The following is a 58,412-nucleotide window of genomic DNA, read 5'->3' as shown; positions in this document are numbered from 1 at the left end:
TATACGGCTAAAACTTATTTCAAAAACGATATTAAAATAACTTAAAATACTTATGAAATTTTAAATTTAAATTAACACCGTTAATTAGCGCTTATTACCTAATTTATAATAATAAGACCTTAGGTATTATTAAATAATTATTAAAATAAAATTATATTAATAATTAATATAACTATTTTAATTTAATATTTAAAACTAATATAAAATAAATAATACGAATATATTAATAAGATACGATTAAATTAAGAAACGAGTTATATATTACTACTTATATTAATAAACCGTTTTTTATCGTATATTTAAATACTTTCTTATATTATTAATATAAATCTAACTATATATTATTAGGTTTTATTTAAAACTTAAATAGCGTTTATTATATATTGTTTATTATAATTATTAGAAATAAAGGAGTTACGCTTAAAAGTAATAATCTTTTAAAAAAGGGTTTTAAAAAAATCTCTTAAAGATAATCTATTAATACGACTTAAAATAAAGACACTTTTATAATAATTATTAAAAAAAGTAATTTTATAACCGATCATAATAACTTATTTTAAATAGTTTATAATAAAATAAGTACATTATATATTTAATAAATAAAGAGGGAATTAAATAAATCTTAAAAGTATTTAAATTTAAAAAATTTTTATTAAAGCGTTATAATAATATATAAAGAATTTATTTTATTATATAATAGTTTTAATAATAATAAAAATATGATAAATTAATAAAAGCAATAAGCGAATTATAAACGATTTATTAATATATTAATAAAAATTTTATAAATAAAATTATTAAGCTTTAAAACTAAAAAACTAACGAATAATTAATTATTTTAAATATACCTTATTATAATAAATGCTATGAAGGTTTTAAAATAAATTTAATAAAATATATTTAAGTTTATAATAATAATATTAAAAAAAGATTTAAATTTATAATAAAAAGAACGCTTTATTAATATATTAAATAATAATACTAATTCGTAATATAATAATAAAATTAATTAAGTAAAAATATTTATATAATAAACTTATTAAAATAAAAAGTTTTTATAATTATATATATATATATTCTTTTTTTTTAATCACGGTTTTAAATTATTTAAAAAACTATAAACTCTTTATTATTAAATTACTTAAATTATTATAATTCGTTACTTTTATTTTTAACTGATAATAATTATCTTATATATAAATTATCTTATACTAGTTATTATATCTTAGTTATTATAAATTAATTATTATAAATTAATCGTGGGTTATTAATTAAAGGTAGTTATTATAGTTTTTAATTATTATAAATAAATCCGTTATTATAAATAAGTTTATTAATATTAATCTATAAGGTTTTTTTTAATTCTTATTAATTTTTATAAATGCCGTAAGATATAATTATATTATTTTATAATAAAGTTTAGTTATATAATTAAGCTAAGTTATAAGATTTTATATTTTTTTTATAGCTTTATTTTTAAAATAATTAATTCTTATAAGAGTTTTTAATTCTATTATTTCGGTAAATTCTTAATAAATTCTTTCGGTTTTATTTTTATTATAATATATATTTATTATATTAAGTCGAATTAAAAAGTTTCGTAAAGCTTGCGAAGATCTTTTTCTTTAAAAATATATTATTTTTAACGGTTATTTCGCCGATATATTTTATTTCGTTATATTAAAAATAAATAGAGTTATAAAATCGCGGGTTATTATTTTTATTACTAAAAGTATATAAGCTGTAATTATTTCTATAATGACTTACTCGTAACGTTTTTTAAAAAAGAGGTTTTTATATAGTAATATAAGCTTGATAAAAATAAAAAAAAAGCGAGTAAAAAGCTTTTATTTTTCTAATTAAGATTAACGAAGTTATAGTTTTAATTATTAAAAGCTATTAAGCGTCTTTTATAAATATAAAAGATTTATCGTAAAATAAAAGGGCGAGGCTACGAGTTATTTAAATATAATATAAATAAATTAAATTAAAAGAATAAAATCTTATTAGCTTTAAATAATTATAAGTTATATTTTATAAACAACTTTAATTATATAAAAATCCTTAATAATATTAATTAATTATTTTTTAACTTAATTATTTTTTAAAACCCTAGTGTGGTAGTTTTTCTTAAAAGCGCGTTTATTTAAATTTTTAAAGCTCTTCTATAATATTCTTTAAATATTTTTTTAAATTCTTAAGTATTATTTTTTTAATACGTATTATTTTTATTAAATAAAGTATTAAAAGCCTCGATTTATTGTTCGTTTATAAATAATTTTTAGATTTTATATTTATATTAATTTATTTAAATATTAAAAATATATTAATCGAGGTATTTTTAACTCTTAATTTAAATAATAAAATAAAAAATATAAAGTATACTTATATTATTTTAAATAATAATAATTAATAGTTAGTTTCTAAATAATTCAAATTTTTTAAAATCTAGTTTTTGCTTCATTATTTAATTTAAATGTTTTATTATAAAAAGTAAATTATAAACCTTTATTAGTTTTATTATTTTATTAAAATAATATCTTGAACTCTTATAAGCTTTAATAATAGCTATTAATTTTTTATTATTAATTTAGTAATAAAACTTTAATTTATTTAACTTTTAAATAAAAAATAAAACGGGTATAACTTTTCGACGTTATTTTATTAATTTTATTACCTTTTAATTATATAGTTTAATACGTTAAGTTTAATTTTAAAAGGTTTTATAAAGGTTATTATATAAAGTATTAATTTATTGAAAATTCGCCCCTTTATATTATAAAAGGTTTCCGCTTTTTTATTTATTTATTTAAAATATCGCTATTTTATTAATTTTAAGTATAAAAATCTAATAATAATTAATTAATTTTAAAAAAATTTAACTTTTCTAGCGTTTATAAGCGTAAGCTACCCTTTAATTATTAAGATTTTTAAAGGGCTAATTAAAATTTATCCGAAATATATTATATATCTTATAAATATAATCATAATTTATAAACTTCGTTCTTTTTATTTTATTTAATAAATTAGTGTCTTATAATTTTAAAAGTATTAGCTTTACGTAATCGTTATACTACTCTTTATTTTTAAAATAAAATAAAATATTATTAAGGTATATTATAATAAACTTATTAAAATAGTCGTATAAAATATAGTTAATTATAATTTAAAAACTAGTTAATACGTTAATTAAATTAAACGATATAGTTTAATACTCGAAATATTTATATATAATATAAATCCTTATTTTTTATAACGGTATTTAAAGTATTAATAATAATTTGATAGATTAATAACTGTTTTAACCTTTAATTTAATAGCTTTACATTTATTTTATTATTTCTTTATAATTAGTTTTAACTTAAATTCTTTAATATATTTATTTCATTTAATAACGTTATATTTATATTATATAGAATTATAATAATTAAATATGTATTATTTAATTTTTTAATAAAGTATTTCGATATTCCCTTTTAATAAAAACCTTTAAAGCTGATAATACTAATAAATTTATATAAACATATCTTTAAAATTTAAATACTATTGAAATTAATCTCGTTAATTTAAAACTTTCTTTTTATACTTTTATTATATTATTAAAGTTAAGTAATTTCGATATATTTATAATAATAAAAGTAAGTATAATTAATTTTAAGATAAATTTAATAAAAAAAGTTATAAAATAAATATTATACATTTTAAATTAAAAAGAGTTAATAAAATAATAAAGGATTAAAAGATAAATTTAATAAGTTTAATAATAAAAATAAAAGAAAACTTATTATAAAAATAATAGCTTATTTAGTTTCGTTATTTTATTATATAATTTAAGCTTTAAAATATAAATTATATTTATAATACTTATAATTAAAACTTTACTTATATAAAATATTATATATTATTTTATATTAAGTATTAAATTAAGTTTTATTAAAAATAATATAATAATTTAAAAGCGTAAACTTTTTTAACTTTCTTTAAAAATCGTAATATATATAATTATAATATTTAAGTTTTCTTTTTTTAAAATAAGTATTAAGTATATTATTAAAATAAAGGGAAAAATAACGATAATATAATATGATTAATTAATCGTAAGAGGTTATTATTTATTTAAAGAAATATTAATCGAGAAACGATTATTATTAAATATAAAGGGATAATATTAAGAGAATTTATAAAAGTCTTTATATTAAATAATAAATAAGTAAGGTAGTTATAAATATATTATTTTAATAATATATATAAAGAGAGTTTATATTAAAGCGTTATTTAATAGCGAAATATAAAGAAACTATATTTAATTATAAAATATTAACTTTTTTAAATTTAAAAAAACAACTAATATTAATTTAAAACCGTTTATAAAAGATTTATAACTTATAGAAATAAAGAAATATAAAAAAAAGTCGCGAAGTTTTTAATTAATATTAAAAATTTTTATAAATAAAATACGTATAAAAACGAGAAACTTTAGTAGTATATATATATTAATTATTAAATGCTTAACGAAATTATTATTAAAAACTTATACTTTTTATTTTTAATTAATAACTTATAAGATAAATTATTATATATTAAAAATACTCTAGTAATTAAAGTTTTTAATATAAATAACTTATTTTATATAAAGAAAGAGTAAAAAATTATAATATATATAAAGTAAAAATATTTTTATTTTTATTTATATGTTAATTAATTAATAAGTTATAACTAATTATATTATATTTAAATACTATTTTAATATAAAAAAAAACTTTAATTAAAATTAACTATAATAATATTTTAATAATTATAAATAAACTAATAAAATTTACTTACTTTTTACTATATAAAACTTTAATAATACTAATAACTTACCTTATATATTTATTTATACTACCGCTAATTAATATAAGCTATTAAAATAGATTATTTAAAATTAAAATAAACTATTTCCTACTAAAATTTAAAAATCGTTTATAGCGTATTTCGGCGTTAAATATAAATTATTTACGGCTTATTACTTTTAAATAATTAAATTAATTAAGCCGATAAATTAAGATTTAAAATAAAATTTATCTTATTATAAATTATAAGTAAAATAATTAAGTTTTATTATTATTTATAATAAAATTAAGAATAAAACTACGCGTATTTTAATCTTTTAAATAAATTATAAGTATAATTTAAAAATTATTAAAAAAAACTTTTAAAAAAAATATTAATATTAATCGCGATTATATGAATTAGAAGATTAAAGGAACTTTAAATTCCTTTATAATAAAACTTTATTTTCTATAAAAAACGGGGAAAAGATAAGCCGACTAAAAAAAGTTAAAGAGATTAAACTTAAAAAAGGAAAAAAATAATTACCTTTTATAACGAAATATTAAAATTAAACGACTAAGCGAAAATCTAAAGTTTTAAAAAGATTAAATTATTTGAAATTATAAAAATTATTTTAAAAACTAACTATTAATTATTATTATTTAAAATAATATAAATATACTTTATATTATATTATTTAACTTAAAGGTTAAGTATATTTTAATTAATATATAATTAAAAATTAAAATAAGTTAATATAAAGTCGAAAATATTATTAATAATTAAAAAATAAACTAAAGCTTTTAATACCTTATTTAATAAAAAGAGAGGGTACTTATTAGAAAATAATACTTAAAGAATATTTAAACTTTTAACGCTTTTTTAAAACACTCTTTAAATAAAAGTGCTTTTAAAAAAGATTAATTTATTAATATTTTAAACATTAAATAAATTAAAAAACGTTTAATTAATAATAATAAAAACTTTTATATAACCGAGGTTATTTATAAAATATAACTAGTAATTATTTAAAGCTAATAAAATAATATTATCTTAATTTAATATTTATATACCACGTTTAAATAAATTTAAGCCCCGCTTTTTTATAATAAATCTTAAAAATCCGCGAAAGATATTAATAGCCTCTATTAATTAAAACTATAACTTCGTTAATTTTAAATATACGTATAAAAACCTTTCACTCGCCTCCTCCTCGTTTTTATCTACTTTATATTATTACGTAAAAACCTTTTCTAAAAAGACGCTATAAATAAGCCATCTTAAAGACGACCGTGGCTTACACACTCCTCGTAATAAGCAAAATAATCCGCGATCTTATAACCCTTTTTATTATAAAATAAGAATAAAGCATGTCCGCGGTACGACCGTTAAAAATAATATATTTTTAAAAAAAACGTTCGCGAGTTTTATAAGACTTTTTAATTCCACTTCATATAATAAATATATATTATAATAAAATAAAATAAGAAAAAGAGAAGGGAACTTATTAAAAACCTCGACGAAATAATAAAACTTAAAACACTTATAAGAATTAATTATTTTAAAAATAAAGCTATAAAGAAAAAAAGATAATATTATAACTTACTTTAATTAAATAACTAAAACGTTATTATATAACGGCACGATAATATTTTATAAAGTTTATAAAGATTAATATAAACTTAAACCTTATAATTTATTTATATTAATAAATCTCTTTATATTAATAGACTTATTTATATTAATAAAATTACTTATAATAATAAAACCTTATTATATTATTATATTTTTATAATAATTAAAAACTATAATAAATATTTATAATTACTATATAGAATAGTTTATTACTAAGTCTAATATATTATTAAATCGGCCACTTTTTTTATATTTTATTACTTCTATATAAATTAATTTAACCTTACCGATTTAAATTAATTAAAATTACTCTCTATTTAATTCGCTACTTAATTTTATATTCTTTTTATATATTCGCGTATTATAAATTATTTCGCCGTAAATACTATAGCGCCTTCTACTAGTCGCCTTCCGCTTCGACGGAATACTTGTTCCGTATTTATTAATCGCTAAACGCTTCCTTTTTAGCTTCTCGTCTTATAACTTTTGAAATTTTTATATAGTAAGAGCTTTTCTAAATTAAACGCGCGATTTTTTAATTTTTTTAACGTTTAAAGAATATTAAATTAACTTTTAATAAAGTATATATTTAATCCTTTATAAGGGTTATTTTATATATTATTAAATATATATTTATTATTATTTAGTTTATAATATTTAAAATTAATATTAAAGAGCTTTTTAAATAAGTAAAAACTTTATTTTAAATAATAATAAATATTTAATCGTTTATTAAGGGTTAAATAATATTTAAAAGCTATAAATACTAGCCGTTTTCGAACGCGACGAACTAGGTATAAGTGTTTAAAAACGTATATTTAATTTATTAATTATTTCGTTGAAATAATAAAGTATTAAACTAGATATATTAAATTTAAACTTAATATTATATTTTTATAATATTTCTCGAATTCGGCCGAAATATAGCTTTTATAACCGTTTAAGATTATGAAGCGATAGGGGCCTTTCGTCCGCGCTTTAATATATTTATTGAAGTATCGAATTTAGTTTAAGCTTATTTCGCTATCGGTCTATCCGTTAAAAGTCGATTTAATTACTTAATCGCCTAGTAGGTCGTATTTACGAAATTAATTTACGGGGTAATATTAATTTTAATTAATAAAAAACGGCGAAATATATTAGCTTCATAAATTAATATATTTAATAGCCGTTAATTATTCCCGATTATAAAGCTAAACTGCTTTCGCTTTTTTATAATAGTTAGCGCTTATTACGGCGAGTATTAACCCTATTATATTTATTATAAAACCGGTTTCGTTAAAACTTTATATATTTTATTTAAAATATCGTATTTAATTTTAATATTCACGATTAAGGCGAATTAGCCGGAAATAATACTTATATTTTTATAAAAAGCCTTTTAATAATCGTATTAACGATTTATTTAAGTTTTAAACTCTAGGTTATAATTAATAAAGCGTTTAATTTAATACTTATTAATACGGTCGCCGCCGCGCGATCTTATAAAGAGAATAATTATATAATTATAAAGCACCTCTTTTTTTAATTAAATTTAATTTATATTATGAATATCGGATTTCGCGTCGAGGTTTAGTATCGAGGAATCGGTCGCTTAGAATAGTTCGAGGGATATCGTACACTTTCGTTATAGGTCTTTAGCTAATTCGATTCGAACCTTTTCGCGTAGCTTAAATTATTAAAACGATACCATCTTTTTTCTATTAAATCGGTAGTATAGTTATAAAGATATTACTTATTAAAGTTTAATTACGTAAATTAAAAAAACGAGTGGCCGATTTAGTAATATAGCCGACTTAGTAGTAAACTACGTTATTTTTAAGTTTATAGTAATTATATTTTAAAATAATTTAAAAAAAACTAAATAGCTTAATATTTTATATAATTTATTATAAAAAGTCTATAATTATTAAATAGTTTATATTATTAAATAGTTTATATTATTAAATAGTTTATATTATTAAATAGTTTATATTATTAAATAGTTTATTTTTAATTATTTTTAATATTAAGTAAATTTTAAGGCGTAGTAACTTAATAACCATAATACTTAACTTATTTTAAAATAAAATTATATTAATAATTTAAACGATACGAAACTAATTAAATTTAATAATAGAAAGAGTTATTAAAAGAATATACGACGTTTTTAAAACTACTTTATATTACGTAATTTACGGCGGAGTTTTACGACGCTAAATTTAATATTTATAATATAAATTAAACTTAAATAAAAAAGAGCTGCTTTATAAATATATAATTTAAATATTTATAAAATACTATATAATATTACTAGTATAAAAAATATAATTAAACTCTTTTTTAAATCGAGGGGCGATAAACGCGTTAATAAATATTAAATTAAGCGATTTATTAATAATCCGGATTTTAAATTAAAATAAACTATTAATATAATTATTAAAAGGCTTTTTATAAAGATTTAACCTAATTATAAATATTAAGGCGAAATACTATATTCTTAATAAAAATATATATAATTTTAATAAACCTAGCTTTATAATAAATACGACGAAGTTAATACTCGTTCTAATACTCGCCTATTAATATAAAAAACGAAATTAGTTTAACTTAATAATTAAGAATAATTAATAGTTATTAAATATATTAATTTTAAATATTAATATCTCTCGACGTTTATAATCGTTTAAAATTAATAATTCTTAATAAACTAAGCTTAAAAATATAATTTATTAAGCAACTAAGTAATTAAACCGACTTTTAATAGCTTAGTTAATAATGATATAAGCTTAAATTAAATTAAATACTTTAATAAATATATAAAATTATAAACGAAAAATTATTATCGCTTTTTAATCTTTAACAGTTATAAAAGCTATATTTTAACGTAATTAAAAATATGTTATAAAAATAATGATAATAATATATTTTATATACCTCTTTATTTATTTATTTTATTTTAATTACTAAATATAGAACTTTATTTACTATTAAAATACGTATATTTAAAATAAATTAAGTTATTTATTAAATTAATAATAAATTATATTATAATATAAAGATTTTTTATTATTTTTTAAGCTATATACTTTATTATTTTTATAAACATTAATATTAGGTTTAAATTTAATATATTTAATCTAATATTTTATTATTTAAATAAAGTGATTAGTAAGTTAAATATATATTTTTAAACGTTTATACTTAGTTTATTACGTTTAAATATAATTAATACTTATAACCTTTAAATATTATTTATTATTTAATAAATAATTATATACTTAATTAAATAAAAGTAAAGTTTTTATTTATAAAAAACGGTTTTTTGATATAAATTTTAAATATTATAAATTAAATAATAAAAAGTATAAATAACACAGCTTTTATATATAGTCGAAAATATATTTTTAAAAAGCTTCATTTAGCTTTTTTTAAAGCGCCGAAATGTGAAATAGTCGAGAGTTTAATTTAAAAGAGCACTATTATTAAAAAATATAAAAGAAAGTAAAAAAAGAGTTTAATAATTAATAAAGGTAAAAATAAAGGGCGATTTATAAAAGATAGTACGATATTTACGGTGAAATGAGTTATGATATAAAATTATACGAAAAGGATATAAAATTAAGTAGCGAATTAAATATCGAGTAATTTTAATTAATTTAAAGGTTATAATGAAATTATTTTATATAAAAGTATTAAAATATAATAAAAGTAAAATACTTTATTAATTTTTATTTATTAATATTTTATTTTTATTAATTACTTAACTTTATTAATTTTTACTTATTAATATTTTATTTTTATTAATTACTTAACTTTATTATATTTTAATAAGTAATAAATATTTTAAAATAAGTTATATAAATTTATAAAATAGTTTTATTAATTATTATAAAACGTGTTTAAAGTATTATAAATATTTTATTAAGTTTTTAAGTTTTTTATTTATATATCTTTAAATTAAAATAAATAAAGTTTTTATATAAAAAGATAACTATTATTTAAGGTCTTAAATAACTAATAAGATTTTTAATAAAGTAAAATTAAAAGTCTTTATTATTTAATTAATTTAATAATATAATAATAAAAATAATAAGCTTAAAAAAATATAAAGCGTTTTATTTATTTTTAAATTATTAGCTTTTTATAATAAATTATTAATTAATATATTTTCTTTATTAATTTATAAATAATTATAAAAGAATATTAACTAATCTTATTTAATAAATAGTTTAATAATTTATAATTAATAATAATTAAAAAAGTTAAAAGCTTTATAAACTTATTAATTTTAACCTTTAATATTTAAATACTTATATAATAATTAATATCTTTTAATTTTATATTAAATAATTATATTTTATAATTTAGAATATTTTAAATAAGAATCTATAAAATATTAACTTTTAAAAAAATATTAACGTGGTTTATTATTAAATAGTTTACTTTAATCACTTTTAACTTTAATTAAATTTTATTTTATAATAAGTTTATAATATATATATTAAATATAATTAATTAAGGTATAATATATAAAGTATAAAACTTTTTAACTATTTAATTAAAAGTTATAAGTAATAATTATTCGAGATTAAAAAGGGATTTAAACGCGGCGAAAGAGGAGCTAAAGCGGGCTGTTATAAAGGATCGTTTATTTCGAAAGTAGAAGAAACTATAATTTAATAAAATAATACGCGCGATCCGACGTGGGATTTCTTTAATAGAAGAACTAGAGCGCGTCGAACGCGAGGAGGCGGAGGAGGCTCGTCGAGAGGCGGCGGCTAAGCCGGTCTCGAAGGCTCCTTTCATTTTTTCGTCGGACTTCTCTTTTAATTAAAACGAGGTCTACCTCAACGTCTCGTTAAAGCCGTTTTTATTAGTTAAGTTTAAGCTTATTTTATTCTAATCGTCCGGAGTTTCTTAATAATATTTTTTAATAAATAGCTCTTTTATTAAAAGAGGTATTAAAAGCTTTATTTTATTTTATTAATAATTATTTTTTAATTTTATACTTATTTTCTTAATTTTATACTTATTTTATACTTATTTTATTTTATTAATAACTTTATTAATGTTATACTTATATTAATTTATTTTAATTTATAATTATATATTAATTTTCGTATTTTTAAAAATTTATTTAAATAATAAAATATAAAGTAAATTCGTATTATTTTAAATAAGAATAATCGGTAATTAGTTTTTAAAATAACTTTTATAATTTTAAATAATTTAATCTTTTTTAAGTTTAATTTATTATTTAACTATTAAATTTTAATATTTTATTATAAAAGCTAAACTTTTATTTTTAAAAATTAGTTTTTTTTTATTTTATTTAATCGCTATATTTTTTATTTAATTCTTTAAGAAAAGTAAGGTTTTATTATAAAGTTATTTATAATTTTTTTGATTTCTCGATTTATATAGCCGTAATTAATATTAGCTGACCCTTTAAAGGGTTATTAATAGTTTATCTTAATAAAAAATAAATATTTTTATTCCTCGTATTAATTAATAATAATATAAAAGAATATATAAGCTAAGTTTTTAATATCGCTAGACTTTTTATATAATAAAAAGTAATTATATTTTATAAGTTTATTTATAATTATAAAACGCTATTATAATTAACGTGGTTTATTATTAAGTCGGCTACTCTTGTTTTTAGTTTATATAATTAAATTTTAATACGTAATATCTTTATAACCATAATATAGATTTAATCGAAAAAAGATCGTATTGTTTTAATAATTTAAGCGACGCGAGAAGGTCCGAATCGAATTAGTTAAAGAGCTGCTACGAAAGTGTACGACGTCTTCCGAGCTATTTTAAGCGACCGACTCCGCGGTAATAAACCTCGAAATGAAATCCGATATTTGTAATATAAATTAAATCTAAATAAAAAAGACGTGTTTCGTAATTATATAATTAATTTAAATACCTCTTAATATTAGTATTATAAGAGATATAATTAATCTCTTTTTAAAATTACGCGGCGGCGACCGCGTCCCTAAGTACTGGGTTAAACGTTTTATTAATCGTAACCCGGACTTTAAGACCCAAACCGCGAATATTAAGATTAAATATAGTGTTTTAAACGAAGTGTTACAACCCGACCTAACCATGCGGCTAAGACCCTACCCGCCGGAACGGAACTATTATACCCCAACCAGGCTACGACGTTATAACTACCGACCGCACTACTAGCTATATTAATATAAACTTTCTTATATTATAAAAACGCGCAAATATAATTACGAGGATATTTTAAATAACGAAAGGATAGACCCGACCCGGGAAAGCAGTTAAGAAGGAGCTACGGGACGAAAAAGCGACTAGACTACCGCTTTAGCGAGTAAGCTAGGAGTAACGGGATTACGGCGCCCTTAAATAAGCCGCTAGAATGGATTACCGTGATCCAAAGGATGGATCACTATGAGCTAATAACGGGATTACCGTAAGCTAGCGGACGCTTTAATGGATTAGTAAGGGAGGAGATTAGATATATAACGACGGACGTTCTTTATATATTTTATATAAATATTTTTTATTTTAATAATTAATTTAAATATTAATCTTAATTTATTAGTAAAATAAATAGTTTTAACGAAACTATTATAAATACTTTTAAGCCCGCGTACTTTAATTACTTTCGTTTTTATAAGTTATTACTTATTATAGTAATAAAAGCGACTTTTATTATACGTTCGGATACTTTCTTATATTATTAATATAAACCTTAGTATATCTTATTAGGTTTCTTTTAAAACTTAGATAACGTTCGTTATATTTTAATTACTTTTATTTTTACGAGTTATTACTTAAACCTTTAAGTAATAGTACTATAAGAACTATGTCTATACTTAGCCTTAGTAATACCGTCCGATAAGGAAAGACTTTTATCGCCACTTTTAGCACCTTTTAACGAAACCCTGTTATAGATATTAATAGTAACGATAATAATAACGAACCTATATAATAAGCGCTAGCTAAATAAATTAAAAAACTCGAATAAAAAAGCGTTAATTATTAATATTATTACGTTAAACTTAAAAAAGAGCGTAACGAGCTCTTAACTAAGGGTACCTTAAAATAAATACTTTATAATATTAATAAGTTACGCGAAAAGGTGCGTTTTTTTCGTATAGTTATTAATATTATTTAAACCTTTATTATATTAAAAAAGGGTATAAGAATTAATACGCTAACCCTTTTTAACGGGATAAGTAAAAACTTCCGAGGTTTCTTTATTTAAATTAAAGCTTATTAACAGTTTTATAAAAAACGTTCTAAAACGCTACCCAGCGAGTTATCCACGCCGCCTCGTTTTTCAAAGGTAAGGCACTCGCTTAGTTCGAACCTTACTTAGACGAACTCGTAGAAAACGACTGGCAAGTTAAGCTATGCCGCACGGAGGCATAACATATTTTCGAAAGCTACGACGGCTTCAAACAGGCCTTTAAGTCACTTTTTTAGGACCCCGACGAAAAGCGATAGGCGGAAAAGGAACTTGAGACCTTTAAATAAAAAGGATTAGCCGCCTCTTATATAACCGAGTTCCGGCGTATTATAACCCGATTAAACTATACCGAAGTTACGAAAATTATAATATACTATTAAGGATTAAAGGATAACGTTAAGAATAAACTTAGCCGGCTTAACGCCCCTAATAACTTCTTTTTATATATAGAATTTATTATTAAAATCGATACCCGTATATATAAGCGACGCCGTAAAAAATAAGGCGGACCTTAGCGGTAAACTAATCGAACTTAAGCTAATACGGGGCAATCACGTTAATATAACTATATACCGCCTAAAAATATTACGGCGTATAGCTATTATAGTGGACCTATAAACCTCGACGCTATTAAACATAATAAGTAGGATAAGAAGCTACGTAGCACCTATTATAACTATTAGAAACTAGGATATTACGCTCGAAAATATCGAGCATTAAAAAAGGACTTCTAACGAGTCCTAAAGGGACGACATGTTAACGCTATTAAAGTAAAGGCCACCCCTAACGTAGCTATTAAAAATAATAGCGTTACTATTAAATACGGCAGCTTATTTTAAATAGCCTGCTACGATAATAGGTGTACCTTTTATTTAGTAAATAAGGAAAGTACCGGATAATTCCCTAAAGCCCTGGAGGGTAAGGAGGATTATAACCGAAGCGTTACAATAATACGAAAGGAATAACCCCTCTTTTATAACAAAAATAGTAATTCGATAAATAACACTATAAGCTAATTAAAGTAATTAATAAACCACGAACGTCTAATAAATATACTAATAAACGAGCTAGTAAACGAGATCGCTAAATTTAAAAACCTTAAGACCGACGGGTAATTAATTATCCTTAATATTCCTTACCCCGACTCGAAATACCTACGCTAAGTATTTATTACGGCCGGTTTTAATTAAAGAATTTACGGTAATTACGTAATAAAAAATAACTTACGAATCTCCCCTATATACGAAAAATACTTCACGCTTTTATAAATTTCGTATATATACAACGTTTACACGGAATACTTCGCGGAGAAACTCGAATACGAATAGTTTCCCCGAAGGATTGGTAAGCGACCTATTACGTAACCACACCCGGATTATATTATCGAAAAAATTCGAACGTCGATCCCGAACGAACGACGCGCGTACTTACTAATATAAAAAGACCCACGGTAGCTATAACAATATTACCTAAAAAGACGAAATTAAAAGGAGTACTTCGAAAACTAATACCTTAAATATACCTAAAAAAAATCGCGAGCTTATAAACGTTTAAAAAAAGTACCTAATACTTTTAAAACGTATAGGTATATACTTAATAAAAGAACCCCTTTATTATATTAAAAAACTTATAAAACGCTTATAAATTACCGCGAACTTAATAAACTTTCGAATTATTAGAAAAACCCGAATCTTAAATATTAAAAATAGCACTTTACGTAAGGAGGAGTATAAAAATACCTCTATTAATATACTAAAAGGTACTTTATAAAGAACGAAAGGAATAACGGCGACGATATAAAGATCGATCGTAAGATATTATTAATAACCTATAAACGCAGCGTTTAAGAAATAAATACCGCCTATTATAAAAAAAAACGATAATAAGCGGACCAAAATAGGTCCTTATACTAAATAACGGATAATCGAGCTATTTATAAATATATTATATTAATATTAGGCGTAAAAAGAGTTTATATTAAAGCGCTACTCGATAGCAGAGCGTAAAGAAACTATATTTTACTACGAATTATTAATTACCTTAAATTCGAATAATAAGAAAAAAACGCTTTATACCGATTTAAAACCGTCGATAAAGGATTTATAACCTATAACGATAAAGAAGTATAAAAAGAAGTCGCGAACCTTCTAATTAATATCGGAAGACGCTATAAACGAATCATATGTAATATTACGGACGTCGCAGGATACGATATAATTTTAAAGATACCCTAGTTACGGGTAAACAATCTTAAAATTAACTAAAAAATAGGCCAACTTTAATAAGATATATTAAGAAAAGGTTTAATTAATAAATAGCGGTTTAAAAAACGCCCCCCTAATAAACTTAAAATCTTTAAGGTATATATTATTACTAAAAAGCCTAAGCCGAACGTTATAACGACTATATTAAAAGAGTACCGATAATTCGAAGCACTTTTTAATAAGAAACTAAAAATAGGCTTACCGCTTTATATATAATAAGATTATAAAATACTTTTTAAAAATAAAAAGGAACCCTTATTTATACTTATATATAAACTTAATTAGGAATATAAATAAGCCTTAAAGAAATATATCACGGAAAATCTCGAGAAAAGAATTATTTAATTATTTATATCACTAGTAGGCTTCCCTATCCTTTTCGTCCTAAAAAAGAGTAAGGACGGGAAACCTAAATAGCGTATATATATCAATTATTAAAAGCTTAACGAAATTATTATTAAAAACCGGTACCTTTTACTTTTAATCAGCGATTTACGGAATAAACTATTACACGTTAAAATCTTTATAATACTCGACCTCCTTAATATATATAACTTAATTTAAATTAAAAAAAGAGAAAAATAAAAAACCGCGTTCCGAACTAAGTACGGCTATTTCGAATATTAAGCTATGCCGTTTAACTTAATTAACATATTAATTAATTTTTAGTTTATAATTAATTATATTTTATAAAAATACTTCGATAAATTCGTTATAATATACCTTAACGATACCCTTATTTATTTCAAGAATAACGAATAATACCGAAAATATATAAAATTAATACTTTAGAAGTTATAAGACGTTAACCTACTGGTTAATTTAAAAAAAAAGCGAATTCTATTAACGATCCGTTACTTTTGTAAGATACGTAATATCCCTAGGCGAAATTTGAATAGAACCTTTAAAAATTTTAATAGTTAAGGAGTAGCCTACGCTTATAAGCGTTATAGAAGTTAGATCCTTCTTAGGATTAGTTAATTATTACCGGATTTTTATCCCTGGATTTAGCAGGATAGCGATACCCCTAACGAACTTAATAAAAAAAAACGAACTATTCTAATAGATAGAAAAGGAAGATAAGGCCTTCTATAATATTAAAGAACGAATCTTTAACGAACTAGTATTTCGCGTAATAAATCCGTTTAAACCCTTTAAAGTCGAAACCGATGTATTAAACTATGCGATCGGAAGATAATTAAACTAACGAAACGATAATAAAAAGTCGCACCTTATTGTATTCTTTTTAAAAAAACTTAATAAACTAGAGCTTAACTATTAAATCTATAATAAAAAACTAATAATTATTATTAAAACTTATAAAAAATAAAGATATTATTTTAATAAAATAATAAAGCTAATTAAAGTCTATACTAATTATAAAAACCTTATAACGTTTATTATTATTAAAGAGCTGAATAAATAATAAGTACGATGGTCTGAATTCCTTTTAAGATTTAACCTTACCATTATTTATTAGAATGGTAGCGAGAATAGTCGCGTCGATACGCTAAACCGACGACCGGACCACTAAGAAGAGGTTCCGCCCGAAACGCGAACAATTCTCGCCTACAACCAAAACGGCAACCTCGTACCCTTAAAACAACTAAATGTTACGAACCATATCTAGCATAATAACGAATAAGTTATTAAGTTTCGGTAATTTAACCAAACCCCCAACCCCGTAAACTATCTTAGGGATCACCTCGAAAACCGCGACGGTCTCGCTTTCTACCGAAACAAGATTCATATCCCCGAGTAATATCGCGAGGACTTTATTAAAGAATTCTATAAGCACCTTGTACACGGACATTAAAGGATATTTAAAACCTGGAAAAGGATTACTAAGTAATTCGATTATAAAAACTTCAAAATAATCGTAACTAAAGTGATCGGCAAATACAACCTCTACAACAAAGCCAAAGCCGCCCGATACCGACTATACGGAGAATTACAGCCGATCTTACCGCTAGATAAAGTATAGAAAACCATCGCACTTAACTTCATTATCAAGCTACCCCTATCAAAAAAACCCCTAACCAAGGTCGATTACGATAGCATCCTAATTATCACGGATAAACTTACGAAGTACACCTACTTCCTACTATATAAAGAATCTAGCGATACTAACGACCTAGCGTATACGTTCTTCCGAATAATCGTTAACCAGTACGGATTATTCGAAATAATTATCTCCGATAAAGATAAACTATTTACCGCTAAATTCTAAAAATTACGTATAGCATAATTTAGAGTTAAATATAAACTATTTACGGCTTACCACTTTTAAACGGATAAATAAATCGAGCGGATAAACTAAACTTTAAAATAGTATTTATATTATTATATTAATTACAAATAAAATAATTAAATATAATTATTATTAATAACTTAATTCGTTTATAATAACGCGGATAACGAAATTATACGTATATTACTATTTCGAATAAATTATAAATATAATTTAAAAATTACTAAAAAACTAAAAGAAGGGGAGCTAGTATTAATCGCGACCATTTAAGTCGAGAAACTAAAAAAACTCTAAATTACGCTATAATAAAACCTTACCTTCCTTTAATAACAAATAAAGGGATACGCCGACTAAATAAGGTTAAAAGGACCAACCTTTAAAAAAAGAAAAAAAGTTTACCTCTTATAACAAAATATTAAAATAAAACGACTAAGCGATAAATTAGATTTTAAAAGAATAGGACCATTTAAAATCGTAAAAGTTATTTTAAAAACTAATTACCGATTATTATTACTTAAAATAATACGAGTATACCCTATATTTTATATTTTATTACTCGAACCAGCGGCCGAAGAAACCCTAATCGATATATAATTAAAAGTCGAAATAAATTAATACGAATACGAAGTCGACGGAATTATTAATAAAAAAAAATAGAGCTTTTAATACTTCATTTAATAAAAAGGCTACCCGTTAGAAAATAATACCTAAAAGTTTAAGAAACATTTAGCGAACGCTGCGGAGAAACTCCAAAAGTTTAAAAAAGAGTTTTCCCGCGAGGACTAACAGCTTAGGCTTAAGGAAACCTATTAAATTAAAAAAACGACTAATTAATATTTTTAGAAATACTTAAAAAATATAGGTTATTAAAAACGAAGTTTTTTAATTAATAATTAAAAAAGAAATACTATTTTTTTATTTAGCTTTTATATTTTTTAACGAAACGCCTTCGAACGTTTTTTTATTACGACCTTCTTTATATAATAAAAACGGGTTAAACAACCTAAAGCGGTAGATAATTACGTTTATAAAAGGAATAAGGTCTCCTTTATATCTAACTTTTCCGCCTCTAGCTTTTTTTATTAAATAGCTAGCTTCGTTAAAGCCGACGTAATAAAGGTATTATTATAAAAACGGCTAACCTAAATATACTTCGAATAACGAAACAACTTCTCGCTTATATAACAAGCTAGGTTCTAGCGAAAATAACGAGTACAAGGTATACTAATTAAGTTACCCGTAGATTCCATATTAGCGGTAAAAGCTAAACGCGCGATAGTTTTTTTAGACCGAGATTTTTCAATATAACTAGTTATAATAAATAAATATTATAATAAAAAAATAAAAAAAAACCTACTATAACTTAATAATATAAGTAATTAGGATACTTATAAAATTAATATTTTAAAAATAAAGCGGTTAGAAAAAGGAGGATAGTATTATAACCCAACCTAATTATGCGGCCAAAAATTTACTCGTCAGAACGGAATTATTATACCCCGATTAAGCTATAATATTATAATTATTAACCATACTATTAACTATATTAATATAAACTTTCCTATATTATAAAAACGCGCGAATATAATTACGAAGATATTTTAAATAGCGAAAAAATAGACCCGACCCGGAAAAATAACTAAGAAGGAGCTACGGGACGAGGAGCGACTAGATCACTACTTTAACGAGTAAGCTAGGAGCAACGAGATCACGGCGCCCCTAAGTAAGCCGCTAAAATAGATTACCGTGATTTAAGGGATAGATTATTATAAGCTAATAACGGGATTATCGTAAGCTAATAAACGCTTTAACGGATTAATAAAGGAAGAGATTAGATATATAACGACAGATATTCTTTATATATTTTATATAAATACTTTTTATTTTAATAATTAATTTAAATATTAATCTTAACTTATTAATAAAATAAATAACTTTAACGAAACTATTATAAACACCTTTAAACTCGCGTATTTTAATTACTTTTATTCTTATAAACTATTACCTATTATAGCGATAAAAGCGACTTCTATTACATGTTCGGATACTCTCTCGTATTATTAATATAAACCCCAGTACGTCTTACTAGGTTTCTTTTAGAACCTAGATAGCGTTCGTTACACGAAGATATATAGAATTTTAATAAAACTAGCTTTATAATAAGTGAATTCGGGTTAATACTCGTTATAATACGCGCCGATCGTTATAAAAAAGCGAAATGAGTCTAGTTTAATAATTAGAAATAATTAACGGTTATTAAATAAATTAATTCGTAAAGCTAATATATTCCGCCGTTCTTAATCGATTAAAACTAAGATTACTTCGTAAACTAGTCTTGCGAATATAACCTATTAAGCGATTAAATAATTAAACCGACTTCTAACGACTAAACTAATAACGAAACGAGCTTAAACTAGATTCGGTATTTTAATAAGTATATTAAAACGCACATAAAAGGCTTTTATTACTTTTAAATTTTAAACGGTTACGAAAGCTATATTTCGGCCGAATTTAAAGAATATTATAAAAATAACGGTATTACTACATTTAATATACTTCTTTACTTTTATTTATTTATTTTAACCTTTAAATATAATCGTGCTATTTATTAAAGCGTTAATAAAGTATATTATAAAATTAAAACTCTTTATTATTTTTAAGGCCGCGTATTTTATTATCTTTATAGAAAATAATATTTAATCTAGATTTAATATATTTAGCTTAATAGTTTACTACTTAAACGAAATAATTAATAAATTAAATATACGTTTTTAAATATTTATACTTAACTCGTCGCGTTTAAAGACGGCTAATACTTTTAATTTTTAAACGTTATTTAACCTTTAATAAATAATTAAACACTTTATTTTTATTAAAAATAAAGTTTTTATTTATTAAAAAAAACTCCTTAATATTAATTTTAAATATTATAAATTAAATAACGGAAAATATATATATAATAATATATAAAATAACCCTTATAAAGGATTAAATATATATTTTATAAAAAGTGAATATAATACTTTTTAAACGTTAAAAAGTTAAAAAATCGCGCGTTTAGCTTAGAAGAGCCCTTATTATATAAGAATCTTAAAAGCTATAAGATGGGAAGGTAAAAAAGAAGCGTTTAGCGACTAATAAATACGGAAGGAGAGGTTCGTCGAAACGGAGGGCGACTAGTAGAAGGCGCTATAGTATTTACGGCGAAATAAGTTAAAATACGCGAATATATAAAAAGGATATTAAATTAAATAACGAATTAAATAGAGAGTAATTTTAATTAATTTAAAATATTAAGGTTAAATTAATTTATATAATAGTGGTAAAATATAAAAAAGTGGCCGACTTAATAATATAATTAACTTAGTAATAAACCACGTTAATTATATTTAAACGTATTCCTTTAATATTTAAATCGATTATATAATTATAAAGCACCTCTTTTTTAATTTCGTTTAATTTAAATTATAAATATCGGTATTTATATTAAAGTACGGTATCGCGTAATCGATTATATAAAATAAATCTTAAAACGTCATATATTTTAACCGCGCTTCTTCTATTACTAGGAATTTAATTAATACGATCTTTTTAAAAAGTATTAAACATTATAATTATAAAGTTATTACGCGTTAAAATTTAAAAGCATTAAAAAGTAATAAAAGTAAACGAAATAATAATACGGGCGAAATAATAATAAATCACGTTAATATTAATTATAATTAATTTATTAATAAAACTTTTATTAATATATTAAAATCTATATATAATAACATACTTTAATAATAAAAGATATTAAAAGTTATTTATATAAAACTTAGTTTAAATTAACCTTATTTTATTTATAAGTAATTTTAATTTATTATTAAAATAACTAATTTAATATTATTAATTTTATATAATATAGTTTATTATTATATAAAACATAATATTAAGTCGATTAAATTTTTAAATTTTTTTTATATAATTTAACTTAATTTTAATACTTTAAATTAATTAAAATTTCTCTTTATATAACTCGTTATTTAATTTTATATCTTTTTAATATATTTACGTATTATAACTTATCTCGCCGTAAATATTATAGCGCCTTTTATTAGTCGCCTTTTATTTTAATAAACTTTTATTTTTACCTTTATAAATTATTACAGGCTTCCCTTTTACTTTTTTATTCTATATTTTTTATAATTCTTTAATAATAAAGGCATTTTTAAGCTAAACTTATATTAAGCGATTAAGTAATTAAATTATCTTTTAATAATTAAACTAATAATAAAACGAGTTTAAATTAAATTTAATACTTTAATAAATATATTAAAGCGTAAATAAAAAGACTTTATTAGTTTTTAATTTTAAACGGTTAAAAAAGCTATATTTCGATTAAATTCGAGGAATATTATAATACGACATTATTACGCTTAACATACTATAATAACCTAGCTTAACCATGCGACCTAAACCCACTTCTAGCACGGCTTTATAATGCCCCGGAACATGTACGAGACCCAGCATAAACCAGCTCCACTCAGTTAACGCTTACGACCTACCAACGATGACGGACCCACTCGCTAGGAACACGATGACGGTCATTAGGGAAAGAACATAGGACAGAACAACTACAACAGTACCAGGCGACTAGTACGAACTAGATAGCCAGGTCTAGATGGCTAGAACTAAACAGCCAGAAATGGATGACCAACTCAGGTCACGTGATGGATCTAGAGATCTGGGAGAGATCCGTAGATCTAGGACAAAGAAGGATCTAAGGGATCTGGGCAGATCCGCTAGATCTATGGAATTAGTAAAGGAGAAACGGGATATATAACGACGGACATTCCCTATATATTTTATATAAACACTCTCTATTTTAGTAATTAGTTTAAATATTAATTTAACCCATTAGTAAAGTAAGTAGCCTTAATGACTCTATTATATAAATACCTTTACTTAACCACCTTTATTATTACTTTACGATTTAAAATACTATTACCTATTATATTAATAAGGCGTCTCTTTTATCGCACGTTTAAATACTCTCTCGTATTATTAATATAAACCTAAGTATATTTAACTAGGTTTTTTTAAACCTGGATAATATTTATTATATATATATACCTCTTTACTTTTTTTATTTATTTTAGTTTTTAAATAAGGTACCTTATAAATTAAACACTTGTTACAGTGTGTGTGGACTAACCACTGCGCCACAAAGCAAAAGCTTCGGAAATGACTCTTCGGGTCATTTCTGTCCAATTCTACGCCTTAAGTGCTACCCCGCGGGGGACTAACCCGCCGATCGTAACAACACTTTCGCTATATTTTATTTAAATAACCTTTATATTTAATTTCTATTATAATATAATATTATCGGTACTTAAGAAGAGAAGCAAATACTTCTAGCTTTTTAAGCGCTTTAAAATAACTTAAAATTAAGTCTCTAGCGTGTAGCTTTAATATATAAAGTCCTTTATATAACCCTCTGTAATTAATGGCTTAATCTCTCTATAAAACGCGAAATCTCTACGAAATCTTAGAAATTAACGGATCTAAAAAAGGGGCGATTATAAGATATATAATTAATTTAAATTCGCGATCGTTTCCTCCTTAGTTTAGCGGTATAAAAGATATAGCGAATCGATTACTCCGTTAACGGGACGCGGGACGCGTCGGCGTTAATTAAGCTTCGAATTTCGTATAACGATAATTAGACCTCCGGACGCGTTTTAATCGAAGAATTAATTATTAAAAAGTCCTTTATAAACATTCCGACGCGTATCGTATATAATTTACCCTTATATAGAATATAATTAATAAATATAAGATTTAAAAAGAGAATATTTATAACTTTAATAAGACCGGCTTTTTTATAAGTTAAATCTCGTTCGAAATAGTCGTTATAAACCTCCGATCGATACGGGAAGCCTAGGGTAGTTTAATAAAGGAACTAGGAATAGGTTATAATTATCTAGGGCGTCGGATTATACGGTTACGCTATCTTTTTATATATTATATTTACAGGGAATACGTACCTCTTTTTTTAATATAAAAATAATTTATTACTAAAGGATTAAGTAATCGTAATTATTAAAAACGGCTAAACTATAAACGAGAAAAGCGAGGATTAAATTTAATACTTCGATAAATATACGAAGTCTTATATAAAAAGTATTTATCGTTTATTAGTCCTTAACGGCTATAAGAGCTACTACTCGATAGCTTTCGAGCTTTATTATAAAAAGAACTCCATTATTATACTTTATATGCTTTTCCTATTTGTCGCATAAGCTCTAACCTTTTAATATCGGCTGTTTTCGTACGTTGAAAAGGTTGTACGGGAAAGAAATTAAGGGTCTTATACGGGCGCATCTCACCCATATCTTAAAGGAGGACTTCTTACCAGCGTTCTTCGGATGCGTTCCAGGCGACTTTCACCGTTTTAAATATCCAGGGAGGTTTCCGAGGGGCAGGACTTATACCGTACGGCCCGGAATATATTATTTCGTAATTAAATATAAAGCTATGTACGCCGACGCTTCCGGCGACCTCTTTCGGCCTATTTATACCTTAAGAATTAAAAACTTTAAATAACTTAGTTAAAGCTTAATTTTAAACCGAGTACGTTAAAAATCGAATCGCACGATATTAAAATAACTCTTTAATATTTAATTTTAATTAAGCTTAATTAAATTATTAAAAATATAACGTAAATTATATACCGGCTCGCTTTATTAAAAGGTAAGGTAACCGTATTAAGAGAGGCGAATTAAATACTTAGCCGGCGCCGCTGTACGAAAAAAAACCGGCTATAAAATAGAAAATTATTTCGTATATAAATTAAAAAAAACTTATAGTTTTATAAAAAACGTTAATAAATAGTTATAAAACGAATCGCGTTAAAAGAGTAATTATACGAAAACGTTTAAGACGCGCTTATAACGCTATAAAATCTACGGAGAGCCCGGGTATAATACTCGTACTTATTAAAATAATATAGAAATATTTAAAGATAAAGATTCCGATTAATTTTAAAATATTGAATATATTATAATAGAATTAATTTATACTTAATTATATTAGGTTTTAAGAAGTGTTTAACTTATTTATAAGGTACGTTATAATATTCTATTCGTTATTAAAACGTGTTTATTTTAACAGAAATCGAGTTATTTATTAAAGCGTGAATAAATTATATTATAAAGTTAAAATTCTTTATTACTTTTAAAACCGCGTATTCTATTATAGTTATAAACAAATATTATATTTAAATAGAATACATTTAGTTTAATACTTTATTACTTAAATAAAATAATTAATAAATTAAATATACGTTTTTAAACGCTTATATTTAACCTTTTATACTTAAGAATAACTAATACTTATAGCCTTTAAATTTTATTTAATCTTTAATATATCATTAAATATTTTATTTTTATTAAAAAAACACTCCTCGATATTAATTATAAATATTATTAATTAAATAATAAAAGGTATATATATAATAATATATAAAATAACCTTTATAAAAAATTTATTTAATACTTTTTAAACGTTAAAGAATGAAAAAATCGCGCGTTTAATTTAAAAAAGCCCTTATTATATAAAAATTTTAAGAGTTATAAAACGAGAAGCTTAAAAAAAAGCGTTTAATAATTAATAAAGATAAAATAAAGGGTTTATTAAAATAAAGAGTGACTAATAAAAGGCGCTATAATATTTATAATAAAATAAGTTATAATATATAAATATATAAAAAGAATATAAAATTAAATAACGAATTAAATAAAGAGTAATCTTAATTAATTTAAAGCGTTAAGGTTAAATTATTTTATATAAAAGTAATAAAATACAAAAAAGTAATTAATTTAATAATATAATTAACTTAATAATAAACTATAGTATACTTTATAAATAAATTAAATATAGAAATAAATTAAGTATAGAAATAAATTAAGTATAGAAATAAATTAAGTATAGAAATAAATTAAATATTTCTTAAAACCTAATATAAGTAAATATAAATAAATTTTATTATAACGTATTTAATATTTTAAAATTAATTAAAATCCTTATTTTTAAATACTTTTATATTATTTTAATAAGTGTAAATATTATAACCGGGCTCTCCGTAAATTTTATAACGCTATAAGCGCGTTTTAAACATCCTTATATAATTATTTTTTAACGCGATTTATTTTATAACTATTTATTAATATCTTTTTAAAATTATAAATCTATTTTAATTTATATATAAAATAATTTTTTATCTTATAGCCGTTTCTTTTTCTTACGGCGGCGCCGGCTAAACATTTTATTCGCTTTTTATAATACGATTACTTCACCTTTTAATAAAACGAGCCAGTATATAACCTATGTTATACCTTTTATAATTTAATTAAATTTAATATTAAAAAGTTATTTTAATATTATATCATTCGATTTTTAATATATTCGGTTTAAAATTAAGCTTTAATTAAATTATTTAAGGTTTTTAATTTTTAAAATATAAATAAGTTAAAATGGTCGCTAAAAACGTTAATATATATAATTTTATATTTAATTATAAAATAATATATTCCGGGTTATACGGTATAAGTCCTACTTTTTAAAAACCTCTTTAAATATTTAAAACGGTAAAAATCGCTTAGAACGCTTTTAAAAACGCTGGTAAAAAGTCCTCCTTTAAAATATAAATAAAATACGCCCGTATAAAACCCTTGATTTCTTTTTTATATAACCTTTTTAACATATAAAAACAGCCGATATTAAAAAATTAAAGCTTATATAACGAATAAGAAAATATATAAAGTATAATAACCGAATTCGTTTTATAATAAAGCTCGAAAATTATTAAATAATAATTCTTATAGCTATTAAAAACTAATAAATAATAAATAGTTTTTATATAAGATTTTATATATTTATTAAAATATTGAATTTAGTCCTCGCTTTTTTTATTCGTAATTTAATTATTTTTAATAATTACGATTACTTAATTCTTTAATAATAAGCTATTTTTATATTAAAAAAGAGGTATATTTTCCCGAGAAATATAATATACGAAGGGATAGCGTAATTATATAATTCGACGCCTTAAATAATTATAACTTATTCCCGGTTTTTTTATTAAAATACCTTAGGTTTCTCGTTTTAATTAGAGGTTATAACGATTATTTCAGACGAGATTTAACTTATAAAAAAGCTGGTCTCGTTAAAGTTATAAATATTCTCTTTTTAAATCTTATGTTATAAATTATATTCCGTATAAAAACAAATTATACGTAATATATATCGGGATTTTTATAAAAAACTTTTTAATAATCGATTTTTTAATTAAAACGCGTTCGGAGGTCTAGTTATTATTATATAAAGTTCGAAACTTAGTTAACGCCGACGCGTTCTACGGTACACTAATGAAATAATCGATTCGCTATATCTTTTATACCGCTAAACTGAGGAGGAAACGATCGCGAATTTAAGTTAATTATATATCTTATAATCGCCCTTTTTTTAAATCCGTTAACTTTTAAGATTCCGTAGAGATTTCGCGTTTTATAAAAAAACTAAGCCGTCGGTTATAAAGGGTTATATAAGGGACTTTATATATTAGAACTATACGTTAAAAACTTAATTTTAAGTTATTTTAAAACGTTTAAAAAGCTAGAAACATTTACTTCTCTTTTTAAATACCGACCATCTTAATTTAAATATTTTAATTTACTTTATTTAAAATATAATAATAATTTCTTTTTTTAATAAACTTAAGAAAGAAAATTTATTATATTATTTCATTACTCTTACCTTTAGTTTATTCGTATTTTTAAGTATAAATTTAATTATTACTCGTTATTACCTTCTAGGGGAAGCTGCTCTAGCTGTTCCTTTGTCCAAAACCTAGAGTGATCGTACCCGTAGGCCATGCCGTTGCTTTCTTCCTCGAGATCTAGGTACCCGGGCGCGAACCTCTCGATAAGGTCCAGCCACATGTCAGGCGATCCTCCCACATAGCGTCCAAACTCGTCCAAGAAGTCGAGGATCCCCTTCTCCATATTCGTCCTGTTCCGGCCACGTTCAGCGCTTTGCTCGGGTATTATCATCGAGGCGGACCCATGCACAACAACTTACTTCTTCACTCCGAGCCTAGAGATGAATTGGGTATCCTCCAGGAGCGCCTTGGCGTTCTGCGCGTAGGGCCCCCCCATTTGTCCGTCAACGTGAACGGCCAGACGCGGCGACGGAGGCTCACGGCGCCGTTGTTCTCGAGCGCACAGAGGAGCGCGGGGCCGGCGTCGAGGGCCTCGCGGTCGACGAACAGGATGCCCGGGCGGTCCCAGACGAAGTGGATAGTTCCCTCTCGCTGCCTAGCACTCTAGCAAGGCGGGCGGGTCAGTGAGATGGGGTCCTACTTTACAAGGTAAGTTGCGAGCACCCATGGCGCCGGCGATAAACTCCAGTCGTTCATTCTACGACTGTGACGCTAATTGGGTGATGCTCTTACCGGGCATGACCAATGTGCTGCATAGCAGAGAGCGAAGAGTGGCGTACAGAAACACTTGACGAGACTGAAAATGCATTTGCTACTATCATAACATCAACACCTTTAATTTCCCAAGTCATGCTTATAAGTCACACAAACGCTAATTGCCGGGATGCGGCGGTGATGATACGCTACTCCCTGGGCCATACAATATGCATGTCGGGACCGTGGGAGATCATCTCAACGGCACCGTCCACCACAGGAAATGCAAGGCCTAAGAACAACGAGTAGCTAGTCAGTTGCTGTGTTTCTCTTTTCGACACGGGATGGAGGATCATTATCTCGCGGCTAATTCAACAGATCTAGGAAGGGGAGAGACAGAAAGGGTTTATCAAGTTGCGGATGCACGACGGAATGTTGGTCGAACAACGAGAAGGAGCGCGCCGCGGCCCAGCGGTCGAGGGCGTCCCAGTCGGCGCAGGTGTGGTCGATGCTGAAGTTGGGCCACGGGGCGCGCCAGTCCGGCGATTTCCAGTCAAAGGTGACGATGGACGTGTCGGCGTGGCACATGAGTGCTTGACGGATGTCGTCAATGCAATGGTCTTGCCGGGGAGCGGATGTTAGCGTGTCGTAAGCTGGGGATGTGGTCCCTCACGTACCCATGAGGGGCAAGAACCAAAATAAGACGAGAAAGGGGGGTTGGATATTAGCTATATGGCAGTACTGACCAACGTGTTCGTCCCGATCAGCGGTGTCGGTATCGTAGTATTCGGGGTGAAGAACTTGACAGATGTATTTCTGTTCCATGTTTAGTTTCCGTTATTGCCGTATATACGCCTCTGTGCACTAGGTTAAGTGGGTATTATATTGTTTCATGAGACTCACTAAGCAGTGCAGATGATGAAACGCACTCAGCTGCCCGTAGTAACCGGACTTGTCGTAAAGCTCCAGCGCAGTCCTGTTCATCATATGAAGCTCCTCCTTGCTGAGACGGACGTTGTTGTGGGTGATGAGGTCTGCCCACGCCTGGTCAAGTTCCGGCCGCGGGTCCCCACGGTACGGGCTGGCTTGATGCAGCGCGCCGTTGTAGGAGACCTTGCGGTATCGGAGGGCGCCGTTGGCCGGAGCTAAGTCATGCTGTCAATAAAGACGTGGTGCCAAATGTGTGCTTTAACCGCTCATTACGGGCGAGCCGACTCACAGTATGCTACAGAGTGAAACATCTTGTCTGCGGTTCGGTAATCGAAGGCCACAAGATACGCGACGCTGTAGGACATGAAAAGGAGGGCATGGAAGATCCAGGGCCAGAGCAGTCTCCTTTGGGTGGTTTTTCGTGTTCCTGCAATTAACTCCTCTGCTTTCTCAGAGTCTGGCATCAACGGCTCGTCGGACGACCAGCTGTCGTCCTGTGAGCTGCGATATGCTGGGTCCATGTCGTGTTTTCTTGCCATCTTGTAGGCTTGTTGTTGAAAATTGATCCGCGTCAGGTGCAGTCTGAAATGTGAAGGGTTGGGAGATAGCGTTGAAGAGAACAGGCATAGGGATAGAGCAGAGGGTTCAGAAGGGAGAAAGAAGGCAGAGACATACGGACAGATGGTCCAGCAGATACAGTCGATGGGGATAGAAGGAAACTCGCCATCCACGAAGGAGGCGGGGTAATGCACAGGAAATCGCAGAATGACGTTCATGATGATATTGGCGGTATGCAGTCCGTCCATAAGAGATACATTAGTCGGAAGTGAATCCTATACAACACGCCCCTGCGGAATCAGGTGTGTCTTTAATGATGTGCGCTCCACCGTTATCGTGAGTACTTACCCATGCAACCGCCTATATGCTGCGCTCCTAGAATCTTGGTGTTTCACCAACCGGATGGGCTGTCATAAGCCGCCCCGTCTTCCTCTAATATGATGTTGGTCGATCAAGAGAGACTGATCCTTCGCGTGCTTGTAGTGATCAAGTCCTGTTATCAGCAGGGTACAGTGACGCATCCGAGATTGGAAGAAATGTTACAATCGGCAATGAACCTCGGATGTTGTAACAGTGCTTCTAGCTAGTGACGTTATCTGTGTCATTCCCCTTCGCTTGGAGAGAGACCGAGGTATTAGTGAACTTCCACGGCGAACGAGGAGTGCTGATGAATATCCTCGTCGCTTCTTTTACATAGCAAATTCTTCCTTCTCCAAATGAAGTGCTTCAAGGTGAGATTTCTCAGTAAAGTGCCATTCCTACGGTCCAAGATGCCCGAGTCGTCTTACCTCCAGGTTCCTGGGGATGATATCAACACCATCGACTATACAAAGCACACCATCCAAGAGCCTCCTTGGCTACCTTTGATCAGTTTCGCTGCTGGATGCCTTGTTACATATCTCATTGCGACTTATGCGAGTGTATCAGGGGCTGCTCACGCCTCTGGCAACCTGGAAGAGCCGTTTCCCCAATTTGCTCCTGAGAGTAAGTTCCACTATTGAACTACAATGTCATTCCAAGTTTTCTCTATGAAAGTTTTCTCTATGAAAGAGCATTGCTAATCTGCCCGGATTAGTACCAACCACGAACATAGTCTTCCAAGCCAAGCCGGCGTTGATGGAAGCCCCCAGCGAGGAAAACCAGCGATTTTGGGACGCCCTCGTGCCCATAGGCCGTGGTTTCGTCAACGTATCGAGCCCAGAGGTATACAGGCTGCTGAGAGGGATTCCCACCGAGTCTGGCGTCGACCGGTATTCGGTAGCGATGTACCATCAGTTGCACTGTCTTGTGAGAGCCCACCCCCCTCCACCGCATCCGGCAAGCCATGTGTTTGCCGTTGCCACCGCTCCTCTGCAAGCGAAAAGACTGACCAAGTAAAATACTGTGCCACCTTGATTAGGGCCTAGTTCGTGCCCACTTCTGGAAGCTGATCGCCGACATGTCGGAGCCAAGCTGGACTGATGCCGTCAGGGAGGAGGCGGTACAACACATGCTGCGAGATCGCCACCCCCAGCACTGCTTCGCATACTTGGTCCAGAGCATTCTGTGCTCCGCCGATCTGACCATCGAGTGGGCGAGGCACCGCGAGGGGGTCAGCGGGGACGAGGTGGACGGCTGGGGGGTTCCGCACCAGTGCAAGGACCCAGAGGCGATCCGGTCTTGGATGGAGGAGAACCACGGGCCAGTGGTTCAGGGGCATAATTACTCATCTAGACGACTGAGATAGACCCCCCATCCAAGAGTGTGATGAAAAGCTTGGTCCCTCGGGACGATGGGACGTACCTCACATGTGTCAGTAACAATACGCTCCGAGATAGACCGTGACTGGGGGAGAAGGGAGACCAGACAACGAATCATCATAGGCGGCTGCAGAGCCGGGCAATCTAACGGTTTCTCAAGTATGCATGTCTTGGCCGAGTGCCTGAGTACCCCAGTCTATCCAATCAGATGAAACAGAGATGCAAGACCAGTGCATCTTCAACGTTCCCAAAGTGCTCACTTTGATATGCGTATGACTGTCGAGATACTCAATGGATTTGAACGTGCATGGATGGTGGCGCACCTGAGACGTGTTGCCGCATAAGCGTCGGTCTTTACTGCAGCCTCCTACGCAATATATGCCGCTCGATAAGGGGAAAACCGCATTCTGCGCCGTATAACACAGTGTGGCATGACGTTTGTTGTTGCTAGAGGGCTGAAGGATTGCGAAGGATTGAGAGCCTCGACCATAACAGACTAGATCGGCGCCTTGAAGATATGCCAGCATTTACATACCTGCCAATTCGGGTAGGGACAGCGGTTTTCTCCTGCATGATTGCTTGATGGCATCAAGCCTTTTTGGTGACTCCAAGTGTATCTACTGCGCCGCAGCCATACGCATGGGGATCCCATTGGACGGGATGTAAGTGGGCGCGAGATTCATCGAGGCGTGGGTGGATCTTAGTAGACCAAAGTATTGACTGTGCCCCTTTTTCGCCTGAGGATATCGGATATCTGCCAACCGGATAGGCCGCGCAAACAGGGTATACAGACTGAGGGGTGACCATGTCGACGCGTCTGGGATCTGTGAGACAAACGAGTCAACCTCACTTTCTGATAACGCTCTTTGTATCTCGGTTACACCTGTCACCAGCATGCCAGAGGGGTAAAGGGGTAGTAAAGGGGTAGGGGTGACCATAGTAGTCGCGATGCCTCTCCAGCTCCTACACGACTCCGGACTGCATATGCACGTTCGTTGTCCCGTGATACGATATGGTATCAGCCATGCTGCTCGCGAATGTAGATCCTTCGTTGGCGACACCGCCGGCCTCCCTGTGGTACACGATGTGGAAGATAACCTTGGACCCAGGAGGGGGTAGGTAGGTCCAAAGCGAATCATCATGATGCTCGGAAACATCAAAGGTTCTGGGAGAAGGGGCAGAGGCGGCTCCTTCGAGTGCCTGGTGTGTGTATGTATAAAAGGGAGGCGATAGTTCCGTCACTACACCGTTTCTTCGGCACATCTAGCAAAGACACGATTCAATCCATATCTCTTACTACTACCTTGAACCCATTTATACTAGACATCAAACCCAGCCACCCAGACAAAACCTCACATTCCACCAAAATGCTCGGCCGCAATGTTGTCGTACTCCTTCACTTTCTAGCCAGCGCGCTTGCGATGCCGTTGATGGCAAATGGCGCTATCCACGGTTAGTAGTTCCAGCAAATCCCCCCATTGCCGCGATAGTACTGCACCGAAAGTTCAAGCTGAACAACCATCAACAGATGCGGCTGCGCCTCTTGTTGTCCGCACCGGGCTGGACCAGGACCAGGTTTCTGCGAGAGAGGCTACGCCAAACGTGCTGTTTTGGAACAGGATCAGGATGCCGCCGAGAGAGGCTACGCTAAGCGTGCTGTCTCCGAACAGGACCAGGACGCTGCCGAGAGAGGTTACGCCAAGCGCACCGGCTTGGAGCAGGATCAGGACGCCGCCGAGCGGGGATATGCTAAGTATTGAGTATTAACTCTCTCTGTATGAGTGGGACCTGTGCATGGTAGCGGGAAGATTCATCAGTTGATCAACACTGCAACGCAGGCAACAGTGGCAGTGCAGGGAAAGTGGCAGGTTGACGGCAGAAGAGCACATTGGGGCAAGTTATGGTTGACTGCGGTCGTACTTTCTCCTTCCCTTCCCGAGAGCCAAGAAGATCTCACTCGGTTTATATGGTAGCTCTTTTGGCAGCGTACAGATAGATGCCCACACACTCTTTTAGCTTTTGTTAAACACGAGAGAATGCAAGTGATATTATGCGTGGGATTTTGAAGTTTTCGGGGCCATTAATAATTCTCTAAATAAACACAGCGCTGGTTATGACCTCTACATTGTACTCCAAAATAGATAATCAGCTATTCCACGACCAGGATACAAACAGGGTGGTATTTTCATAACCCAAATATCTATATTATATCAAACTAATGCTGGCACGTGTTACTGGACTCAAGAAAGGGATGTGTACAGCGAGTTCATCGAGAGTGCTCGTATCCAACAGCAAGGAACCGAGACTGAACGGGCTAGGGTATTCCTTCAACTACTTCAGACAGAAACAAACCCTACATGCATCATGGTTGACGCACTCGACGAAGCCAGTGATACATCAAGGCTATACCTTCGCAACAAGAAATCACAGCTAAAGGCAGTGGGAGAGGATTTCTTCCTGCATGATAAGGTACGATGTCAAGTTTGGAGCATACATTGAGCCTTACTTCCCCGACGCCAGATATTCTAAAGACTACGGAGGACGAGGGCTCTTGGCTGGTAATCATCCAGTCTCAACAAACTTCCTGAACCCGATCGGCTGGAGACATTTGAAGTTCGCCTGCTCATAAACGGACCCAAACGCCATCTAGTATATTGCACGCACTTACCAGCTATCATTCTTCCTCAGAGCCTCGGGAAAGCTAGACGAGGCAGCCAAGCTTGCCCATTAGTTCCATGCAGCCCTTCTGGGCATCAAAAATGTTGACCCTGATTAGAGTCGGCTTCTGAATTGGCGTATCACTTCAAGCTGGGTTTCGACAGGTGGGTTTCTCTAGTGGCCCGAGAAGACATGCACACCTTGAAGGCGGAACAGCGCCTATGGAGCATGTAATATAACATGCATGCAATGGCGCCTGGGAGGCTGCTGAGGAGGTTCTGCAAAGTGTGCTTGCAAAGGTGAGAAGTGTCCTTGGTGAGACACACACCTAAACACTCTTCATTCGGAGCATGACCTTGTTCTAATGTATGAGTACCGGGGTAAATATGTGAAGGCTGAATCTTCATTTAACCACTGTCGAGATGCTCTAGCCCAAATGTTATGGGATAAGAACCCGCGGACGCTGACAACAAAGGCCTAATCTGGCTCTGGCGTACGAGGTTCAAGGTCGATATCAACCCGCCAAGATTCTAAGCGAGAGGGTCCTCCATATTTTCAATCGGGTACTATGCGAGTTACATGGCGGCGGGCGACGACGAAACTGTGTCGGAGTGTGTCGACTGAGCCCTCGAGATCAGACTGAAAATGCCGAAGACACGACACGACACGAGTCACGTCACACACACACCAGCATCGTCCTCACCAGGAACTTCGAAGCTGCCCTGGCCCTCCACAAGGGCCTATCGAAGGTTGCTCTCCAGCAGTGCGACGACGTCATATCAGCACAGAAAGAAGCTCCCACAGTAAGGGTCGATGACAACGTTCGCAGGCAGCATTATTCTCTACTCACTATTCACCATAACAGGCTCATTGTTTACTGTGGACTGTGATCATATTGGGAGGCGAGAAAGCTGTCCCGACGAGTGTATGAAGCGCGAAGGGGCCACGGTTGATGGTTAATATGGTATAGAGTGTTTGAACAGGGGGATTTTGTTGCAAAACGAGTGCTATACTGTCGAATAAAGGAAATACTCAAATCCATCATGGCACTGTTTGGAGAGGAAGGGCTTTCACATTACCCAAGCCAGCTTAACCGAGGACCTGTGGCAAAAGCTGCATGGAAGGGAGGGATATGTACAATATTGGACGACAGATGGGAACAGTAATCCATCGTTAGTGTATCTCTTTTCCCCAAGCCCTGTTCAGCCTCGGGAAAGTGGCCCCTACCTACGAGAGAGAGACGCTATGATCGATAAGATCTCAATTGAGTTATCTGATCCGAAGCTCGTGCCCGCCAAGGCCGGTGACGGCAACGCTACTGGACACTTCCGGAAACCAGATCCGGCCCTATTACCTACACAGTCGCCAAGCTAGGTCGCTCCCTTGGGCAGCATATGGCATCTTACCTTGCTGTTTCCGAGAGAGAGAGAGAAGAGAGAGAGAGAGAGAGAGAGAGAGAGAGAGAGAGAGGGAACTATGCATCTAGTGTGAACCCAGGGGGACGAAAACCAGTCTTCCCGGTCGGTCCCGGTCGGTCCCGTAGGATGGAGCCCTAAATCAAAAGCCTCCTGGTCGCGAACCGCACTATTCATGCCCATCCCTGCACGAACTAGCAGGGTTAGTCCATGCACCATCCCCGCTGCCATCTTATCTGATCATCAGATAAAATCAGCTCATTCGATGGCCATCTCCAACCGGGACGACCTGGAGCAGGACTGGCTGTCCTTGGTGGGCCCTGGCCTCGGCGTATTGGAGCCCCAAAACTCTTCATCCCTTGCGAATTTGCCTGGACTGGGTTACCCGATACGGACGGGTCCCGACCACCCTCGTCAGCTGCGGCAAGAAGATTAGCCTGGTAGGAGGGGAAGAATCTGCACAAGGGAGTCATCATGGATGCATGAGTATGGATGGGCTGCTTATGGGCTCCAGACCAGAGCCTTTGGGATTCCCGTCTTCCCTCCTCTCCCCTTCGACGTCTTGGCCGACCTCGGGTGGATGGGCTTGGCCCCCTACTCTGCATGAAGCACATATATATATAGAGGCCGGGTTTCTGCGCGTCCATGATTTGCCTGTTCTTGTCTTCTCTTCTTGATCCTTACTACGCCCTGTCCTTACCCCAAACATCGCCTGCCTTCTCCAGCAACTTGGACTCACCACCACAATGGCCTCCCCTCCTGGTGTTTTTCTCACCGGAGCCGTACGACATGGAAAAGCGCGCCGCCGACGACAAAACCCCGCCCACGAGGTGCACGTGGGCGCCGATGCGAAATCTGAGCCAGACAATAGCTCGACCCATGCCCAGGGTGTGAAGCGTGTCGAAGCGATCACGGCTGTCTGGTCCAAGAAGGCCTTGTGGTCAACCTTCGTTCTGTGAGCTTAACCCGTCACGAGTTTCCGAGATCAATCGGTATCCCTCTTTGAACATTGCACTGACTGAAATCTCCCCCTTTCTCTCTCCATAGGTTATGGCTCGTCAGCTTCGTGGCCGCCATGCTCGGCTCCGTCGAGGGCGCCCTGAGCCCCTACATCACGAGCTCGTTCGACGAACACGGCCTCCTGGCCGTCATCAGCATCGCGGCCCGCATCATCGGCGGCGTCGTGACGCTCAGCATCGGCAAGATCATCGACATCCGGGGCCGCATGGAGGGCTTCGTCGGCGCGCTCCTGCTCATCACCGTCGGCATGGTCATGAAGGCGACCTGCCAGAACGTCGAGACGTACGCGGCCGCCCAGGTCTTCTACTGGGTCGGCAACGTGGCCCTCGGCTTCATCATCGAGGTCTTCGTCGCCGACATCACGTCACTGCGGAACCGCATGATCATCTTCACCATCAACTCGACGCCCAACCTCTGCACCACCTTCGCCGGCCCCGTCATCGCCGAGCTCTTCTACTACAGGGCCAACTTCCGATGGGCGTTCGCCGCGTTTCTCATCATCTTGCTCGTCTTTTCTGCGCCTGTGGTCGGCGTCTTGTGGTTTCACGAGCGCAAGGCGAAGAAGCTCGGCCTGATCCGCCCCAAATCCGGTCGCTCGCGATTGGAATCGGCAAAGTTCTACATCATCGACTTTGACGGTAAGTTCGCCCCTCCTTGGGAGCGAGCTGGTGCACCAGCATCGCTCGTGATGCAGGTTGCCGTACGATGCCAGGATGCTAACGTAACCCCAGTGCTTGGTGCGATTCTCATCACGGCGGGCTTCACCCTGATCACCCTCCCGTTCAGTCTCGTATCGTCCGCCACCCACTCTTGGGAGAGTGCCAGCATCATCGTCATGATTGTCATGGGCGTGGTGTCCCTCGTTGCTTTCTTGGTCTGGGAGAAATACTTCGCACCCGTCCAGTTCTTCCCTTTCGAGCTCCTCAAGAATCGAACCGTGCTCGGTGCAGCCATGACGTACTTCTTCGTCTTCTTGACAACCTTGTAAGTTAACCTCGCCATGCGGTGTTGGCTGTATGTGTACTGACTTGCTTTCGTTCGAAGTGTCTGGGACGCCTACTACGGCTCCTACCTCCAGGTTGTCAACGGCCTGAGCATCAGCATCTCCAACTACGTGCTCAATGCGTACTCGCTCACATCCTACTTCACCGGCCCCTTTATCGCACTGTAAGTTGAATAAAGGTCAATACGCACAGCACCGTCGGGTCATACTAATACTTTGCCGTAGTTTCATCCGGTACAACGGCCATGTAAAGTGGCCGGCGATGGCGGCGATTCCCATCTACGTGCTCGGCACTGCCCTGATCATCCACTTCCGAGTGCCGGGGCCGACGTGGGGTACCTCACCATGTGCCAAGTCCTGGTCGGCTTCTCGACGGGCATGCTCACGACGATGTCGCAGCTCGCCCTCATGGCGTCCGTGGGCCACCAGAACGTGGCCGTCGCCATCGCCATCTACGGCCTGTTCGGCGCCGTCGGCTCCAGCATCGGCTACGCCATCGCGGGCGGCATCTGGACCAACATCCTGCCGAGCAAGCTGGCCGAGTTCCTGCCCGACTACGCCAAGGACCAGGCGGCGTCGATCTACGGGGACATCACGCTCCAGATGGCGGAGCCCATCGGGAACCCGATCCGCGACGCGGTCATCGAGGCGTACGGCGTGGTGATGCGGCTTATGGTGATTGTGGGCGCCTCGCTCATTCCTCTGCTGATTGCGGCTGTGCTTATCTGGAAGAACATCAACGTCAAGAAACTCGAGTCTGGCGAGAAGAGGGCGAGGGGTAACGTATTTTAAAAGGAGAGAAAAAAGTGTGATGTGGTTCAGTCAAGTGCTTGGGTCTATCTGCATGACGAGCGAAGCCACATGTCTTGTTGCCAGAGACAGGCTGGGCACGGAGATGAATGAACGTGTTATTTACAAGAAAATAAGTAATGTAATAGAATAGATAGATACACATGACATCAATGCTGCTACCCCTTTTTATATATAATGCATGCGTCCCTCGACCATATCCAGTTGTGTGCATATGCAATTGCGATGGCGGGCGTAGCATTGGGTGTCGTCGGTAGGTTAGGCACTTGGCTGGCCCCACTGACTGACTGATTGATTGACAAGCTTACTGATATGGATTTCCACGTGATGTTTGATTATCTGGATTCTTAGGTACCGACTGGTCCATCTCAAACTCGATTCCTACCCAACATCGACAATACTTACTTACTGATTATTGATTCTATTCAAGCCGAGAGCTTCTGCAGATACACTTGCCCATCGGTTGCGACCCGGGAAGAGAGAGCAAACACCCAAAATTGGAAGAGGGGAAAACAGCAAGATGGCGTCAGGTCCGTCCAACGCCCCGTCCGGCGGCGAAAGCGCCGATGACCAGTCCGAGTCGCGCTCCGCCTACAACGACCTGCGCCGCCTGATCCCCAGCCTCGCCTCCGAGCTGGACCAGCTGCGCGCCGCCCTACGCGAGCACAACCTCTGGCTGCAGCGGTACGGCCACATGAGCCGCACCCCCGCAGACCCCTACGGCCCACCGCCACCCTCTTCCTCCTCATCAGCAGATCAACCACAGCAACCACAAAACCAGCAAGGCGCCACCAGTGCCGCTGACCCCGAGCTCCCCGCCTACTCAGCCTCAGACGTCCCGCCCTACACGGGCGGCCCCAACTCGGTGACGGCGTACGGCTCGACGTCGACGCGCGAGGAGGTGCAGCAGCGGCGGGACCAGCTGACCGAGTGGCTGGCCGAGGGCGAGGACGTGCTGCGCGAGTACTCGGCCCGGTTCGCGCAGCTGGCCGAAACCTTGCAAATCCTGCCGCCCGAGGACCTGTTGGGGACCTGGAACGAGGCCAGCCCGGACAACGCGCTGCCCGACTACGCCCAGGTCGAGACGCGCGAGGAGCTCATGGTCGGCGGCGTCGGCGAGGTCCCGCCGCCTTACGTGCGGGGGCAGGTCATGGCCAAGATCGATCGGCGGTGAAGAAGCCGACTAAGGGAAAGCTATGGAAGGGAGGGGGAACTGTCTACCTAGACATGACGTTATCTTCTGTCCTTGAGACCAGAAAGGCTTGGAACTAGACAAGCTAGCGGACCAGTCGTCTCTACGGTACGAAACTTGACCTATGACGCCATGGGAGCTGCGACTGTCCTCATAAGCATACGAATCTTCCGTAGGCCCGGGGCCATCAAGGAGTATTCGTGGTTATTCTAACGTGGATGAGTTGGAAGACCCGTCAAGGCTTGCACGTGTCGTGTCCGGGGCCTGGAGCAAGCACATGGATCACTGAGTATAGCTGTACCACTAAAAGCCAAAATAGTCACCACACGATATATGATATCTGGACTTCACAAACCGTGTCTGAGCTTAGTACCACGTAAGTGATGCTTGTAACCGGGCTCACTTCCATCCAGGGTACAGTGTGGGTTTGCTGCCTCAGACTGCCCCCCGCATTTAGGCACTCAAGTAACTGCACAGTTTTAGGACAAGAACTTTTCATTAAGGAAATTAAGGAGTAGCAGCATACGTTCCCATCATTGGTAGTATGCCCAAAGGGCTAGACTGGCTTTTCTAAGCATGTCTCTCCTCCTTCCAGCTTGGTCCCATAATGCTGATTAAGATGAATTGATCAAAAGTGCCCATAGCTAATACTCATACATACGGAATATGGAAGCCACACTCCCTCCCCAGATTTTGTCAGCATGACGCTATCTTGCTTAGGAGCTAGCAGCCGTGGCTTCGTTACCCTCGCTTGCTGGCTTGGGCTTCTCCTTTTCGGCCTCCTTCTCGCCGTCCTTGCTCTTGACAACCTCTTCAGCCGGGATGGGCTCATCTTGCTTGATCTGCTTGGTGCTGCTCTCGGCGCCCTCGACGTCAGGGTGCGGCGGTGCAACGCCCTGGTCGGCCATCTCGGGAGGGGATTCAAACTCGTTGCCCGCGGCGTCGACGACGCGCGTCCGCGTCTCGTATCGCGTTTTGAATTCGACCTTCCCTTCGAGGGCCTTCACCTGCTCGGCGTCCAGCAAATTTCCATCTTGATCCCTGTACTCGATCTTCTCTTCGCGGCCGATTACTTTCTGGCCTTGCGGCTCGAACTTGGGCGCCCCGGAGATTCCCGGAGCGCCCTCTCCCCGTTTGGGGGATTCTGCTGCTGTTGGACCGGTGGCGGGGGAGGGGCCTGATTCTCTATAACGGGCTGCGACGTTTGAGCGGTGTTGACACGAGCCTGGGCAAGCTGGTCATAGGCATCGTACTATTAGAAATTCCCATTAGTCTACATATGTCCAACAATGTGGCCAACTCCAGCCAAGATACTTTCAAAATGAAGCCACTTCCACCGTGTGAAACTCACTCGTCTCGACTTCGTGCTTCAACCTCATCCCCTCACGGGTAGGCCATGGGGAGGAACACTTACGCTATCAAGGAAAGTATTGCAGTCCCAATCCCACGTGCCGAATAGCTTTACACGGTTGCATTCGCCCTTGGTCCAGGCATTACCGTAGGCAAGAGGCGACAGCAGGGCAAAAACGACCGCGCTGATGGCCAACAAAGCAACAGCGCCAGCCTTGTTGATGATAGGGTTCTCGCGAACACCTGGAATGGCAAACCGGGCAGTGGCGAAGTCGTAGATCTGGCAGAAAGCCATGACAGCGAAGTACAACGCGGGAAAGTAATGATGCAGGAAAAGCTGTCGCTGCATCAGGTAGAAGGGGAAGTAGTGGAAGGCCCAGCCCAGGACGGCCGTACCAATCTCGTAGTCAAATCGCTTGAAGGTCGCATTGCTGTAGTCGTTGCAGCTACGCTGCCATCGGAGCACAGCAATGCCCTTGAAAATGGCATAGATCACGACGGCAAGGGTACTGGTATACCAGATCACTGGGTTGCCAATGAGGTAGATTTGGCGGTGGTCCTTGCCCCAGAAGTTGATACCGCGGCGAAGAATGGGCCACGAAGGGGGTCGGGAATCCCAAGCATGCGATTCGACCAGGCCAGCATTCGTCTTCCACATGACTCTCTGAAGCTCCCAGAACTTGCCAAAGAAACCAGGGTGTTCGTAGTTGACCTTCTCAGCATCGGCACCAAGCTGAGGATGCTCGTTATACTCAACATACCAGACGCTGTTGGGCAGGGTACCACCCTTGGCGCACGTGACTTCCTGTTGCTCCGATGCCCAATCAGGAAGCTTGACCTTGTGCGAGAACAACACACAGCCAGTCATGACATGGACAAGTCTGAACTTGGTCTGGATCGTGCGAAGTCTCTCCTTGGCAATGGCGCCGGACGACTGCTTCTTGACAATCTCGACTCGGAACAGGTCGTTGGCATCGCCGGCAAAGCCTTCGTAGCCATAGGCGGAAACCTCATTCTGCCACTCCGCCTCGGAAACCGGGGGTCGGACGTCGTGCGAGTGAAGGCGTCTGTGAGTCTGCAGATGGTACATTCGGATGACATCGCCGTCCTTGATGTACGGCATTTCCGGCAGGTTATCCCAAGCAGCTGTGCCGTTGATGGCCTCACCCTTGCTGTCCAAAGGCTGGGTTTGGTTCTCCATAAGCCAAACATTGTTCTCATCCTTGTGGGGATACAGAGTGATTTGCTGTTGCTGACTGCCAGTGGGGTACATGAGGGGATGAGAATGCAGATATCCGCCCTGGGTGTTGACATGACGGATGGACAACCGACTACCAAAGGCGACGTCGACAGGAACATCTTGCATGCCCTTGTTGTTCAGTGTTGCTTGGAATTCGGAGCTCATGAAACCGTCTCCCTCACCAGGGTTGGTCAAGCACAAGAAGTGGATGGCAAACATGGCCATGTAGAAGGTGACCGGGATGATGACGAGGCAGAAAGTGCGGGCCATGAAATGCTTGGCAAAGATTCGCATCGTCACGGTTTTGGTGTCGCCCAGGAGTACCCAGAGCTGGACCAGGGTCAAAGACCCAACCCAAGCGATCGTGAACAGACCCACCCACTTGATGCTGACGGTCATACCCAAACCCAGGCCAGTCATGACAAGCCAGAACCACCAGGCTGCGCTGAAGGCCTTGGAAGGGCCCTGCTCCTGCTGGTTTGTGAAGGATGAGAATGCCAGGGCCGTAAAAGCGGTAGCAATGACCAGGGGCGAATCAAGCAGGATCAGTCGGGCCTGGGTAGGAGACCGTTCTCGAAGATGATCAAGGAGGAACCCAAGGCAGCCGTGGCCGTACGGCAGCCGACGGCCTTGAGAGTCAAGAACATGGTGGGGACCAGTAGGATACCGCAGATAGCAGGGAACATTCTCATGGCTACGTAAGGGACACCGGGCTCGAGGTAATCCTTGCCAATGTCCTTGAAATCGAAGTCTCCGTTGAAACCGGCAAGCCAACCGAAGAGGGCGATCAGCATCTTTGCCAAGGGGGATGTACGTCCATGAAGAAGCGGCCCTTGATATACTTGGAAGCGAAACCACCGAAACTGTTGGGTGCAGAGGTATGGTTAGTCGTCCGCAGAGCCAGCACAAGAAGGGAAGCCACCCAGAAGAGACTTACTGCACCTCGTCGAAGACGACGCTGGTGGGCTGGTAGATGCGGAACAGTCGCACAATGGCACCGAGAATGGTCACGACCGTCATGACCTGGTAGTCGGAGATGGGCAGCAGGAAAACGTCATTATCGTCGACACCTTCCGAAGTGTAGTCGTCGTGTTTCTTCACAGCCTGGAGCTTGCCCTGGGGGACGGCCGTGTAAGAGCCGCCCTTGGGCTTTGCTGTGTTGGCTTTCGCCATGTTGAGGTTCGATATGGGATACTATGCCGATCCCAGTTGTGTCGAAGCGACGATGTGGAAAAGGTCGAAGAGGGATTCGAAGAAGGATGCGTGGCTTCTTTTTCTGGGGCTACGCGCTGTGTCGGTCGAGCTGCGAGGGTCCGCTAAAATAGGAGCTGTGCCCGGAGAACGACTACGACCTCGTATCGCATGCGTGGCGGACAGGGCTGTTCAAATGAATAGAGAAAAAGAAAAAGGACGACTCAAGAGAATCAAATGAACGAAGGTCAAGAAGCAGATGTGCTCATTACAAGGACGACATAGAATAGAGAAACAATCCTGCGAGAATGAAGAAGGAGGATTTCTCGACAGGGGAGAAAATGGAAAACCAACTCAGCAGCCCTTGTGCTTGGGGGGGTATTCTAGCATTGCAGGAGGGATTGTTCGCCATGAAGCCAGGTAAGGCCCAATGGATTTCCAGACTAGCGGGCAGGCCAATTCGGATGACAAGCCTAGACGCACAGGGAAAGGGGGGTGGAATTGATTGGATTCACGGGCCAGAGTTCCCAATTGGCGATCAGCTCTGCTCGCCCTTTAGCGCGTGCTGCTATCTTGGGACTCTCCCATCCAAGATGTATGTACCCCCAAGCAACAGCTGGCCTCATTCGCTCGGGGGAAAAGAAAGGTGCAGGGGTAGCTAAGTCACGTCCCCAGCGGTCTTGTACCTCAGCTAAGTGGGTCGGGTCTGGACAAGTACCTCTTGCTGGATGGTCGCCTGGTGCTGTGGCTGTGGCTTGAGCTGGCTCGTGTCGCGGATTACCTAATCCCCTAATGCACAGAGCAGCTCCACTGTCCGCTGTTAAACATTCAAAGCTCCAGCGGTGTCGGATCAACTTTGGACCGACTTATCCCAGCATGGCAGCATCCCGTCCTCTCTCATGCGCCTGGAAAATTTCCCGCTAGCAAGACCGTACGGATCTAACCTTGTCGGCTGATTGGTTTGATGCAACTGGAGCTTTGAAAGGCTACTTGCCTGCCTCTTTTACCTTGCATGCTTTACCTACAGATCGAGTTACGCGACGGCCATTGCAACGTCGACTTCGCAGCAACAGAGCACGAGACAACACTCACGAATCCAACACGCATTCGCACTCTGTAGTAATAGGATTGCCGCGCTCAAAAAACATTTGGCACTGAAAGGGTCTCGATCACTTTGCATACGTCACGATGGCCGCGACGGCTAACGGAGATGCAGCTGCTGTCCTGGATGATATCAAGCCGCCTCAGGGCATCGTCCTTCCCCCCAAGGAATTCAGAACCATCCTAGAGAAGACGGCTGGCTTCGTCGCCCGAAATGGCCTGCCATTCGAGGAGCGCATTCGCGAGAAGGAGAAGACCAACCCCAAGTTCAGCTTCCTGAACCCTACCGACCCCTACAACCCTTATTACCTATGGCGCCTCAGCGAGATCAAGGAAGGGAGGGGCACGGCTGTCGCCGCAGGACGTGCCGCCGAGGCCGCTGCCCCCGTCGAACAGAAACCCGTCGGCCCTCCTAAACCGCCCGACTTCCAGTTCTCCGCTCGCATGCCCAACATCAGTGCCCAGGATCTCGAAGTCGTCAAACTCACGGCCCTGTTTGTGGCCAAGAACGGGAGGCAGTTCATGACGGCCCTCTCGCAGCGTGAGGCTGGCAACTACCAATTCGATTTCCTGCGACCCAACCACAGTCTGCACAATTTCTTCCAACACCTGATCGATCAGTACTCCATGCTACTTCGCGCTGGCGGCATCGATGGCGAGGGCGGCAGAGTCCAACAAGAACGCGTTGCCGAGTTGCAGCGCAATATCGACGACAAATATCATATTCTGGCGCGAGCAAGGCAACGAGCCGAGTGGCTCTCATACCAAGAGGAGGAGAAGCAGAAGAAGGAGGAGGATGCCGAAAAGGAGCGCATGTCCTACGCCTCCATCGACTGGCATAACTTCGTCGTCGTGGAAACGATTGTCTTCACCGAGGCTGACGACCAAGCCGAGCTTCCGCCGCCCACCTCCCTGAACGACCTGCAATTTGCCTCCCTCGAACAGAAGGCCCGGGTATCCGTGAATGCCAGCCTGCGCATCGAAGAAGGGTTCCCATCCGAAGAAGACAGTGCAAGCTTCAATGGCTACTCATCTGGGCCCCAGCAGACCTTCAACCTCCCTCAACACCCCGCCTATCCAGCCCAGCAGCCGGCGTCCAGCGTCCAGCCCCAATATCCCGCACAGCCAATGCAACCGTCGGCGCAGGCTGCTTATGGCATGGCACCGCCCACAAGGCCGAACGGGATGCAAGAAGACGACGAGGCGCGGCGGATCCGCGAGAGAGAAGAGGCTCGCGCCAGGATGCATCAAGCGCAAGTGGAGGCCAAGGGCGGAGCGCCTATGAAGATCAAGGAGAACTACGTCCCCCGGCCGCCGTTCGCGCGGCGAACAAGCAAGGCACGCACATGGCGCTCTGCCAGATTTGCAAGCAGCAGATCCCCGCCAACGAGCTCGAGGAACACATGCGAATCGAGCTGCTGGATCCCCGGTGGAAGGAGCAGAAGGCCAAGGCGGAGTCCCGGTATTCCGGTGCCAACCTCGCGTCGGCCGACGCGGCCAACCATCTCAAGCGTTTTGTCAGTCAACGGACCGACCTGTTTGACCCGGTGACAGGCCAGCCCACCACAGAAGAAGAGTTGGCCCGCAGGAAGAGGACGGCGCTGAACAGCTACGACGGTAACCCGGACGGCGTCAGGAACCAGGCGCATCAGGCACATCTGTCGCACATGCAGAGCGTGAACGTGGACGAACAGATTGCGAGGATACACCAAAAGTTTGCCAACAAGGATGGCCAGTGAAATTAGGGAAGCTGGCGAGGGAAGCCATCATGGAATTTGTACGATCGAAATGAAGGATGGTCAAGACCAAGAAAGCCCGAGTCCCTGCAATGCTCGATAGGCTAGGGTCGCCGGAAAGGCGAAAGGTCACAGAGAGCCTAAGACAGTACTATGGGAGAGGTTGGGACCAGGCGGAACAGCAGAAGGTAATGAAACAGCCCAAAGAAACTTTGCTTTACGATATCAAAATGCTCATACTACAATGCAGTTCTCTTCATACGCCTCACCCACCCGTCTCGTGGTAGAGCGTGGAGCGCATTCCGTGATACCCCTGCTTGATTGTTGCGCTCCAGCGTGTTCTGCGTTACGTATGTGAAAGGTATCCTGACGGGTAAGTTCAGATGATTAAGTAGACAACTTGCCCGGAACTTGTATAACACAGCCCAATCAATTGATCCTGCGAGAGGTTCAATCCATACCGCAGGGGCACTGTAATACTATAATATAACCTGGGGGGTCATGCTCCTAGTTATCATCATCAACCTCGTCCTCGTCGTCCACCTCCAGTACTAAATCTTCTACAATCAGATTGCCGCCCCGACCAATCCGCTCCCCGAGTGTCGCGGTGTCTTTGGGTTCGTACACGATGCGAGGCATCAGACCGGCAATACGGAAGGCGTACTCGTGCTCATAATCCTCCTCACTCGGCTTCTCGCCCATGTCCTTCTCATTAAGCGAATCCTCCCCTTCTTGCTCCGCAGTAGTCTGTAATAAATCGTAGCACTCGACAAAAGCGTACAGCTCCTCCACCGTCGTAGCCGCCGCGAACCGCCGCACCACCCGGCCTCCGCCCGAAGCCTCAGGCATCTTGAGCGCCAACCGGACGGCGTCCTTGGCGGCGGCGTCGGGCTCCGGCGCGATCGTCGTAGCCCGCCACTTGCGCCACTGCTCCCGCAGGGCCGCCCACCGCTCCGCCGCCGCCGCCTGCTCCAGGGCGCGCTTCTCGGCGTCGCGCGCGGCGGCCTCGGCCTCCTTCTTTTGGCGGGCCCGCTCGCGGTCGCGGGCCAGGCTGCGCTCGTAGGCGCTGTCCTGCTCGGCGCGCATGTTCCGCGCAAACTCCTGCGCCGTCCGCTCGGCGCGGGCGGACGCGAGGTCGGGGCTGTACTTGTTGATGGCGGTCTGGATCTCGGCGAGGTACGTCGAGGACGACACGGGGCCGACGAGGCGCTTCACGATGCTCATCCGCGTGCTGCCTTCCTTGGGCGTCAGGCATACAAGACACGAGAAGGGGAACTTGGTCGCATTGTACTCGGCGGCCACTTGGTAGGTCTCCGAGTCCAGCACGTTGCCGCCCCAGAGGAGAATGTTGTTAGAGGGCTCGTTGATGAAGTCCTTGACTTCGGGTGCCAGGAGCGTGTCCCGGGTGAAGGACTCGGTATCGTCGTGCTCGGGCGACATGAGGACAATCAGCAGGAACTTGAGGTCCTTCTTGGCCGCGTCCAGGGCCTGGGCGAAGCCGGACTCGACAAAGGGCAGGCCGGTGGCGCCCTCGGGCGTGCCGTACTCCTCCTCGAACTCGCGCTTGAAGCGCGCGGCCGTGTCGCGGGGCAGCAGCATGCGGCGGCCCATGGTGCCCTTCCAGCCGCCCGTGACGCTCGCGGTGAGGGCGCGGGGCCGGACCTGGGCGGGCAGGAAGGCCAGGATGTAGGCGAAGGTGCGGAAGAAGGTCGAGACGGCGCGCAGGCCGAGGGTGAAGGGGGTCAGCAGCAGCGAGAGCAGGAAGGGCGGCCGGTGGGTGGACTCGGGCTGCGGCACGATCCGGGGCGCGGGGTCTGGCCGGTTGGGGCGGGCGGGCTGGAAGGGCGACGAGGCGGCTAGGAGCGACTCTTGCAGGTTCTCATGGCGGGCGGCGGTGGGCGGCGGTATGGAGTCCTGGGCGGCGATGGCCTCGGCTAGAGGGTCGGGGCCCTCGCCGTCGAAGAACTTGGCTATTGCTATCTGAAAGGCCTACAGTCAGTCGTGCTGTGCTGTACGTTTGTTTGTATGCGACATGCACCACAAGGAAGCCTACGTACCTGGACATTCCATTGTGATCTCTCCAAAAGCGGCACGGCGTCTGTAACTTCTTGTGCTGTGACGGCCGTGTATTGCTCGAGGGCCGCTTGTTGGTCCGGGGTCAGCTGGGCTATGTCGATGGTGTCGTCGGTGGCCATTTTGGAGGGCTATCGTTGCTGCTGATAGGAAATAGTGGCGGGAGTTTCCATGGAGCGAGCCAACGTCGAGGAAGCCGACAGTTTTGGCCAGAGATTCTTTGTGACGAGTGGGCGGGAGATGGGACAGTTTTGTATTGGAGCCGTTGGGTCTAATGGCGTTGGCACGAAGCAAAAATAAATAAAATAGAAGCAAGGTGGCCTCGTACTGTTGTTTATTACATGTCGACACTAGCTCGGGAGGACAGGAGCACCTTTGAGGCCTGCATTGCATTCGACTGCCTCGGGGTCGGTGGAAGTGAAGGATGACGTCCGTGGGGCTCGCTGGAAGGAGCCGTGTCAATGTTAAATTTAGGTGCACATGTACCTGGCCCTGGGAGAACCGTAGGTGGTAGGCAGTTATTAATAGAGAAACGCTTCCATTCTGTCAGTCTATCTATCTGCTTCTCTTGTACGTGTAGACCGTCTTAGTAATAATAGCTCAATTGTCATATTCGTCCTTCGTTCAACATTGACCACTTGCACTTGCAGTTCGATGCATACCTGGTAGAGGAACATTGAACGTTGCGAATATTAAATAAACCTTGGTCCGCCTGAGGATCCAACATCCAACGCAAGCGCTAAAGCAGCCAGTGCACCCCCACAGTAAAAAGGTACCTTAGCTACGGTTCGCTGGAAGTTCCAATATGGTCAAGGCTGCGTGTGACTCGCCGTCCTTGCTTTGTACTCCCACTCGACTCAATGCTCCTTGGCAAGGCGGGCGGCGGTCGCATTGATACCTCGCATACCACCACATCCCACTAACGACGACTAAAGCTTGCTTGCTACACGTCTCCTATGATCTTATCGTCAACCTCGCCCTCCTCCCTCTCCCGCCGCGTCTGCCTCCATTCTCCCTCCGAGCCTTGCACGAACCACCGCCCACTGTACTCCCGAAACATCGCTTCCTCTGTAAGATTTCCATGGGCGAGGGTTCGCCCGTAGCTGGAAGAGAATGGGAGCCCTTTGAGAGGTTGGTTGAGTAAGTCAAAAGTCCCTCTCCTGAAACCCTCCGCCGGCACCTTTCTGTTGTTTTGCTGCACTTGGGTCGGAAAGGAAGCCCCTCCATCTCCCAAGACTCGTGCTTTCAGCCATGCGTATACCAGGCCTGGCTCTTGCTTCTATCCAAGACAAACTCCACTGCATAGTGGGAGTTGCGCATCGGCTTTTGTCCTGCCCTCTGCCCTTGCTTCCTTCTCTTCCCCCAAGTTCACGATCCCTCCTAGTACAGGCCAAGCTTGGGTGCTAATTGCGAACAATCCAAGCAGGGGCAGCAAATTTGATTGGGCAATCTAGAATCGCCGTCTCTGTCGAGTCACGACTTCCTCCCGACGGCTGCACTGTCGCGCGAAGCATGCCACTACAGACTCCATCTCGAATTTAACACAACAAATGGCGACATCGCGCTTTACCCCCGCCGACCAGCGAGGGAGACAAATGGCTTCCCCACGTCCAAAGACCCGCGGTTAGTCTGGAGCAGTAACCGGGAGAGAAGCATCGTTCATGCCATTTGGTGGTGCTGCCGAGTTGCTCTCGCCGTAGACTGGCATCGATCTTGATCCTGTCTTTTCCCTTGCCAACTCGAAGCTTGCTTGCTGACTTGCCTTTGTTCGCCCCTGCCTAGACAGCAAAGACACCCTGTGTCGAAACATCCTTATATATGGCCACTGCCGCTATGAAGACCAAGGCTGTGCTTTCAACCACGACCAGAATAAGGGCACCTTGAATTCCCAAGACAGGTAAGCAACTGCTGTCCCGCTTTTAAATGCCTGTGGTTGTTCCAGGTTGCGCAGAAGGTCCACGACGACGCGAGAGCATAGCTATCTCCGTTACTTTGCATTGTCCACTTCAAAAACTGTTATATTGAGCATCCATTCCTTTGCCCTTCATCGACCTTGTCCATTTCTTCTTGTGCAGAACAAAAGCATACCCATATCAAGATGTCCGGAGAAGAGAGCAGCGACAAGGACTCGGCTATATGTCTATCTTCCCAACCGTCTCCTCCCTCTTTTCAACTCGCCGATAAGATGGAGTTTCCCTCATTGGGCCGAGCTCCCATTGCCCCTCCAAGAAGGCGCTGGGTCAGGTCCAGAGGACAGGATGCTTCCAACTGTGATACTTCAGCCGTGGAGAAACCTGAGCCCCCGAAACGATCCCCGTCTCTCCCAGCTGGGCCTCCAACCCTTCCTCCTCGCAAGCCTTCGCAAGCTGTTTTTACGCAGTCAAGGGCGCTTCTAGACCCTTCATTTTTCCAGCTCATTCGGGATTTGGAAATAGCCAAAGTTCCGCCTACTGTCGATCGTAGACCTGCACTGGAACAATCTGTCTCTTGGAGGTTTCGCAATGATACTCTTCACCCGATTACTAATGAGGCCAACAGTGCTAAAAAGTCGCTCAATGTCGACTCACCCTCTTTCACACCCACGCAACTGCAGCCCGGAGCCAAGAAGTTCACCTTCTCCTCGCAGGCCGCCAATGCAGCCCCTTTCACGCCCAAGGCGGTGGGCAATAGCTGTATGTCTGATTCTGAATCGCCTAGCAACAGGATGGGATTGCTGATAAGTAGAAAAGCCACCCCTTCAACTCTCACGCAAGATGCCGAGGGTCCCATCTTCAACCCTGCTGCGATCAGGGAATTTACACCACAGTCACAGAACTACGATCTGAATACTGCTACCGCCACCAATGGAACGGCAACTGACTCTTCGAATGTTTATGATCCTTTCTCCCTGTCGGGAATGAACCAGACCATTCCCGACAGCGCAGTTCAACCCTTATGCGGAAGATCCTACTGGGATGGCTGGGGGCAGCACCTCGTTCTATCCGGCACAAGGGGCTTATGCGGCTCCTATCCAACCCTTACAATACCATCTATATGCGCCAGTTGGACCTTACAGGTCGGATCTGAGTAACTATCAGCGCCAAGCACATGATTTCTTCTTGCGCGAAGACATCCGTGAGGAAATGCAGAAGAAGTCCGAGGCTACTCGACAGGTTTTACCCGGCTCGCAGCTGCCCAGCGTCGCCCACTACCACTCCCTCGTACCCCTTGACAGCGTGCGGGGCGGCAAGAGCATCTTCGGCGACTACTTGACATGGCTGTACAAAGCCGATTCCAAGAAGAACGGCAACATCTATTGCCTCAGGCGGCTACAGGGTGTACGCTCGATTACCAAGGAGTCTGTCAGCGTCATTGCTCGGTGGAAGCGAATCAACTGTGGCAACGTCGTTTCCGTCATCGAGTGCTTCACGTCAAGAGACTTCAACGACATGTCGTTAATCTTTATCCACAACTATCATCCGCTTTCCAAAACACTGGCAGAGCATCACTTCAACACCAATAACCAGGGTCGGTATGCGCGACCACCGCCTGTCCCCGAGAGCGTTCTTTGGAGTTACATTTGCCAGATGTGTAATGCACTGAAGGCGATCCATTCGGAAAATCTGGCTGCGCGATGCATCGACCTGAGCAAGGTCATCCTGACGGACAGGAATCGCATCCGACTGAGCGCGTGCGCAATACAGGATGTACTGGAACACGAGACAGCTAAGCCCATCTTGGATCTCCAACTCGAGGACTTTGTGCAGCTCGGGAGGATGATCCTCAGCATCGGCACCAACACAGCAACCCTACATAACTTGCAGGCGTCCATGGTCCAGTTTGGTGGGATGTACAGCCAAGAGCTTCGCGACCGCGTTATCTGGCTTCTCACTACCCCGCAGACCCCTGAACAAGCTACCCAGAAGACGGTCCATGAGTTGGCTCGCGGGATTAGTGACCGCATCCTGGACAGTTTCGATTCATGTTTGCACGCCAGCGATGAGACCAACTCCAACCTATACCGCGAACTGGAGAATGGCAGGGTCGCCAGGCTGATGATGAAATTGGGCGCGATCAACGAGCGTCCCGAATTTGAGAACGACCCTTCTTGGTCTGAGAATGGTGAGCGGTACCAGCTCAAGCTGTTCCGCGACTACGTCTTCCACCAGGTCGACGCCAGTGGCAATCCTGTCGTGGACATGGCCCACATTCTCAGCTGCCTCAACAAGTTGGATGCCGGGAGCGAAGAGCGGGTTTACTTGACCAGCCGCGACCATCAGACGGCATTCGTTGTCACTTACAGGGAACTCAAGAAGCAAGTAGCCAGTGCATTCAACGAGTTGCTCAAACCGAGTCACAGCAAGCAGCCGCCTCGCGGATATTAGCACGCTCCACGACGAGGTCAAAACGGCCAGGGGCTTCTGGGACGATGCATGAGTGCTCCACAATCAGCTTTCAACGACACGCAATATTTATTTGGAGGGAAGCGCCCTGGATTTTGTCCCTCCGTCTCTTAACTTGGGGATGCACTGTTACCGGAGACGGGAGCGAAGCCTGTTTTTTGTATAGACGTCAGGAGACTGACTACATGATCTCCTCGGGAGACCAAGGCCGAGGGAGAACATGGGAGACTTCCTCGGCACAGCGGATCATGTGACGAAAGCGAGTCACCTGGGGACGAATGGAGGCGAATAGAACCTCTCAGCGTTCACAAGAAATGGGGAGGAACAAGACACACGGGTGAGGAGCTACTTTTTGGACAGCTTTGGATCTGTTGGGGGCACCCGAGGAAGTTGTCTGCACATATTGTCAAGGTGATGGGATCACCCATGACAAGGACAGGATCAAAGAGTCCAAGAATTACAAGGAAAGCAAGAAGGAATAGTAGCCAACCCTATGACAACCATCTGACGAGAAGTCGGTTTCTCTCACCCCCCACTAGAGTTGTGTCGTCACGCTCTGTGTGGGTCGAGCGACGCAGAAGAGGAATGAACGAGCTTTTGGCTTTTGGACCTACAGAAGCCATAAGCTTAACGATGATTATAGACTACACAGCTAAGTAAAAATTATTACGAATGGCCTACCGAACTTTTCCCCTTCTCTGTAGACTAAATTTTTTGTACCTTTCTTCACTACTGTGCCATACCATACGACCGCGTGACTTGCTGTGCTGTGATCAAACGCCGCCTGGCCGGGACCTATGTTCGCAGAACCTGGTCATGCCGATGTATATGCCCAGTCTGCCCAACCTGCTGGGCATGCAGAGTCTCACGAACGCCTCCAACGTCGGGGAAAGATGTGCCCGGCAGTCAGTTGACGGACGACATGAAGCATCTCCCGTGTATGGTGAACGACGATACCCGGGAGATGCCTTCTCAAGTTATGGGCGTACCCAGCCAACAGGGAACAAGCACTCATTGCCACAATCGTCCTGCAATGTATTGATTTCCTCACACGAAACGGGACATGCCGGTTGCCAATGAACCGGGCGCGCGTATATGCGAAAACCCAAAAGGGGTCTTTCATAGACATAACCGACACACCATGCACGGCAAGGTCTCGATGGCCACAAAGAACATATGAATCTTTCATATCCCTTCACTGGCCCCGTCACATGCCATCCATCCATCCATCCCAGTGTACCATGTTCTACGAGAAAGCTGTCAACGAGCGGGTGGCCCGGGAGCCATCATGTTAGACTTGAGAGAGAGTTCTTGTCGCGAGTCCAGGTAAGGTAACCTGAGTATTCTGTCTTTAATACATGCTATTTTAGATGACCCCAAGATCACGCAGGTGGTCCGGTTCCAGGTGTGCAGTACTTATGGATGCGCGTCGGAAAGTTCACTTACTTCAAGTGCTACTGTCGAAGTGACACGCCATGGATGATGAGGTGGGTTGATGATTAACAACAGGATAGCTAGCAACGGGACAAATGAATAATTGATAACGGGATAACCGAAACAGGGGCCAAGCATCATTAGAGAATATACTTCAATAATCGCTACCAGGGTACTACAGCCCCTTTCTTACGCTCGTCCTTAACACGTTTGATCATGACTAAGTACACATCAGTATCCCCGAAGCCCACTGAATATAATACCACTGTACTCCATCATCGCTCCCATCCAGCGCGCCACCTACTGGGGTAAGCATGCCTTCAGCAACGATTGCTTCTACACACATCGAAACTGCAAAAAGCTGCGCGGCCCCGACTAGGAGCCGTGCGGCGCGCCACGAGATGCGGCCGCAGCATCCGCCGCTGCCGAAGCGGCAGATGCCATGTGGCTCAGCATCACGTGTTTACTGGACCCTGCCGCATGAGACGTTTCCACCGTTGGCATTGGTGTTGCCGTGTCCTGGGGATCAATGTCCAGATCCATGGACAGAAGACGCGGGTCTCGGGGACCTTTCCTCCATATATCGTCGACATGGCGGCCTATCGCAATGCGATTTGCATATTTCAGGCCCGCAGCCTCTTCGCCGTGCTCGGTAGAAGTCTCGTGTGCTTGACTGTGATTGGAGAATGTAGGAGCTGAATCCCCCCGGCTTTCGTCGCTTTCATCGATGCTATTGCTCTGTTCCCCCTTGAGCCGTGCAACCTCGTCCTCTGTTATGCCCTTCCACACACATCTCGCATGCTTTTTGGTGCAGCCCTGGCAAGCTGTCTGGTTCTTGAGGCATGGCGTCTTTAGGCGTCGGCATCGATCGCAAGGCGGATTGATGCGGTCCCCCTCGTCCCAGCTTATCAATCCTGGCCGTAACAAGTGCTCTATGTTCCTCATCAACATCGCGAGTAATCGGTTCCGAATGATAGCCAGGGGATGGCCGGCTGCTACTCATGGGTGGAGGCTGGGGTGCAGAGATCCGAGGTGTGGTCGAAGGAGTGGCCAAAGGCATTGGTGTAGGCGGGATAGAGCCGACAGACGACACCCGATGGTTATTCAACTGATTAGGATTATTTGACTGGTTGTGGGCCATAGCAAGGTATTGTTGCAACAGGTCCGCGTTGAGGTCATAACCGGGTGCCGGTGCAGTGGCAGGGCGAGCGATGTGGTTCACCGCCTGGAAGCCTGTAGCCGAGGTCTGTGGCGAGCGTCTGCTCTTGATGGCGGCCTTGCGTCCACTCAGTTGGTAGTTAAGCTGCCGAGCGCGGCGGGCCACCTCGTCGGCCTTTCTGGTCAGCATCTGCAGACGCTGCTCCAGGATCTCAAGGGTGACGAATTCCACATTCTCATCTTCCTCAAGGGGCTGGGTCGGCACCAGTCTGAGCCTGTCCAAAGCACCCGTCATTATCAGACGCCAGTCATCCTCGGAAATCTCGACGGAAACGCCCTTGAGGTGGAAGTGGCAGGTCCGGTGCCCTGCGGGCGACGGCGTCAATACGAACTCCGAGGGACTCGCTTTGGCGAACTCGACTATGTCCAGCCACGTGACAGGGTCCGGGGTAAATGCAGTTTGCGGAGGGCTGGTTGTGATTGTTCCTTCGAAAACACCTTCCATTGCCTTGAGTATGCGTGGCCCCGTGAGCTTGGCCCCGAGATTGGATGCGAGACTCTCATGTCGAGTGAGTACACCTGAGCAGAGAGTCAATAATGCTACCATAGAGCGGATGAGCAGGATCCATGCAAGCAGCAGTACTACGGACCTTCGTATTCGCTTATGAGGGTTAAGACATCGGAGAAGGTGTCCCCGTCACCATGGATCAGCTGGAGGGGCGTAGCATTCGCCCGCGAGATATAACTGATTTGCGCCGCATTGCCTTTGAACAAGTCAAGTGAGTCAGTAGGTGCGATTGCGGGTGCAGGTGGCTTAGCGACACGCCGTGGCTGCTCGGACAGGCCAATTGATTTAAAAGGCTCATGATGGCGGGGTTTAGTCAGGCGGGTAGTAGGCACGCAGGTAGACGCGCGCGCACCCAGACACACACGGACGTACCTAGCTGAGGCGGCGGAGGTTGTGGGATGCGATCGGAGTGGGCACCTTGGCCAGCGTCATCGTCATTGCGTTTCCTCTTGTGCGGCTCGGAGTCGGAATTGGGCGCCATTGAATAACCCTAAGACTTTGTTGTTGTGCCCGAGGAGGGAAAACAAGTCCAGGAAGAGTTCAGGCAGGGCGGGATTCCAGAAAGCCGATTAGCAGCTCCGAAGATTGGCAGAGGAGGCCGGATGTGCGGTTGGCGAGCCGAGTGGAGAGGAGCCCGACGGAGCGCCGATCGACCTTGACAGCGCGAGTGTAACGGCTGGAAAGTGGCAAGGCTGTTGTTGTATGGCCACCTCAAGCCTGGGTGCGTAGCGAGGAGTACAAGATAATGGGTAGTAATCGATCAAGTCGACTCGTTATCAGGATGGATGCATCCGGGGGAGACTGGACGGACTGGGGGGAAGGAGAAAAGAAGAGTGGAAATATCACTTTAAGTAGCAACTGGAAACAGAATAGAAATGACTTGGAGAAGTTAAAACGAAGGACGGCGCGCTTCCTGCTGCCACACTACCAATTGGAAGTAAAGTATTTATTCGGGGTGGGTTCCATGTTGAAAGAAGTAGCAGCTTTGGTGGGCAAATGTCGCGGTACCTGCTGCATCTAATAAATGATAGGAACCTATCTTGCTACCCTGCCTGCCTGCTTGCCTTCTTTCCGGGTTCCTCGCTTGATCTGTCAAGTCAGTCCCGCATGTCTAAGTGTAGGCGGGTGTTGGCTTGGATGGATGTATGTACATTACATGCACCTCAAATTGAGCGGGCTCGCCAAGGCCGCCCGCCGTCTCTTAGTGGCAGCTTCTGCTTGTCAGCGTCTGAATCTACAGTACTGGAGTAGGCCCAAACTACTCTTCTTCCCCATGCCCTATAGCAGAGCAGCGAATCTTGCATCTCATCTCATACCTACGCATTCTGAGTCAAAACCGGCATTCCAACAAGCTCGGAACAACATAAAGATTGGAGGGGCATGGGTGTCAGCGCTAGGGTACGAAGAGCAAGAAGAACAAAGGAAGGTAGATAGGTCAGGTAGCCCTGGCAAGGATTCCCGTCAGGGCCCGTCCTGAGCTGTCTGGTCGTACGACATAAGAAGAAAGAAATCGCAGACCGGTATGATCTGGAGGGCTTGCGAAAAAGCACTACCTGCCAACTGCATCTTGGGGTCCATACCTGGACCCTGTGTTAGTCCATACATACATCCTGTCGTTATCACCATCCTCGTGGAAACCTGTATTTACAGTCAGCAGCTATGTACAATTTAGACATGTCATATGATGCAAATGCCACCGTATCCCACCTAGGGATCCGGTATCATCGAGCGTAGTGGAAACAGTAACCAACCCCCACCTGGGGCAGGGGAGGGGAGGGGAGGGGAGATGGCTCCTATGTCCGTAATCTCTCCATCCTCTTGCTGCTCCGCTCCTTGCTTACGGTAGATGGCAGCTGCCCATGGCCCACGAGAGAGTCTGGAGGCTCCTCCCAAGAACCGGGTCACGGCCGACTCATGAGTGCTTTTTCGAGACTCTGCCCGTCACTGTCTTGTCGGTCTCATGCGTTTCTTGGTCGTGGATGGTGGAGAGACGTGCCGTGCTGCTAGATCCCCCTGGTGGATTGGCCCTGAAAGAACAAAGAGCAAATCGGATGGGGCCAACAATCTCCCGTCCGGCAGATCAGATCAGAAGAAGGGAAGCAGCATGCCCGTCTCCTCAATGTCTCTGCCTGGGAAGATCTGGGCAGCGAGAAAGAGATGAGGAGGGGTTCTGCACCGTTGGCGTGTCGTACACATACAATCAACTGTGATTGGCTA

At 39.0% G+C, this 58,412-nt stretch overlaps 12 protein-coding genes across 12 annotated transcripts; 6 read left to right on the top strand and 6 right to left on the bottom strand.

The window, feature by feature from the left end:
* Positions 1 to 28,017: 28,017 nt before the first annotated feature.
* PG994_005182 (uncharacterized protein) lies at positions 28,018 to 28,227 on the bottom strand (the record flags this gene model as incomplete). Its single annotated transcript, XM_066856591.1, has 1 exon — positions 28,018 to 28,227. The coding sequence occupies one exon, from the start codon at positions 28,225 to 28,227 to the stop codon at positions 28,018 to 28,020; it is 210 nt and encodes a 69-aa protein (XP_066718758.1).
* An 80-nt stretch (positions 28,228 to 28,307) lies between these two features.
* Positions 28,308 to 28,699, bottom strand: PG994_005181 (uncharacterized protein; the record flags this gene model as incomplete). Its single annotated transcript, XM_066856590.1, has 2 exons — positions 28,308 to 28,539; positions 28,677 to 28,699. 2 exons carry the CDS (start codon positions 28,697 to 28,699, stop codon positions 28,308 to 28,310), a joined length of 255 nt encoding a protein of 84 aa, XP_066718757.1.
* A 304-nt stretch (positions 28,700 to 29,003) lies between these two features.
* PG994_005180 (uncharacterized protein) lies at positions 29,004 to 30,343 on the bottom strand (the record flags this gene model as incomplete). The annotated part of the gene is made up of 5 exons (XM_066856589.1): positions 29,004 to 29,290; positions 29,384 to 29,453; positions 29,541 to 29,782; positions 29,857 to 30,149; positions 30,243 to 30,343. The coding sequence occupies 5 exons, from the start codon at positions 30,341 to 30,343 to the stop codon at positions 29,004 to 29,006; spliced, it is 993 nt and encodes a 330-aa protein (XP_066718756.1).
* A 552-nt stretch (positions 30,344 to 30,895) lies between these two features.
* On the top strand, positions 30,896 to 31,851 carry PG994_005179 (uncharacterized protein; the record flags this gene model as incomplete). Its single annotated transcript, XM_066856588.1, has 3 exons — positions 30,896 to 31,109; positions 31,219 to 31,412; positions 31,525 to 31,851. 3 exons carry the CDS (start codon positions 30,896 to 30,898, stop codon positions 31,849 to 31,851), a joined length of 735 nt encoding a protein of 244 aa, XP_066718755.1.
* A 1,380-nt stretch (positions 31,852 to 33,231) lies between these two features.
* On the top strand, positions 33,232 to 33,624 carry PG994_005178 (uncharacterized protein; the record flags this gene model as incomplete). The annotated part of the gene is made up of 2 exons (XM_066856587.1): positions 33,232 to 33,316; positions 33,440 to 33,624. The coding sequence occupies 2 exons, from the start codon at positions 33,232 to 33,234 to the stop codon at positions 33,622 to 33,624; spliced, it is 270 nt and encodes an 89-aa protein (XP_066718754.1).
* Positions 33,625 to 36,683: 3,059 nt separating this feature from the next.
* PG994_005177 (MFS general substrate transporter) lies at positions 36,684 to 38,752 on the top strand (the record flags this gene model as incomplete). Its single annotated transcript, XM_066856586.1, has 5 exons — positions 36,684 to 36,892; positions 36,985 to 37,941; positions 38,002 to 38,124; positions 38,186 to 38,295; positions 38,316 to 38,752. 5 exons carry the CDS (start codon positions 36,684 to 36,686, stop codon positions 38,750 to 38,752), a joined length of 1,836 nt encoding a protein of 611 aa, XP_066718753.1.
* Positions 38,753 to 39,290: 538 nt separating this feature from the next.
* Positions 39,291 to 39,944, top strand: PG994_005176 (uncharacterized protein; the record flags this gene model as incomplete). Its single annotated transcript, XM_066856585.1, has 1 exon — positions 39,291 to 39,944. The coding sequence occupies one exon, from the start codon at positions 39,291 to 39,293 to the stop codon at positions 39,942 to 39,944; it is 654 nt and encodes a 217-aa protein (XP_066718752.1).
* A 734-nt stretch (positions 39,945 to 40,678) lies between these two features.
* On the bottom strand, positions 40,679 to 43,725 carry PG994_005175 (Dolichyl-phosphate-mannose--protein mannosyltransferase 1; the record flags this gene model as incomplete). Its single annotated transcript, XM_066856584.1, has 6 exons — positions 40,679 to 41,056; positions 41,122 to 41,214; positions 41,377 to 43,107; positions 43,179 to 43,346; positions 43,367 to 43,415; positions 43,490 to 43,725. 6 exons carry the CDS (start codon positions 43,723 to 43,725, stop codon positions 40,679 to 40,681), a joined length of 2,655 nt encoding a protein of 884 aa, XP_066718751.1.
* A 1,206-nt stretch (positions 43,726 to 44,931) lies between these two features.
* Positions 44,932 to 46,583, top strand: PG994_005174 (Pre-mRNA splicing; the record flags this gene model as incomplete). The annotated part of the gene is made up of 2 exons (XM_066856583.1): positions 44,932 to 46,146; positions 46,206 to 46,583. 2 exons carry the CDS (start codon positions 44,932 to 44,934, stop codon positions 46,581 to 46,583), a joined length of 1,593 nt encoding a protein of 530 aa, XP_066718750.1.
* Positions 46,584 to 47,087: 504 nt separating this feature from the next.
* Positions 47,088 to 48,775, bottom strand: PG994_005173 (UBX domain-containing protein; the record flags this gene model as incomplete). Its single annotated transcript, XM_066856582.1, has 2 exons — positions 47,088 to 48,560; positions 48,638 to 48,775. The coding sequence occupies 2 exons, from the start codon at positions 48,773 to 48,775 to the stop codon at positions 47,088 to 47,090; spliced, it is 1,611 nt and encodes a 536-aa protein (XP_066718749.1).
* A 1,976-nt stretch (positions 48,776 to 50,751) lies between these two features.
* On the top strand, positions 50,752 to 53,017 carry PG994_005172 (Pab-dependent poly(A)-specific ribonuclease subunit PAN3; the record flags this gene model as incomplete). Its single annotated transcript, XM_066856581.1, has 2 exons — positions 50,752 to 51,325; positions 51,573 to 53,017. 2 exons carry the CDS (start codon positions 50,752 to 50,754, stop codon positions 53,015 to 53,017), a joined length of 2,019 nt encoding a protein of 672 aa, XP_066718748.1.
* Positions 53,018 to 54,844: 1,827 nt separating this feature from the next.
* PG994_005171 (C6 finger domain-containing protein) lies at positions 54,845 to 56,676 on the bottom strand (the record flags this gene model as incomplete). The annotated part of the gene is made up of 4 exons (XM_066856580.1): positions 54,845 to 55,199; positions 55,261 to 56,206; positions 56,278 to 56,391; positions 56,568 to 56,676. 4 exons carry the CDS (start codon positions 56,674 to 56,676, stop codon positions 54,845 to 54,847), a joined length of 1,524 nt encoding a protein of 507 aa, XP_066718747.1.
* Between the last annotated feature and the right edge of the window lie 1,736 nt (positions 56,677 to 58,412).

The sequence above is a fragment of the Apiospora phragmitis genome (assembly GCF_038363925.1).
Source record: "Apiospora phragmitis strain CBS 135458 chromosome Unknown utg000005l:1.0-4161743.0:1.0-4166827.0, whole genome shotgun sequence".
In the NCBI taxonomy this organism is placed as follows: Eukaryota; Fungi; Ascomycota; class Sordariomycetes; order Amphisphaeriales; family Apiosporaceae; genus Apiospora; species Apiospora phragmitis.
Note: the sequence above shows the minus strand (reverse complement) of the source record. Positions and strands in the feature narration are given on the sequence as shown.